Genomic DNA, 72,089 nt, shown 5'->3' on the forward strand with positions numbered 1-72,089 from the left:
TGAGTTTTATTATTAAAGTCATCACTATTTAGATTTTAGTAAATATTTTCCTCCAACTTCCAATAAACATGCACATTTCCCATTAATCTTTAATTGTCCTCCCATCCCCGAGGATGAACCAGCATTTCTATGCCACGCAGAAGACTCTGCTGACTATCGAAAGGCCATCCTACCTTCTCACACTGCAGAGTAGTCTCCTAAATCCAAACCAGACAGGGTCTTTCCGTGGAGAGGCTCACTGTGGTCTACCATAATTAAGCCCCAATACTAACTGAACCACTAACTGTTGACATGGGGCATAACCAGAGCCCTTCCACTATGCCACCCTCTCTAGGGAATGGTTCATTCAACCTTCTGGAGTAAGGGACATAAAGTGTGGGGCAGAAAGAGAGTGGGGAATCAGTAAAAGGCACTGTTCCACTTTTGATACAAATCCCTGTAATCAAAACCATACTTGGCCAGCTCAGTCTTACCTCCAAACTCCCTCTGAGATGCTATAAACATTGGCAGACAATGCATATAATTAAGGTGGAATATGTACTCATAAAATGTTTGTTTCCATCTGCTAGTTGTTTTAGCGAATGTTAGATTTCTTGCGGTCAGTCGGAGAACAACAGAGGGGATTCTGAAATCCCCACTGAGAAGCAGCTCATGAGCATGGCACAGGGACATGCCAGAACGTGCAGCCCTGGGAAGCAAAGAAAGACGGAGGTGAGAGTCTGTTTTCTAGCCTTAATTGTCCAGAAGCAGCCTGGGTGCCATAGCGACATAATCAAGTTCTCCCCTTTTGACTGTAAAGAAACACGGAGAGACTGTGCGTATTGTTGTCTTTCAATACCAAAGGGAGAAGTGGGTGAAAGAAAGTAAGAGTGTTCTGGCACCAGAATAATTTCTCCATTACCTCAATTAGTTCCAATGATGTGGAAAAGTTCTGTCTGGAGAAATCAAACTGAACATAAAATCACTGAAGCGCCGGTGGTGGCGGCGGTAGGTGTTGATACAGGCATTAGTCAGCAATACTGATTGCAGTGAAGTCACTCAATAGCCCTGTCGCTGGAACCTAGGCAGGGAAATAAACTCATTAGATCACCCCCTTCAGTGAAGCATGTGGTTTTCAATGTGGCACCAACATAATCTGGCACCCACCAAAAGATTCAGCCATCTGCCCCTGGAAGGCACAATTTACTAAGGTGTCTGGTAAAGAAATCTGGATAAGTACCATTTTTTATTTTCTAAAGAAACATAAATATGTCTTCTTGCCTAAGAGCCACTTTTGCCGTTAGTTATGAGATGTTAGATTTTCTTTAAGGAGGTAGGTAGTTCTGTGTGGCTATAGAGTACAGAATTGAGATAACTAAAAAGTATACACTATCAGAGAAACTTGAGTTCAGCATACGGAAATTTTTCTGATACTTCTGGCAGGCCATAAACAGAATGGCACCCACATGAGATAGATGTTTAAACCTCCCATTGGGTGTCAATGGAAAGCTAGGTCCTAACTTGCCATGGATAGTACAGGAAGATTTTTTCATTAGATAGGTCATTGAATAGTTGAGAAATCCCTTTCTCTAGTCAAGATCCAGTTAGCAGAAGGAGTTGAGAGAAGAAAAGAAAACATAGATTTCTTTTCCTCCCATGTTAATATCCACATATCCTGTGCCCATCTTCTTTATGGAGTCATTGAAAAAAACTCTATAGACTCTCAAAATGTTCTCTCATCTCAAGTTATATATTAATATACTATGTAATCCTTTATGCTTGAAGTAATTTGTAAAAATGGAAAAGCTCTGTGATGAGTTGACCAACCTCCTCAGTAGTACATCTATCTCTCCCAGTTTTTCCACAACCTTCTTTAAACACTTATTCTGATAAAAGGCTGCCAAAGACAGCATGTGGATGGATGGATGGATAGATTGATGGATGGATGGATAGATAGATAGATAGATAGATAGATAGATAGATAGATAGCATGTGTTATCCATTCCCTGTGTGGTCAATGACCCATTGCATATTCCCAACAAAACCACTCTATGGTATTATACCCAGGCTACATAACTAAGGAAATCAAGTCTCAGAGAAGTTAAGTCATTTGCCCAAAGTCACACAGCTGGAAAGCTGCAGAGAGAGAAGGAGATTAAGGTCCAGAAGGGAAACACCCCCAGCTCCCTCCACTCTCTCACACCACCTCTATAAGCACAAGTTGGGGCACACCTTATCTTGATTTAGAGGACCTGCTTCAGAGGACTTAAATGTTAAGCCCAACATTAAAGAGAGTTGAGGATTCCTGTTTCTTTATACACCATTGTGTAGAGATGGTAACTGACAAATGACTGATTGATACAAGAATTTAAAATGCTTCTTAAAATGTTTTTCCCTTTTTTTTTTTTTTTTTTTTAGCATGATGGGGTATATGCCAATCTAATGTACTGACAAAGTTGGAGTTTCACACCCCAATAAGAAGACATAGCCATCTGGCTTCAACACAGGCCTTAAAAACTAGAAGAGTAGTTAACAAAGGTATGACCCTCCCAGGGTACACTGTTCAGGGAGCCATGTTCTGAGTATGTCAGAACCTCAATGCCTAGAAGCAAACTCTGATCCCTTCAGGTCTCAAATTTTATAAGATAGATGAGAGTAATGAAAATATGATTCCTCCTCTTGAGGATTTCAAAAACACCAAGATAGTTTTGAAAATGTCGCTTGAATTTTTCAGTTCCTGAAAAGAGACTGACTTTTACACCTTGACATAGATTAGAGTTCCATGTAAAAATTCAAGTTAGAAAGAACCCCTCATCCATGATATTTCCTCTGATTCTGAACTTTATGTTAGTAGATTTTTGTTCAACTAATTTTCATAATGCTGTCTTTCAAATTACAAGTGGCAAGAACAATAATTACATAGTCAATCTATTGTACATCACTGCATAGAAAATTCCATATAGCTCAAGACAGAACTATCTTCAGTTTTAGACTAAAATCCTGATTATCTACCTCAGTGTTAAAACAGGGATTGCAAAAATAAAATAAAATAAACAAAAGCCACAGGTAAGCTGCAATGTCACAGCAGGCATTAATTTCCATATTCTTCCATGCTAGTTATCTCCCTAGAGTTATTTTGAGGATATCACAATGATTTTCATTACATATGCTTAAATGTCTTATGCTTTTTTTATGTTGGCTTCATCATCTTCATAACTTGTAAACAAGGACCATGTCAGTCACTATGAAGTACAGCATAATGATTAAGAGCTTGGGCTTTCTCCAAAAAAGAAGAACCTGAATTAACTTGGGCAAGTCATTTAACCTCTTGGAGCATCAAGAATGGTAATACTAACAATGCATTAGTTCGTGAGAGAACTAAATGAGATAGTTATTTAAAAGCACCAGCATAGTACTTGGCACAGAGCAAGGACTTATAAATGTGAGTTATTAGTATAAATATGTCCTCTTCCACAAATAGTTGTATGCTAAGCACTCAATAGAAACTCGATATAATAGTGATAATTTGTAACATGAAGGAGAGACAATCACCACAAATTGGACTATATTCCAGGGTAATTCTGGGAGTCTAAAATTATTTATCTTTTTAGTACTTTTTGTAAAAACTGTCTTTATTGTTACCCAATTCTTTCCCTGCCTCTCTTATTCTCCTGTTTTATATTTTGCCCAAGGCATCATTTAGTGTTCCAAAATATTAGACTATTATAGGTACTCAGAAGCCCCAGGAGAAACGGAATACATTTACAGACCCATAAACATCTAAATTAGTGCTATAAATGGGAAATATAGTCTATAGTTGGAGAGTGCCCAATCCATAATATGTTGTGGCATAGAAGAAACTTCCTTTTTGGTGGCTGGAAAATCTATTTGCTCTAAGTATTCAATTTTAAAATGGATAATAAAAATAAATAATAGGCATGCTTCTGCTTAAATTGTAACTTTCATGGGAGATCTCAAAGAGTTTTTCAACTGTTAATTTATGACTCCTGGGGAAAGGTAGGTGGCAAGTAAAATATTTCTTCTTCAAATGGAGAAACAGACATAGAAAGGCCTGGGTGACTTGTCTAAGAATACAAGGCATGCTCCAGCTTTATGCAAACCAGAAAAGAAAATGTGGAGATACGCTCTTTAAATGATGAAATCTGTATTATGTGCTGATAAAACCTAAGATAAATGCTGACATAGGTTGTACAATTATCATATACCTAACATTTGTCTATCAGTTGTCTATTCCTGCAAACTACCACAAAAACCTAATGGCACATAATGGTATTTATTCTTGCTCATGTATCTGCAGATGGGATGGGAGTTAATCATATAGGCCAAGCTCAAGGCCAAGCTCACCTGGGCAGCCCAGGATTCAGATTGAATCCAGATATGCTCCATGTGCCTTTCACTCTACATAGACCAGAGGTCTGGCCAAGGCATGGTCATTTCACAGCAATAGAAGAGCAAGAAAGCAAACTCCAACTATGCAAGTGAGCTGTGTCACTTCTACTGATCCTATTGGCCAAAACAAGTCAATGACTAAGAACACATTGAGAGTCACAAGTATATTTTACCTACTAAGAAGACAAAAAGTCCCATGGTCATACCCAAAATCAACTTCCTTGGAAGTGCACCCTCCCCATGGAGGTAAGAGAAGAGAGTGAATACTTGTAAACAAGAATCTAATTTATTGTAAACAGCACCTTATTATTACTAATATTTCAGACATTTTTTCATGTGCTAATCTTGAAACTGTGGCTGCTTCTCATGCTTCTGTAACTCTGACTCAACCACTGGTTTCATCCTGGCCTAGAAGGTACTCTCTGAATATTAGTGTATTATTCACATGTATTAGTTAACTACAGCATTATTCAAAGCTCTTCTTTTTTCACATAAACCAGTCTTTCAGCTGATCTCCCTTTAGAGAACAAAAACAATAAATGTAGGCATCATTTATTGAATGCTTACTGTACAACAGATATGTGCTAAACTCTTGACAGATATCATCTGCCTTGGCTTCATTTAACCCTCACAACAAGCTAAGGAAGGTATAATCCCTATTTCATAAATTAAGAAACTGAAAATTAGAGAGATGAAGTGATATTACCATGGTTACACAGAAGTTAGTAACATGGCTGTGATTCAAAACTAATATGTCTGGCTCTCAAAGTCCAAATGTGAGACCAAGAAAATGCGGTGAGATGAGGGCTGAGACTGATTCAGTCTACAGTGACAGCACAGACAGCAAAATTATTACACCTAAATGCAGAGGAAAAAGGAGGTGTGCATAACTGGCTCTAACCACCAGGCCTGCCACTGTCTTGCTGTGTGATCTTGGGGAAATTACTTACTCACTTAACTTCTGTTTTCTCATCCGTGAAATGAAGATGATATCATTTTTGTTTGGTTGTTGGGATTTTTTTTTTGGAAGGGTCTTGCTCTGTTGCCCAGACATCAAATACCTCCTTTCACTTATTAGTATCTCCTTGATAATAAAGATACTAATTAAAGTGATTTAAGAGGAAGTCTCCCAACAGGGACATGATGCTAATTAATTTACATTAAATTGCATATGGTACAATCATGTAAACAACTTGCACTTATGAGTCTTTTATTTTTTATTTTTATAGAGATGGGATCACACTATGTTACCCAGGCTATTCTTAAACTCCTGGCCTCAAGCAGTCCCCTCATGTCAGCCTTCCAAAGTGCTGGGATTACAGGCATGAGCTACTGCACTTGGCCCAACACTTAAGGGTCTATTCACAGGCACTCTTTAGTCCCTGAGATTCCTAAGGAACCAGGAAAGCCTAACACCTATGAAAGGCTCAGTGCAATACCTTTAGCACATTGGTGTCATTGCAGATGAGGTCTTGTTACCTAATGGAGCTGAAGCTTTAGTGATATTGTTTGAATTTGTGTCCTCACCCAAATCTCAGGTTGAATTGTAATCCCCGGTGTTGGAAGAGGGGTCTGGTGGGAGGTGATTGAATCACAGGGGTGGTTCCCCCTTTCTGTTCTTGTAATAGTAAGTTCTCACAAGATCTGATTATTTAAAATGTGTAGCATCTGCCCCTTTTCTTTCTTCCTCCTGCTTCAGCCATGTAAGACGTGCCTGCTTCCCTTTCACCTTTTGCCTTGATTGTAAGTTTCCTGAGGCCTCCCCAGCCATGCCTCCTGTACAGCCTGTAGAACCATTGGCCAACTGAACCTCTTTTCTTTATAAATTACCCAGTCTTAGGTATTTCTTTATAGCAGTGTGAGAACAAACTAATACACTTAGAAAACTCAAAAATTCCAAGATGTCACCTGAGGATTCTTTCTGGTTTCTAGCATGCCAGTATCTTGGTATAAATCCACACTTCTCTTCAAGTTGTTTTGTGCCACATCTACACCTTTCGCCCAATACTCGATTTGTTTCTCATGTTAGAACAGTTTGAACACCCATTGAGGATGTGACATTCATTCTCTCTCTCCTCCTTTTCTCTCTCTTTCTCTCTCCTCATATTATACAGGGCCAAAGGGAAGTCAAGGATTAGGGCTTCAGCCTCATCTAAATTTTCTACACAGCAATGCAATTTAAGATACTTCATTAAATGCAGTGCCAGTTGTTTTCATCTTAGGCAGCAAATGATATGAGAACAGCCCTCTACACATCAAGGCCCCATGGGGTAGGCTATAGACAGCCAGAAAGAAGATCAGCTGTCCCTTTGACACTTTACTTTGAAGTCCAGCTTTCTCTCCAAGGTAGCTGAGTCCTCTCCACATCACTGCCAACCCCTGCCTCCAGGCTTTATCTAAATCACCCTCCTCTCCAGTTAAATCTGTAGGTTCCTGTGGGGACGAGTGGCTCCCACTGGCTAAGGCCTATTTCTCCAGGTTATATATGTCAGAGTTTTCCATGCCTTTAACAAGACTCAATTAAAAATTAATCAGCCCAGCATGGCAATTTGGAGAGGTAATTGTTTCTTTTCCTGACTCCATGGCCATAGGCTAAAAGCATACCCAGTACCTAAATTAATCATCTAATTGGGATTTTTCCATACTCCAATGACTCAACCTTCCAGCGATCCCAGCAAAGTGCTGTCCGACCTCAATAATTAATTTGCCTTAGTGTCCACTCTGTGGGTTTCTCCCCTGCTTTCCCTTCCAATCCCCTTTAGTAAAATAGAAAATAGCCATATAGGCCGTTTACCTGGGCCCTCTCCAATAACCAGGAGGCTTTATCTTCAGAAGATAAAATAGCACTTGTGAGGAAATATTGGAAATAGTGGGGCAGGTTCATATATTCAACATAGTTTGTAATAGAAAAAAATGGTTACTAACTAATGGTAGTACTTGATTGGCTAAATAAAGCATAGTATATCCATGCAACACACAGCAATATGGCTTTAAAAAGAAATGAGGAAATGTCATGTATGCAGCTATGGAATGTTCTCCAGGATATTAAAGGGAAAAAAAAGCAAATCACATAACAATACATGAAATGTTATATTTGCAAAAAAAGGGAAGAAAATATATGTAATGAAACGTATGTGTGTACAGACATATATAATACACACATATACACATGTATGCATATGCATATATTGATAGAGAAATATAAATATATATAAGTTTGTAATGCACTTAAATCACCTCTGGGAGGAGTCACAAGAAGCTATAAAATCATTTGCCTGTGGAAAGATAAACTGGGTGTCAGGAGGGGAATAGAAGAGAAAATTTCATTGTATGTCATTCACGTGCCTTTTGAATTGTGAATGTTCTTCCTGTCCAAAACATAAATACATTTATATCTTTGATATCATTTAATAATACTTGGTTTATGGTTGAAAATTCTTACAAACTTATATACATAACATGAATAGATAGACAAATAGCACATTTAAATAATTTTTAAAAAGAGAAGAGCAGGGAGAAGGAAAATTAGTACTTATTGAGCTGTGTGTCAGACCATGTGTACCCGTTTTTTTGTTTTTGTTTTAGTTTTTGTTTTTGTGACGGAGTCTCACGCAGTCACCCAGGCTGGAGTGCAGTGGCACGATCTTGGCTCACTGCAAGCTCCGCCTACCGGGTTCACGCCATTCTCCTGCCTCAGCATCCCCAGTAGGTGGGACTACAGGCACTCACCACCACACCCGGCTAATTTTTTGTATTTTTAGTAGAGACAGGGTTTCACCGTGTTAGCCAGAATGGTCTCAATCTCCTGACCTCGTGATCTGCCCGCCTCAGCCTCCCAAAGTGCTGGGATTACATATGCGAGTCACTGCGCCAGGCCGTGTATCCGTATTTAACACTCAAAGCAACCCTGCAAGGTGTCTTCATCTCTCCCTTTTTTTTTTTTTAACAAATGAATATAGTGAACATCCAAAGAAGAAATTAGGCGAATACCAGAAGTGCTTGTGTTGATTCATAGTAGCTAACACACACACATACACCCCTTTATATTTCATTTTGATATAATAAATACATTGTTTACTCTTCCCAAATATAAGATAAATGGCAATCTTTTTATAAGGAACCCACTCTCTCAATAACTGCATTAATCCATATATGAGGGCGGAGTATTCATAGCCTAATCACCTTGTAAATGTCCCGCCTCTCAATACTGTTAAAATGGCAATGAAATTTCCAGCACTTAGTTTTTGGGGGACACATTCAAGCCACAGCAAAGGTAATCTCGCTTTTGCTAGTCTCAGTTCAACCTTTAACAAGACAAGCATGTATACCTATGCTGACAAGCAGCAGGAATGTTGCACTTAGTCTTATCGTGATAACAGAACAATCCTTATAAGTTTCAACAACATCTGCTTACAAACATGTAGGAGGTGAGAACAAGTCCAATTTTTATTTTATCTCATTACTTAATGAGTACAATGGACATTATTCAGGTGATGGACACACTTAAAGCCCAGACTTCACCACTATGAAATATGTCTCTGTGAGGAAATTGCACTTGTACTCCTTAAATTTATACAAATAAAAAAACAGCAATAAATACATAAAGTGTCCTGTAAAATTCAGTGTTCTTGCAGTTGGTTCACAGGTCCTATCCGAGCATAACAAAATTATTTACACAGCTTGTAACGACCTATTATAGATGGTATTAGAAGAATTCTTCTAATTCTCTGTTAATCACACTCCCTGCTCTTTATTAGCTCTATCTAGGCAAAGCATCTCCCTGGAGAGAAGAATTTGCAGCAAGCAGGAAGCTCTGGCCTCTTCATGTTCATATCATGAAAACTCAAGAGGACTCCCTGCGACCTCTGACCTTTTCTCCATGGTTGGGGTTGCCTTAGGGGTCTCTCTCCCATGGAGAAAGAACCACCAGCCTGCTTGCCCCTCTCTCCTTCCTCCCTCTCTGGTCAGCCTCACCTGTGATCACCCAGGGTAGGAAGAGAGGAAAGCCCTCCCCAGGCTCTGATAACAGGGTTGCATGACTGTAATTACAGGCTTTCGCTTCCCAGCTACCCAAATGACAGTCACAGTGGAGGCTGAAACGCCTCAGTCAGATGGAATCAATTACTGGGCAAAATTGGGAGGTTAATTTTCCCCAGAATGAGATATGCCTTTTAGCTTTGCCATCTCTTTTACTCCAGCTGGTAGCTTATTTGGTCGCATTGTTCTCTGGCCATATGAACAAAGTTCCATTAGGAAGGATTTCCAAAAGAGTTGATTTGAAAAGGAAACTCCATCAGCCCCCAAACTCAATACGAGCTGAATAGGACTGTTATTAACAAAGCAGCATGGATGGCTAATCACTAGAATTTACATTTGACGGGCATGGGGTTAATCCAATAAGAAGAAATGAGATCTCTCAGTCCAGTACCAGTCCCTTCTTTAAGGTCCCCTGGCTGAACTTTACCATGGCCCAGCACTGAAAGAGCTTTACCTTCTGGAAACTTCCATGAAAATAAGCCACTTCCCTCATTAGCATAATTTTCTAAATATGACAAAGCATCTCATTGAAAACAAAATAAAACAAAAGACAAAGAGTATTCATCTTTTTCAAGTACAATTGCCGCTTCTGAGTGGCTTAGTAGAAGTGTTAAAATAGCTTCCATTTAATAGTTTATAATAACAATAGAGACTAAAATTTATTCACGTCCCATGTTTAAGGAAATGGTAAATATTATTTATTCATTAACTCAATCACCTCAAAAACCACCCTAAACTGAGGCCATGAGAAGTTGGCTAACTTGTTCATGTTTACCCCACTGTTAAGAGTCAGAATGTGGGCCGGGCGCGGTGGCTCACGCCTGTAATCCCAGCACTTTGGGAGGCCGAGGCGGGTGGATCATGAGGTCAGGAGATCGAGACCATCCTGGCTAACAAGGTGAAACCCCGTCTCTACTAAAAATACAAAAAATTAGCCAGGCGCGGTGGCGGGCGCCTGTAGTCCCAGCTACTCGGGAGGCTGAGGCAGGAGAATGGCGTGAACCCGGGAAGCGGAGCTTGCAGTGAGCCGAGATTGCGCCACTGCAGTCCGCAGTCCGACCTGGGCGACAGAGCGAGACTCCGTCTCAAAAAAAAAAAAAAAAAAAAAAAAAAGAGTCAGAATGTGAACCCAGATAACCTGAATCCACTACCTACAATTTAAAATCACTCTGCTATATGAACATTGTCACTCCATATGTGCAAACATTTCAAAAGGGAAATATTCTTATCACTTGTAGGTGGGGAATTTGGAGCATGAAGATATTAACTAACTCATGCAAGTTCAGAGAGCTCTTAAATTAGTGAAGCTGCAAGTCCATGCCAGATCTGTCAGACTCAATAGCCTGAATACAGCTACTAAAACCCTACAGAGGCTTTGCAAGAGCCACTACTGCAAGGCCTTGGGTGATGGTTAGCTAAAAATAAGTGGTAGTGGTTATCAATTCTAGTATCATTTATGTTCTTCTCTTAGTCCTCTTTAGGAGAATTTATGAGTCCTATAATAACATTGTATAGCTATATTGTATTCTGAATCCTACATAGCTGTTTTCTTTATATCATCTCTTTAGGGGGTCACTCCATGAAGTAAGTACACATTTCCTTAGGAAACAGACTTTAAGAGTTTGAATAACTTGCAAGAAAATCACTGGAATTAAAGTTCAGTGCCATTTCTCACATGTTTATTGCGGCACTATTCACAATAGCAAAGACTTGGAACCAACCCAAATGTCCAACAATGATAGACTGGATTAAGAAAATATGGCACATATACACCATGGAATACTATGCAGCCATAAAACAGGATGAGTTCATGTCCTTTGTAGGGACATGGATGAAGCTGGAAACCATCATTCTCAGCAAACTATCGCAAGGACAGAAAACAAAACGCCGCATGTTCCCACTTGTAGGTGGGAATTGAACAACGAGAACACTTGGACACAGGGTGGGGAACACCACCCAACAGGGCCTGTTGTGGGGCGGGGGGAGGGGGGAGGGATAGCATTAGAAGATATACCTAATGTAAATGATGAGTTAATGGGTGCAGCACACCAACATGGCACATGTATACATATGTAAGAAACCTGCACGTTGTGCACATGTACCTTAGAACTTAAAGTATAATAATAAAAATAAATAAAATAAAATAAAATAAAGTTCAGTGCCATTTCTACTACTGAAACCTAACAACCCCATGATACCTGAAAGATTTAAAGGTAGGTACTTTATTATTTTCTGTCAATCTCTAATTCAGGAAAAATAAGCCATTATTTGCTAATGTTATGCCATTTATTAGAAGTGAAGCGGCCGGGCACGGTGGCTCACGCCTGTAATCCCAGCACTTTGGGAGGCCGAGGCGGGTGGATCACGAGGTCAGGAGATCGAGACCATCCCGGCTAAAACGGTGAAACCCCGTCTCTACTAAAAATACAAAAAATTAGCCGGGCGTAGTGGCGGGCGCCTGTAGTCCCAGCTACTTGGGAGGCTGAGGCAGGAGAATGGCGTGAACCCGGGAGGCGGAGCTTGCAGTGAGCCGAGATCCCCCCACTGCACTCCAGCCTGGGTGACAGAGCGAGACTCCGTCTCAAAAAAAAAAAAAAAAAAGAAGTGAAGCTTGTGTTGGTTTAATCATTCAGCAGACATTTATTAAATTTCCACTGCATACCAGACTAGTAGCATGGTAGTAGACCACTATCGAAGTCTCAGAACAGGATAGAAAATGCCCCTGCTCTCACAGACCTTATATTCCACTGATAAACATGGCAGGAACATTCGTAAATGCCTTTTACACTTCTCACGTATCAGATACATTACGTAATGTGGTTGGAAATTGGATTGAATGGCAAACAAGTTAGCGTTTTCTGGGTAGAAGTAAAACATGCTAGATTGTTTTTCTTTGCCAAAGGAGTATACCATGATAATTAAGACATTTATGAAAATCTAAAAGTGACCAAGCGAAAAATAATCCAAACTGAAATTGAAAAAAAAACATAATTTTTCCATATTATTGAAAAAAAACCATAATTTTTCCATATTTCTTTCAGTTGTAATAATGTGAGGTGTGGGTGGTAGTTTTTACATTACAGCAGGACTCCCTACTTTATAGTTCATATACCTGTTGATGTACGTGGATCTTTAACCTCATAAAGAAGTGTTAGGGCAAAGCAACATGAAAAAACATAGATTGAAAACTACTTCTAATTTAAAATTTTAAATGGAGGTTAATTTCTGAAGTTAAAAAAGTAGAGTGATTAAATTCATAATTATACATAATAAGCAATATATATAGAAATTGTATGTAATATTTTATATAACTGATAGGTTATATTTATATCATTCATTATAAGAATTTGACTTACTGGTATTACGTTCTGGATCTGGATTCCAGATTTCATGAATTGAGGCTTACCTGTATTTAAGAGATGTCAGGGCTGATACCATATTGGATGTGAGGGGACATTCTGTTCTCAGTAGTCACTGAAAAATGATATTTATGTAAGCCAAAAGAAACACACACGCACACATGTGCACACCAACACATACACTTTTTTACCCTCTAATATTTTTAGATCAAAATAATGTGATTCTTGTTTTTTATTCAGAAGGGGTAAGAGACCCTGTTGTTACAAATCTCTACTAAGTGGTTTCCATTACATTTTTTTCCTTCTTTTTTTTTTTTTTTTTTTTTTTTGAGAGACTCTCTCACTCTGTCACTCAAGCTGGAGTGAAGTGGTGTGATCTCGACTCACTGCAACCTTTGCCTCCTGGGTTCAAGCGATTCTCCTGCCTCAGCCTCCTGCGTAGCTGGGACTACAGGTGCGTACCACCATGCCTGGCTAATTTTTTTTGTATTTTCAGTAGAATACAAAAAAATTCTACCAAAAAATAGAATTTGTAGTAGAATTTAGTAGTATGGGGATGTCTTTTGCACTTCAACACCACGGTGTGTCCTCTTGCATGTATTTTCTAAGTTACGACCATGTGAGCAAATGGTGATTATTGAATAGATCCTGCTTAATGATTTTGGTGGAGAAGTGAAACTCTTCCTTATAGATAAAGGCCTTATTTGCCTTGCCACTTAGACAGTTTTACACCTTGTGGCATCCTCTGTCAGCATGCAATTTCTTCCATTATTCAACGATTGCAAATGTGTATTGGAATCTCCACACCATGGAGTTTCGCCATGTTGGCCAGGCTGGTCTCGAACTCCTGGTCTCAAGCGATCCACCTGCCTTGGCCTCCCAAAGTGCTGGGATTACAGGCGTGAGCCACCATGCCCCAGATATCCACTCTATTCTTTTTTTTTCAAGACAGAGTCTCACTCTGTCACCCAGGCTGGAGTGCAATGGCAGCGATTCTGGCTCACCACAGCCTCTGCCTCCCGGATTCAAGCAATTCGCCTGCCTCAGCCTCCCGAGTGGCTGGGACTACAGGCGTGCACCGCCATGACCAGCTAATTTTTTGTATTTTTAGTAGACAGGGTTTCACCATGTTGGCCAGGATGGTCTTGATCTCCTCACCTTGTGATCTGTCCACCTCAGCCTCCCAAAGTGCTGGGATTACAGGCGTGAGCCACGGCACCTGGCCTATCCCTTCTATTCTTAGCCCTGGCTTTTCTTCTCATAGATTGTTTCCTTCCTTGCAAAGGTAGTCCCTGATAAGAGCTGGGGCACAGGCCCAGGCCCAGGCCCATTGAGCACTGACCTTCCCCCAATTACAGTATCTATAGTGTAGGTGTAAAAGGGGCTTTCTCATTATTATTATTTTGTGGTCAAAAGGTTGCACACACTCCTTTTTTTTTCTGCTGCTGAAGCTTAGAAAGGGTGGAAAGCAAAATATTTTGATAATTATTCAGGCCATCAGGTTACATAAGAGGTTCCACAGCCTTCTGCATCAAACTTGAACAGTTGAAACCACAAATTCTGTTTTTGCAGCCATAAAACATTCATAGCAAAAAAAAAAGAGAGAGAGAGAAACAGAAAATAATAAAATCCATTTTCCATTTGCTTGAAACTTATAAAATTTAATGTGGTGAAAAATGACAGTTTACTCCCTGTAGGAAACTGCTCAGAGCCATGTTTCATAGGCATGGTGTGGAGTTTCTAATGCACACTTGCAGTCATTGAATAATGCAAGAAACTGCATGCTGACAGAGGATGTCACAAGGTGTAAAATATCTAAGTGGCAAGGCAAATAAGTCCTTGATCTATAAGGAAGAGTTTCACTTCTCCACCAAAATCATTAAGCAGCGTCTATTCAATAACCACCATTTGCTCACAGTCGTAACTTAGAAAATACATGCAAGCAGACGTACCGTGGTGTTGAAGTGCAGTAGACATCTCCACATGAAGACTGAAGACATTTTGCTATTAGCAGTAGCTAAATGTGGTTACTAGCATGGAAAACATTTAATTTTTTTTTTTCAGATGGAGTCTCGCTCTGTCACCCACGTTGGAGTGCAGTGGCACAATCTTGGCTCGCTGCAAGCTCCACCTCCTGGGTTCACGCCATTCTCCTTCCTCAGCCTCCCGAGTAGCTGGGACTACAGGTGCCTGCCACCACACCTGGTTAATTTTTTTTTTTTTTTTTTTTTAGTAGAGATGGGGTTTCACCATATTAGCCAGGATGGTCTCGATCTCCTGACCTTGTGATCCACCTGTCTCGGCCTCCCAAAGTGCTGGGATTACAGGCGTGAGCCACCACGCCCAGCCATTTTTTTTTTTTTTTTTTTTTTTTTGAGACAGAGTTTCACTCTGTTGCCCAGGCTGGAGTACAGTGGTGCGATCTGGGCTCACTGCAACCTCTGCCTCCCAGGTTCAAGCAACACTCTTGCCTCAGCCTCCAGAGTAGCTGGGATTACAGGCATGCACCATCATGCGCAGCTAATTTTTGTATTTTTAGTAGATACTTGGTTTCACCACGTTGGCCAGGCTGATCTCAAACTCCTGACCTCAAGTGATCCACCCACCTCAGCCTCCCAAAGCACTGGGATTACAGGCGTGAGCCATCGCGCCTGGCGAATTATTTTTTTTAAAGATATGGTGGCACTAGTTATAACCTCTACATAATATAGTATTTGTATATTTTTTCTTTTTCTAATATATCATTAAGAGTAAGATCAAAACATTCAATGCACAGTGGCAAAACTGTAGAGCTCCAGCTCTGTAAGTAACTGGCAGAGTGGCTATAAACATGCCTTTAAACTCAACTGACCTTGATTTCTTTCCTATAACGTTAATGGGTTGGACTAAGTGATTTCCAAGTCCAACTTCAACTAATATTCTGTAGGAATTTTTAGAAAAGGATAATCGCCTGGATATTCAAATCAGTAGAACGTTGAACCAATGAACAACTGAAAACAAGAACTGTTTTGACTATATCCGAGTAAAGTTGAATATTATAGGTGGTTTACGAAATGTCTGTGTCCTACAATAGCTTTAATCATATCTTTAGTGTTTGACTATATTAAATGCCTATTACCATAATTATGCTGCCTAATAATCCATCTCAAAACTTAGTGGCTTAAAATAGCATAAGTATTTACTATTGCTCAAGGATCTACAGGTCAGCTGGACAGTTCTGCTGCTCTGGGTCAAGCCTGGCTGTTCTGACTGGGTTTGCTCAAGCATCTGCAATCAGCTGGTGAACCATGTGAGAGGTAGTTGCTCCTACGGACTGGATGTTTATGCCCCCCCCAACCCCAAAAATTCAAAAATTGAAGTCTAAAACCTCAATATAATGGTATTTGATAATAGGGCCTTTGGGAAGAAATTAAGTAATGAGGCTGGATTCCTTATGAATGAGATTAATGCCCCTATAAAAAGAGAAAGAGACAGGAGTCTCTCTCTGTCTGCTGTCCAACTTGTTGTGAGGACACAAGAAGACAGCCGTCTGCAAACCAGAGAGAGCACCCTCTTCCACCAGATACCAGATCTTCCTGTCCCCTGACCTTGGACTTCCCAGCATCCAAAACTGTGAAAAAGAAACTACTCAGTCTATAATACTTTGTTATAGAAACCCAAATGGACTAAGACAACTTATTTAAAGTATTTTTTTTTTGAGACGGAGTCTTACCCTGTCACCCAGGTGGGAGTGCAGTGATGCCATCTCGGCTCACTGCAACCTCTGCCTCCCAGGTTCAAGGGATTCTCCTGCCTCAGCCTCCTGAGTAGCCGGGATTACAGGCGTGCACTACCACGTCTGGCTAATTTTTTTGTATTTTTAGTAGAGATGGGGTTTTACCATGTTGGACAGGCTGGTCTCAAACTCCTGACTTTGTGATCTGCCCACCTCGGCCTCCCAAAGTGCTGAGATTATAGGCATGAGCCACCACACCTGGTCTATTTAAAGTATCTTCTAATATAAAGTTCTATTCACCTGTCATTTTAAATGGACTTAATATACTGCAATATTCTAGTGTAATGTTGGGCTCCTGTAACTCACAGAAGTCTAGATATAGATATAGATATATAGATATATAGATACATACAGATACGGATATAGGTAGATATAGGTATAGATAGATATAGATATATATAGAGAGAGATATAGATATGTTTGTAAATATTTTGAGTATTTTAAATACCTAAGTAAAAATGCCCAAGTTATAGATTAACATCACCAAGTGGTTTTGAAAAAATTTAGCTAGGGACAAGCCTTTAGCTACATCAGATAAGGATTCTACAAAATTTTGTAGACTCATTCTATAAAATCATCAGTGCTTTTCTTCCAATAAGCTTATAAAAGTACCGAGAATGCTTTTCCAAGCAAATGTTTTCTAACAATTCTGAAACTGCTCTTTACCAGGCATGTTCAAGTCCTGCCTTTTTATTAATAGTCTCTCTAAATCCAAGTTGATTAAATATAGTTAAAAGGAGAGAACTATTTGAGACCAAACATGGTAGTGCAACTTGGTAACTCTTGTTTCATTTGCTGTGCCATCCAGACCAAAAAAAAAAAAAAAGTCAGTAAATAATCAATAAGAGGCCAGGTGCAGTGGCTCATGCCTCTAATTCCAGCACTTTGGGAGGCCAAGGCGGGTGGATCATGAGGTCAGGAGTTCGAGACCAGCCTGGTGAAACCCTAGCTCTACTAAAAATACAAAAGTTAGCCAGGCATGGTGGCATGCACCTGTAATCCCAGCTGCTTGGGAGGCTGAGGCAGGAGAACTGCTTGAACCCAGGAGACAGAGGTTGTAGTGAGCCAAGATCATGCCACCGCACTCCAGCCTGGGTGACAAAGCAAGACTCCATCTTGAAAATAATAATAAGAAGAAGAAATAAGAAAAAATGTTTATCATAGTTTATATACATTGTGCCACAGAAAAATATAACTGACATACAGATGTAGACCATTGCTTTGTATTTTAGAATGAGTTCTGGTAATGTTTAGAGGAAAGAGATTTACCTTTATTTTCAGCATTTCCATAAACCTTTCAAAAACCTCTAATCTCTTAAAAGTACAAGATGAAGAACTACATTAGAAATTTCCCAATAGGCAACCACAAAAATATAATATTACCACTTAAAACCAACATTATTCCTCCTCCTTGTTAGAATGTGGCACATTTGAGCATCAGATACAATTAAATATATTTGAAGACTATAACTGAATACTTTCTATGTGAGAAGTAGAAAAATGTCATGCTTGAAATAGGCAAATAAAAAAACTGAAAAGTAACCAAATATAAGACAGAGATTCTGCAATAAGCCATGTCTTCAGCATTTTAAAAGCTGAAGCCACAGCTTTTTATTGTTGTTCATATGTCTTAAGAGTATTTCCAATTGGCAAAGCAATGACAAGGTGCATATACTTTTTCATACTTTTTGTTATTTGTACAAAGCTATTTTGGTTAACTCCATAAAAACACAGGGAAATAGAAGCTTGAGGCCACCACTGGAATTATTTAAAACACAAAGAAAACCCATGTGTTTCATTCACACAGCAATTTGGGGTGAATGTGGTTTTCAGCCAATATTTTCCAGAAAAACCACTTAATCCCACAAGTTTCTTCTGAGTCTGAGACTCAACCAGAATCCCAGCTGACTGGCTTCATTCAGTCTGGAGACCCAAACTGGTCCGGGATATGCACTTAACATTTTTCTGAACTCTGGAAGATCAGAGAAAAATTACAGGTAATATGAAAATAGGAAATACTTGATGCCTTAGGAATTCTAGTAGGGCAGGAAAACACAGACTGAAACCCTACAACTGCTCAGTACAGTCGGAGCATCCTTGACTGTTTCCCATAGCCCTCATTTGATACTAACATAATCAGTATCAACACTCTGCAACCAGGCTTCCTGAGTTCATACCCAGATTTTACTGCTTACTAATAGTGAGGACCTAAGTCCCTCTACCTTGGGTTCCTCACACATAACGTGAGGATAATAGTATAAACCACATAGCATTCTTGTAGGCAGAGAATGATATTGTAAGCATAAAGCTGCTCACCAGAGTGCCTGGCATATGTCAAACACCCACAAATATCAGCAATTATTATCATCATTAGTTATATACAAGCAAATGCATATAAAGAAGTCTGACCATAAATTCAATATCACACTTACTGATGACCTAAAATCCTTATTACTAAGAAAGGAAGATCTGAGAACTGCCTTCCTAATTCTGGGCTCTAGTGCTCATCCATGGCAAATCATTAAAGAGGATTGAGAATCCCATCTTTCAGTCAAGCTCACTCTAACCTCTGAAAGCCCCATTCATTTCTAGAATCATCAATCAGTATTTATGGAGCACCACATCAGACAGTGAGAAAATTAAAGAAGGAGGAAAGTCCCCAGCTCCAGACAGACTCATCACCCAGGGAAGAGACAGCCATATTAACAAATAATTGCCATGCCTTAATGCACACAGAAAGCTCAGGGCAACAAAGAGGAAGGGGGCTTATATTATGCCTGAGGGGGTTGGAGAACGTTTGACCGAGAAGGGACATTAGGTCCCAGTCTTGGAGGATGAGAAAGAGGTCATCAAATAGAGGAAAAGGAAAAAAAAAAAAAAAAAAAGGACCCCACATAAAGAGTAGCAGATGCCAAAGCTTTGTGAAAGCTCTTACATGTAATGAATATATCAAGTTAGAAGTGGCTGAAGCAAGAGGTATAATGCAGGGATCAAACGAGCAAGTTTGGAGAGGGAATCACTGGAATATATTCCTTCTCCCCATTATGCAGAAAATTGAAATGAAAATTAACTAAAACATAAATTACTTAGCGATCTCCACACAAACCTCAAGTCTGAAAAATAGGACCCCCAAAATTATCCCTTCCACCCCCCAAAAAAATCACTTTCTTAGTTAACAGTGCATTTTACTTGCTCTTGCAAAAATCTCCCTGCCAATGCTTTCTTTCCACAATCAGAATCTTTTACTTTTAATGTACCAAAGGAAACGAAATAATATTTATTGTGTCTCTTGCATGTGCTTCTTAGAAAAATGGCATTAGCCTCATATGGAAATACTTTGACAGACCCCTGAAAATAATTCCTTAACCACAAACATGTCCTCTACTTGTCTGATCTCAAATTGCCTCAAATATCACAATTTCAGGTCAGATTTAAGGATATGACAGGCACTATCAGTCCATTACATATGAATGATATATGAGGTAGAGGGCAGAGGTGCTGGCACAGAAGACGGCCAGTTGTGGGGAAGCCCCATGCCTGGTTCCCTACAGTATCTGCCTCCCTGGGAACTTTCCAGGCCCACCTGAAGACACTTACCAGCCAACGGCTTCCTCTGCACAAAGGAGAAGAGGAACAATGGAAGCTCTCTCTGTGTTCATCATCCAGATACCATCTCGGAACCTCACTGGAGCACGATTATTGGAGGCAAAATAACACAGATAGGATTTCACATGCGAGCTTTGGATATGGGGCTAACAAAGATAGAGGGACACAAACAACCCCTCTCCCTGAGCCCCTGCCTTCCTCACAACCCCTTGTTGCTCTTTCGCTTCCAACTTCTAATTGGCAGACACCTGATCTGCATTTCGATTTCATTTTCTGAGCACACATGGCCACTTGAGACTCCCTGATACGTGTGGGAAAGGGGTGGCCATGTTGCCTGCACCTGTTGCGGAGACCTGCCCGCCGCCCCTCCCTTCCTGCCACCCCCATTGTGTGCCACCTTATTCTGTTTCAGTAGCAACAGAAAAGAAGTCAAAGTCACCGGCATTCAACAGGAACACATACAAAAAGGAAGCCAGAAAGCTTCCTTGTACCTCTTCTCCCACCACCCTGAAAAGCCTGCCCATTGGCCTACTTCAATAGTAAGTGTAGCAATCCTATCTCATTTCAGAGTTATGCCAGGTGAGAGTCGTAAAAGGTAACAACATAATCATTTCTCTGGATGGCCCATTGAGCATTATTGATATGAATTGGTTACACAAACACACACGCACACGCACACACAACCTAATAAGAAACTACTCATATTTGATATCCCCATGTAGACCATATCTATTACTTTTGTGAAAATAAAAAGATCAAAGATCAAGGGCACTGGGGACTTTTAACTTCCAAGAGAATACGTTGCAATACCAATAAACTTTCACAGCAACCACCTTGGAATGTAGACTGAAACTGAATAACTCTACATACAGATCTTAACGATGATGATAAGAACACACTCAAATTCAAAGGAGAGAAAGAAAGAAGTACAGCAGCTACCGTCCTGAGCAAACGTGCAGCAATGAAACAAGACCACATTTTGAAGTTTGATGGCCAAATGCCTTGGTTGGTGTCTGTCACCATGTGGATACTAAAATGTTAGACTATAATGATGCAGTGGGAGTAATAATACATCATAAGACCTGGAAATGGAAAGAATCCATGAAATCATCAAATAATGTTTTGGCCAGCAGAGGATGCAGTTCCCAGAGAATATTCCTTAAAGTCCCCCTTGGGTTGAGCTCTAAAGACCAAGTCACTTTATCCATCTCAGAAGAGAGTGATCTGTCCATCTGTAGTATCTGGTTTCTGCTATGAAATTAAACTTTGGCCTTAAAAGCATTGTTCCACACCAAACTAGTCCTTGGTACCAGGTTTTCATTAAGGACCAGCTATAGCCTATGGAGGAGGCAGGAAAGGTCATTTTATCCATTCCCCTACCTCCGGGCAGGTCTTGTGTGAAATGACACCAGCCTGGCTCTTATTATAAAATCCCCATAGCAGGAAGTTCTATAGCCCCTGCTGTAATACTGTTTTCCCATGACATATAACCCTCATGGTTAGAAAGTGTTTTCTGCAGTCTAGACACACTCCCTCCCACCGCAATTTTAAAACATGTTCCCACAGTAGCAGAGAACTATTTACCACATTCAAGGTCCCTGAAGAAAGAAAGCAACTTAATATTGCTCCCTCTATATTGCTTCTTGTAGCATGGTCTTAATTTCAGCTGAGCTTTTTATATCACAGTTTATCAAAAAAAAAGGTGATGTGGGCTTTTGGAAGGCAAGAGTTGTTCCTTTTTGCCATTTGTGGGTACTGCTGGGGATTTTAATTAGTTGTAAAGACAATGTGGAAAGTAGAGCAACATTCTTCCAATACCGTTAGTTCAGATTTTGATATGGTATGATGCAAACTGGCCTGAAGATCTGTTCAACTATTCATTGCATTATTTCATTTTCTTTTCTTTTTTTTTTTTTTTTTTTGAGACGGAGTCTTGCTCCGTCGCTCAGGCTGGAGCGCATTGGCGCAATCTCAGCTCACTGCAACCTCCGTCTCCTGGGTTGAAGCAATTCTCCTGTCGCAGCCTCCCGAGCAGCTGGGACTATAAGTGCCTGCCAAAGCGCCCGGCTAATTTTTGTATTTTTAGTGGAAATGGGGTTTCACCTTGTTGGTCAGGCTAGTCTCAAACTCCTGACCTCAGGTGATCCACCCGCCTTGGCCTCCCAAAGTGCTGGGATTACAGGCGTGAGGTACAGCACCCGGCCCATTATTTCATTTTCATTATATTGAAAAAATCATTTAAACATTTACTAAACTTGGCTGGGTGCAGTGGTTCATGCCTGTAATCACAGCACTTTGGGAGGCCAAGGTAGAAGGACCCCTTAAACCCAGGAGCTAGAGATCAGCATGGGCAACATAGGAGACTCCTGTAAAAAAAAAAAAAAAAAACTAAACTAAATTAAATATGTAAAAATGAATCCAAATCTTTAAAATATCATAAACACGCTAATTATAAATCTTTATTATCTACTCTTTTATTACTTAAAATAGGTAAAAGGGCAGATCCTCTTATTGGCAATCCCCTATCATCTTACTTTAAATTGTTATACATAATTGAAAGTAATGAAATAGCATGTCTCTGCAAAATAAAACTTGTTTTTATTGCCTTTAACTGCTCTTTTCAAAATTCATTCAGAGTAATAAAACTTAACAGTCTTTCAGTAAGGAATCTGAAAATACATAATGCAAGTTTCTGCTTCTGACAACTTCCTTACTGAATTTTTTTAATCAACTGGTGAGTAGACACCTACCAAAAAGGTGCTGCGAGGAAAGAAATCAGAATTAATCACTTTCGTGATAGTCTCGTTCTCTCAAATTTAAAAAACTTAAGTTTACAATAATAATTCATATTAAAATGCATGTTTTCATGTCAACATTTATGAAAACTTCTAAAATGTATCACATGAGTAAAAATGAAAGGATATTTTCAAGTTAAGTCACTTATATTTCATATATATTTCAAATTTCGAGAAAAACTTGAAGGCATTAAATTTTAGAGGTAAAAGTATGAGCTAGTGCCTTTGATAATATATACACCATTGTTTCCCTATTTTGTCCTGCATTAAAGAAGAAGAGAGGGGCAAGGGGAGAGGAGACATTTTCTTGAAGTTATCATTGAGGACATGGGAACTTCAGTGAATATTCCAATGTGAATTCCCTTGTAAAGTTGTCAAACTAGAATTTCTTCACATAGAATAAGAAAATTTAGTCTTATGAAATGTGTTTAAAAAAGAAATACCTTAACTCAAAGTGGGTCAATAATCTTAAGTATTTTCTTTCATATCCAATAATGCAATGTGTCCGTGAGCCCACAATACGTCTATTTGAGAGAATGATAGAAGTATCAACGTTTGGTACTCACATAAAATATGATAAAGGACCTTCCTGTTCCAGTCTCTGCCTCCAAAGAGAAACACACCTTTTATGGATTTCTAAACTCAGCCAGGGCTGTTGGGAAAACACTCACTTATCTATACCAACAATAACACTGAGCACTTTATTGAGTGCTTACCATGTGTTAAACACTTCACGTGCATCATATTATCTAATTTTCATAATCACCCTATGAAAGAGGCACTATCATGCTTTCCATTTTACAGGTGAGGCTCGTTGAGGTTAAGTACCTTGCCCAAGGTCACACAGCTGGTAAGTAGCAGGGCCAGGATTTAAGCCTAATAGTCTGCAGAGCCTCCTATGGTATTTTATACAAGGCTTTGCACGCAAATCTCTTTAAGTAGCACCTTTTACTATCATTCCACTTCCCTGGATCCAACAGATTCGACAGCTTGGAATCATTAGAAAAATAAAAGCACACAGAAAAGCAAATCAAATAGATCTGAAATAAAAACATTGCTTTAAAATACCTGTTTTCAATCTCATAACGAATAAGCACGAGAGGGAAATCAACCCTTCGGTTAAATTTTTTGTTTGTCTTAAAAACTACTGGACATCAAACTGCCTTACTAATTCTGATCTAATCATCGTTCTGTAACTTTGAGTCACAGTTAGAGCAGAGCAGCTCTTAGAAAAAGAGCAAGTGAGAATGAGACTAGCCTCCTACCTTTCTACTAGAAATAGTAACAGTAGCAGCAAGCACTTAAATCTGCCAAGGGCACTTCTAGGAAAATTTCTAAACCATCTGTCCCCTGAAAAGAACAGAATTTAACTACAGACAAAAAAGAAAAAAAAATTAGAAAATAATTGCACACATGCCATTTTCAATAAAAAGCAATTTCTTATTTTAATTAAAGATTTTGTCTATTTTATTCCATCATCTCTCATTTAACATAAAATATAAATAGGAACAATTCCATAATAATGAATTACTCCTTTTTAGGGTTCAGCTGAATACTCACAAGTAGAGCTTCTGCATTTATTTTAGATTTAAAAAACAATGAAATGCATTACTGTTATTAAATATGATTAGGTATTTTGCGACACAGGAAGTAATTATTTGACACAACTGGCAGTTTCAGTTGACCTTAGAAAGTTTGTCTCTCTCTCTGGTCAAGCACTCATTGCTAAGAGCAAACGGATGAGTTTCAAAGCACTGGTTTGGACCGCTGGAAACAGATAATCAACAGATGATAGAAACATACCCTTTTTGGGGGGTGGTTTTTGTTGTTTTTTTTTTTCTTCCAGATCTTGTCAAAGGATGATTGATATGTGTGGAGCAGCCCTTCAAACACCAGCCACAGCCTGAGGCACTTCCTATAATCAAAGCACACGCCCACCCAGAACTAATTAGACATTAGATTAGTGTCAACTGATTGATTTAAAGCAGCTCTCTCTCCTTTCCCTCTCCTCCACCCCCCAGCAATGCAAGGATAGGGTTGGTCTACAAAATGACTCTCTCTCAACAGACAGACAAATTATTCATGGAAGCTTCAGGAAGGAAACCTAGAGACAATGCAGTGTGGCTAAAAAGCAACCAGAAGAAAATTTCTGGAAGGAAAGGGTGGGGGGTGGGGGTAGAACAGAACAGAGAGAGAGAGGGAAAAAAAAAGAGAGAATGAATCATGTTTCTGAAAGCAATGAAACCCCTCGGTCCAATTTGTTGAATTAAGTTAGAGAGAGTGTTTGTGATGTTTGAAAGAAAATTATTTGCAATTTAACCTAGGAGAGTTCTGAGTACATTTGGCTACAATTTAGATACCATTTTTCAAAGTCTTTTTCCTTCTTCTTTTTTTTCCTTTATAAATATATGAGCCGGGAACATTCAACGTTGTCTTAATGGATTAAGCAGAGACAAGGCTGCAAGGAGCAAATTAAAAATGAAATAGTTACAGCTGTTGGAACTGGCATTGGGCAGAGAGAGGTAAAAAGGATTTCTCTTCTTACAGGATAAGGGAGATTTCACCAAGCCTTTGCAGAGTTCAGACATGCGTGCCTACAAAACGGTAAGAGTGAGCCCTCGCCTCCTTAGCCACTGCACACTTCAGTTGCTGCTTAAGCCTGTAGAGGGGCCCAAATAGTTGTATTTCAACTAAAAAGTGAACATATTCCCAGAAGAGACCACTGGAGTAGGAGGGCAGCCAGGGGCCAGTTTTAGACTTTTCATTTGCAGATTAAAAGCCTTTTCCATTTGTCAGGGTCTGCTGCTACTGCACTCTGGAGTCAGGGCTGATCCAACAAAAACACACCTCTGGAATTATTTCTGTAAATATGCCCCCCAACAGTCCCGCCCCAAGAAGTGCTATAAGAGCAGCAGAAATGTATAAGAAAGATACTACCAGCCAATGGAACTCCAGCAGTCTTCATATAAGGACACTCTTCCATCTCATGGCTTGGAGAGGGCTAGAGAAAAGGAAGAGGTGTTAGTGAATGATTTGGGAAGAAGGAGCAGAGGGTGAGAAGAGCAGCAACGGCCAAACAGTAGAATTGGCATTCCTGTGAGTCATTGTGCATATTTTTAGAGCTCTTTACAGCTTTCAAGGCTATATGTATTATCTCTTTGATTTCCCACAACATCCCTAGAAGACAAAGTATATGCCATTATTAACTTACAGATTTGATATTTCATGCATTACAAATAAAATGATGGAGGCCAATATTTCTCCTTCTCCCTACCTAGGTCATGGAACAAGTCAATGATATGAAGACTCAGTCTCAGATATAAAGACTTCCAGTTTCTACTTACTGGTCTTCCAAAATGTTGCATTGTCTCCCAACCCTCTGCCACAGTAGTATGTTTTAAGACAGAGTTTCACTCTTATTGCCCAGGCTGGGGTGCAATGGTGCGATCTCTGCTCACTGCAACCTCCACCTCCTGAGTTCAAGTGATTCTCCTGCCTCAGCCTCCTGAGTAGCTGGGATTACAAGTGCGCACCACCATGCCTGGCTAATTTTTGGGTATTTTTCATAGAGATGTGGTTTCACCATGTTGGCCAGGCTGGTCTTGAACCCCTGACCTCAGGTGATCCACCTGCCTCGGCCTCCCAAAATGCCGGGATTACAGGTGTGAGCCACCATACCCGGCTCTCAATGGTATTTCATATGTATATTTACTTTCTGAGTTTTAAACTTTGATACCCCATCCATATGAAAGCATTCTATTATCTGAAGAGCTATCCCTCTTAGCTCAATAAATGAGCCAGACCTCAAGCTGGAAATGTAGGTTACTAGAGACGATCTGCAGGTTCCAGAGGAGGAATTAATAAACTCTGCATTCAATACAGGAGAGATAACTCAGTTTTTATTTTATGCAGGAAGTAAAGACTTAAGCTGATTCCCACGAAAGCAGTCAAGATGCAGGGAAGAAGGTATTGAGAACTTACGACTGCCCTGCAAAATATGTCCTGAAAAAGGACTGATGTTCCTGGAGTCCAGAATGCAACTGGCACCAGAGCAGAGTTGAATGATTGTTATAGTTTTCTTGTATCGGGATCTTAGCTCCTAATGACAGCTTCTGAGAACTACTCTGGTTGAAATATGAAGCCACAAAAGGGCATTAGTAGGTGAAGTCTGGACAATTCCTTCCATGTCACTGTTTCTCCCTGGCTACCTGGTCTCCCTGTGGAGACAGAAATTTAGAGAACAGAATTAGAAAGCCAAGAGGGGTGAGGCATAAGGGAGAGTCCTCCAAATGCCGATTCGGCAAATTTTAACTTTTTCAGCTATAAACCTTTCAATACCTCAAAATAAATCCTTCAATTTTATATGAGAGTTTGGTTTCTGCAGCTGTAGATTTATGCAGTGTGCTGAGGCCAGGCCAAAAGAAGTGAACATAAACGATGTGACAGATAGCGTAAGGATGTTATTCAGCTTCTCACTCCGGCATGGCTCACTTAAGAACTTTCCAAATGTCAAGCATAACCCCTCTCACTAATTAGCTGCTAAAGCAGCTGATCTTCTGCCATGGACATGTGTTCCAACTGCACAACTGCAGGCCCTCAGCTTGAGAGGTGCTGCAGAAAGCAGTACACTTCCTCAACCCTGGCCTGGGTCTGAGACACATAGCCCAACACATCACCCCAAGCATCACTGGTGCAGACGCATCTGTTGACCACAGGCCTGCCCTCTCTGTGTGCCAAGTCCTGCTTCTTGGTTGCTCATGGGAAATGGAGTACTGAAATATAATGTGCTTCAGGAGCCAGCTATATTTACTAGGAAATTATTTAAGACAACAAGACAGTGTAGAACAAAATAAACCTATCACCATATTGCCTTGATTGAATTGCTTAAGAATAAATTAACTAATAGTTTTTGGAAATTATTATGAATCAGGCTCTGTGCTAGTTTTCTCCTAAGTATCTTAGTTAAACTTTTTAATAACAGAGCAAAGTAGACAGTGTCAACTTCATTCTGCAGAGGAAGAAACTAAAGATCAAAGAGGTTGAATGCTGTCTTAGTCCATCGTATGCTGCCGTAACAGAATGCTTGAGACAGAGTGATTTATTAGGAACAGAAATTTATTTTCTTGAGGTTCTGGAGGCTGGCAAGTCCTAGATCACGGCAAGATTTACCTGGTGGGAGCTACATCCTCACATTGTGGAAGGAAGGGCAGGAGGCCCAAATGCTTTGTGAAGCCTCTTTTGTAAGGGCGTTAATCCCATTCGCAAAGGAGAAGCCCTCACGGCCTGATCACCTCTTAAATGCCTACCACTTAATACTATCACATTGACAACAACTGAATTTTAGAGGGTGCACATTCAAACAATAGTAAATGCCTCACCTGAAAAGCATCCAGGTAGACATTTGACAAATGACCCTGTCTCCTTTATCTTCAACATCATGTGATTAACTTGATAATTATTTCAAAAATAGCAACCTATAAATAGGAAACTGAAAATTTTTATCTAGGTAAAATTTTTAGAAGAGACCTAAGTTGTTTCTCATCCATGAAAACCATGAAGGCTTTATCATCAGAGCTTCAACAAGAGAGTGGAATTTATTAACAATGACTTGGACCACTTTTTATGCAATTTTAATTTTTTCATAGTTTCATGTGTGTGAGTTCCACTTCTAGCCAAAATGAAATAAAAAGAACCATATTTTTTTCAAACTACCCATCTGACAAGGGGTTAATAACTGGAATATATAAGGAGCTCAAACAACTCTATAGAAAAAAAAATCTAATAATCCAATCAAACAATGGGCAAAAGATTTGAATAGACATTCCATGAAAGAAGAAATATAAATGGCAAACAGACATATGAAAAGGTGCTCAAAAATCATTGATCATCAGAGAAATGCAAATCAAAACTACAATAGGATATCATCTTACCCCAGTTAAAATGGCTTTTATCCAAAAGACAGGCAATAACAAATCCTGGTGAGGATGTGGAGAAAAGGGAACCTTTGTACACTGTTGGTAAGAATGTAAATTAGTAAAACCACTATGGAGAACAGTTTGGAGGTTCCTCAGAAAACTAAAAATAGAGCTACCATATGATACAGCAATCCCACTGCTGGGTGTATACTCAAAAGAAAGAAAATCAGTGCATTAAAGAGATATCTGCATTCCCACGTTTTTTATAACTCTGTTCACAATAGCCAAGATTTGGGAGCAACCTAAGTGCCTGTGAATAGATGAGTGGATAAAGAAAATGTGGTACTTCTACACAATGGAGTACTATTCAGCCATAAAAAAAAGAAAATGAGATTTAGTCATTTGAGAAAACATGGATGGAACTGGAAGTCATTATGTTAAGTGAAATAAGCCAGGCACAGAAAGACAAACATCACATGTTCTCACATATTTGCGGGATCTGAAAATCAAAACCATTGAACTCATGGAGATAGAGGGTAGAAGGACAGTTACCAGAGGCTGGGAAGGGTAGTGGGGGTGTGATGGGAAGGTGGGGATTGTTAATGGGTACAAAAAAATAGAATGAATGAATAAGGCCTAGAGTTTGATAGCACAATAGGGTGACTATAGTCAATAATTTAATTGTACATTTTAAAATAACTAAAAGAGTGGAATTGGATTGTTTGTAACACAAAGGATAAATGCTTGAGGGAATGGATACCCCTTAATGGGATTATTATGCATTTCATGCTTGTATCAAAACATCTCATGTAACATATAAATATATACACCTACTATGTGCTTACAGAAATTTAAAATAAACAATTTTTGGCTGGGCGCCATGGCTCAGGCCTGTAATTCCAGCACTTTGGGAGGCCAAGGCAGGTAGACTATCCGAGATTAGGAGTTTGAGACCAGCCTGGCCAACATGACAAAACCCCATCTCTATTAAAAATACAAAAATTAGCTAGGCATGGTGGATCGCGCCTGTAATCCCAGCTACTTGGGAGGCTGAGACAGGGGGATTGCTTGAACCCAGGAGGCAGAGGTTGCAGTGAGCCGAGATCGTGCCACTGCACTCCAGCCTGGGTAACAGAGCAGGACTCCATCTCAAAAAAATCAATAAATAAAATAAAGTAAAATAAAATAAAATAAACCTTTTTTAAAGAACCATATTTGCCTTCTTGTCTGAAACAAATTTTAAAATGTGGGACAAAAATACATGAAGCAATGGTTTTAAAGACAGTGGACATTAGTCAATGAAGGACAGTGAGCCCCAAAAGAAGGAAAACAACAGAATAAACCTCTATAATTGACCCAGCCTACTGCCTGTAGAGAATCTCAAAAGTGCAGTACAAGGAAGGGGGAACCCAGGGAGCTTAGCATTTCCTGGGAGTTGAACAGACAGATATGATTGTCTGGGGAGGATGGTCAGCTAGAGTTTGCAGGACAGACTCACGTATACAAAATATCACATATATGTATATATAATCATGTAGGGTGTGTGTGTATCCAAGAGCCCCTTATGACTCTCTATTATTTATGTAGTCCTTTTGTGCATATAAATTTTTTCCTATTTTCTTAGGGATATTATTTATATTTTTGAAATTTTCTTCTGCTCTTTGCATTGTTTCTATGCCTCTACTTTACTTTCTCTCTCTCTCACTCTCTCCCTTTCTCCATTCCGCACCCTCTTCCCCGTCTTTCATGTCCAAGTGGAGGCTTCTGTCCATGCCTGGAGATCCTTGCCTATCAATTCCTGTATCTGCAAGAAAGGCTTTTGAGATGATGGGCTTCATTGTAGAATCAATGGGAAGGAACCTAACCATTTTGTTTAGGGAAACCCCCAAATATCACCATATCCAGCTTTCTCAGGGGCTTTTTATTTTTCCAGGGAATCATTGACTGTCTCTCCTGAGGGTACTAGAGGAACTTGGCGTGTGGATAATGTACTTAGCATCCAGTATTCTATTGACATGTCAATATGTAAGCCTTGCCCTAGTCCTGTGTTTTCCACATAGGGCAATACCATCACTCCTGGCTTTCAGTTTTGTTTGGTGTTCTCCAGAAAGTAAATCCTGCCTCCTGTTAGGGTAAGGCTTGGGATGTGATGAAAAATGTTGAATGCTATCTTTTAGTATTTTCATGTCCTTTACTCTTGCCTTCCTTCATTCTGTCCTTCGAAACAACTGCTTGAAATTCACTGTTTCATTAACATAAACAAGCTTATTTTTAATTCACATATTTATCTGCAGGTGCATGGGTTTCAGCTCCCTCCAGTCTGTTGAGTCATTTAGCAAACTAGTTGCCCTGTTCCCATTAGCTACCTGTTGAAGAAATTTCTTGTTCATTGTTTTCACCCTTCCTGATTTTTTTTTTTTTTTTTTTTTTTTTTTTTGAGACAGAGTCTCGCTCTGTCGCCCAGGTTGGAGTGCAGTGGCGTGATCTCAGCTCACTGCAAGCTCAGCCTCCTGGGTTCACGCCATTCTCCTGCCTCAGCCTCCCGAGTAGCTGGGACCACAGGCGCCTGCCACCACGCCCGGCTAATTTTTTGCATTTTTAGTAGAGATGAGGTTTCACCGTGTTAGCCAGATGGTCTCGATCTCCTGACCTCGTGATCCTCCCGCCTCAGCCTCCCAAAGTGCTGGGATTACAGGCGTGAGCCACCGTGCCCGGCCTCACCCTTCCTGATCTTTTAACCTCATGGATTTAAACTTTCTTTGAAATTGTTTTATGCTATGTTAGTACAGTTTTGATGGAAAAAAGAAATGTACATACTATATGTTGTATTATATGTATTCAAACGTGTGCTCAAACAAGGAGGAGTCAGGGTGCAGAGGAATTGTTTCCTAAATTATTATTAGCAAGCAATCCACCTTCTGAAGTGTGATGGCCTGGACTCACACCCTTGCTTATCTGTTTATTTTCCCATTGTGCAGATGAGCAGGCTGAGACTTACAATTATTAAATCAGTTGTTCAAGGTCACAAAGTTATACTTCTATCTCAGGGTTGTTATGAGTATCAAATAAGATAGATCACTTAGCATAGTTACTATCTCCTCATAACAGTTTAAAAATGTTATCTTTCACGATTAAACACCTGGTCCTTATTGATTCTCCAACTTCTGAATATGGTGCAGGTAGGCCTGCAGAAAAGTGGAAAGTAAAAAATTGGAAAGATACATGAAGGAATAGGACACATTATGCTCAGCTGGGGAATAATGGCATTTCAGTGAAAGTAATAGTAGGTATGTCAACTCAATTGTAGTACTTAAATTTAGTTTTTTGGGTTTTTTTGTTTGTTGGTTTTTATATAATCAGCTTTGGAAACAAAATGTGTTGGGAAAATAATAGAAAACTAATAATTCTTTCAATAGCATAGGCTGAATATTTCCTTAAATTGTAAGAAAAATAAAGCATAAACCTTTAAGTCGTTCCTTGAGCAGATATCTTTAGAGTGTACTAATGCTGCATTTAATTATATTTTCTAAAATCTCTTAATCTGCTACTTTTCTATTTGATTTTATTTTGTTTCCAAGTAATATCTGAAAGTTTTAGCCTCCAGCCTAAAAGGCAGGAATAACTGGTATCAGACTAGCTCTCCTACAATAAACAACTAGCAAACTGGAGAAAATATATGAAACAGTTTTTGGACACTGAACAAAGAGATGATACATGGCTGTGATCCCTGAGAAAAGAGTAAAAATAAAACGAGACTTGTGATCACAGTGGCCTTCTGCCTGGAAGCAGTTTCTGAATCAGGTGCTGAAAACAAGCAAAATACAATGGTTTCCTTGAGCTTAAAAGACAAAAATCAGAGTTTAGAGGTGGCTGGAATTTGTGTGGCTGAGTATCAGAAAGGATGGAATCTATACAGCAGAGACCCAGAATCTGCATAGAGGTTTGTTTGAGTCTCTGGTCATATGCTTAGAGTAAAATTCCACAAATCTGAAAAAGGAACAAAGAACAGAGATAGAACAACTTATTGACAAGCTATCTGGAAGAAAATATTTGCATTTCATATATCTGAAAGAAGACTTCAATCCAAAATATGTAAAGAATACTTACAACTCAATAATAAGGAGCTAAACACACCAATTGAAAATGGAAAATTTGGCCAGGCATGGTGGCTAATGCCTGTAATCCCAGCACTTTGGCAGGCTGAGGCAGGGATCACCTGAGGTCAGGAGATCGAAACTAGCCTGGCCAACATGGTGAAACCCTGTCTCTACTAAAAAAAAAAAAAAAAAAAAAAAAATTAGCCAGGAGTGGTGGTGCATACCTGTAAGCCCAGCTACTCGGGAGGCTGAGGCAAGAGAATCACTTGAACCCGGGAAATGGAGGTTGCAGTGAGCTGAGATGTCACTGCACTCCAGCCTGGGGGACAGAGCAAGACTTCATCTCAAAAAAAAAAAAAAAGGAGAATTTATTTGATCAGCCACTTCACAAAAAATGTATAAATGACCAGTGAGCACATACAAAAGTGCTTATTAGACAAAATGGAAATGCAAATGAAAACAAAGAAGGAGTACTTTACAGTTACTACCACATACTAGAATGGCTAAAATGTAAAAGACTGACAATACCAAATGTTGTAAATGTTGCAAAGATTTGGAGCAACTAGAACTCTCCTACATTGCTGGTGGCAACGTACAACAATGTAGGAGAGGCCCGGGAATGACTCTTGCTGTCCCAATCCAGCCAGAGGATTCTATGAAGCCTCTCCCTCAATCATTCTAGGGAAGGGAGACAGTAACAATAGGATGTAATTGAACCTTCAGGGTCTTGGCAACTGGGAGGAGAAAAAAAAATTACAAGAAACTGTCAGTCTCTTTGCAAAATAGACTGGCAGTTTCTTACAAAATTTAAAAATGTACCCACTCTGTGATCTAAGAATTCTACTCCTGGCTGTGTATCCAAGAGAACTGGAAACATAAATCTCCAAAAAGATTCCTACATAAATGAATGTTCATAGCAGCTTTCTTTATAATAACCCTAACTTGGAAACAACAGAAATGTTCCTCAGTGGGTAAATGGGTAAACAAATTGTTTATATTCATACAATGAAATATACTTAGCAATTTAAATAAGCTGCTTTCAAATACAGTGACAAAAAGGGATCTCAAAATCTTCATGCTAAAATAAGATGTAAAGAATTCATGGTATGAAATTTTAGAACAAGCAAAACTAATCCATTATATAGAAATCAGATCAATAATTGCTTGGAGCAGGATTGGCTGGTAAGGGACATAGACATTTTCTTAGATGAAAATGCTCTGTATATTGACTTGCGTAATGTTTACATGAATATATAAATTTGTTAAAAATCCCCAAACTGTATATCAAATATCAGTGCTGTCTTAAGGTAACAGTAGGCTGCTCTGCTGAGCTCAAATTATTATTAAATGTTTCACCACAACACATTTCCATCTACTGAACCATTTAGAAGATTTTTTTAAAAAGTGGAAAAATAAGTGTGATTTATTGTAATTAAATATAATTCAACAATGTTTATTTTTAAATGTTTATGCTAATACTCTTCTCCAACCAAGAGTGATCTGAATTCTAAGGGAGGACCGAAGAGCTTTGGTGCACAATTAAAGAACACTTAGCTGCCAGAAGAAGATGAGGGGTCTCTGCCGTGCTACTATGGTGGGAATCTGCAAAGTCAGGTAGGGTGCATTCCCAAGTTAACTTCTAAATCTAAGGGACTGTATTAGTCTGTTCTCACACTGCTAATAAAGACATACCCAAGACTAGGTAATTTATAAAGGAAAGAGGTTTAATGGACTCACAGTTCCACATGGCTGGGGAAGCCTCACAATCATGGCAGAAGGCAAAGGAGAAGCAAAGTCACATCTTACATGGCAGCAGGTAAGAGAGCTTGTGCAGGGGAACTCCCATTTATAAAACCATCAAATCTCATGAGACTTATTCACTACCATGAAAACAGTATGATGGAAACTGCCCCATGATTCAATTATCTCCACCTGGTTCCGCCCTTGACACATGGGGATTATTACAATTCAAGGTGAGATCTGGGTGGGGACACAGCCAAACCATATCAGGGACCTATGAGGAGTAAGGATCAGGCAACTAGCTCATGATCAGAAGCATCAAAATTAGAATGAGATATGAAGCATTCATATCAAAAAGGAGTTAAAATGAAAAACACAGAAGATCTGTGACCAATGAAGACCAGAAATACCATTTGTCCTTCCTAGTAGAAGAAGGGACAATATCATAAGTTATTAGACCTATAAGCACAAACATGGTCAGGCTAAAGAATGTTAACTGCCAGCAGAGAATGCTAAAGGACTTGGATTATCCTGCCCTCTTTACTGGTGACTCCTTTTCCAACTGACTGACTGTTAGTTGCCCGTGTTTACTCAAACTATGTTGGTATTCAAAGTTGAGTCTTCTCTGACTGCAGATCGAGAACATATCCCAGAATATTTCTCTCTCTGCTACAAAACCATTTGAGAATAGAGACCAGAAATCTTGTCATTATAACAGCAGGAATCTACAGAAAGTTTGGCATTGAATTCCTTCAGACATATGTTATGGCAAATGACGTACAATTATAGGGAGAAGTATGTAAGTCTACAGCATAGGTGCTAATCAGTCTGAACATTTTCTTAGCCCTGAATCCCATTCAAAGGAAAAATTTTTCTTTTAAAAGCCATGAATCATTAACATTTCAATACACTAAGCTTAGATCTGGCAACTTAAGGAAATTTTTCAGAGGAAAGGCACACAATCTAAGTGACTGTCTTAATTACCTGCATCAACCCAATTAATTTGTGGTGTATTTCAAGCTGAAACAAAGGCCCAGGAATGAGTCTTGCTGTCCCAACCCAGCCAGAGGATTCTATGAAGCCTCTCCCTCAACCATTCTAAGGAAGAGAGACAATAGGATGTAGTTGAGCCTTCAGGGTCTTGGCAACCAGAAAGGGAAGCTCTGCCTGAGCTCCTATCAGTGTGGAAAATCACTTCATAAGTAGCTACAGTGAAGACACTGTACAGAGAATCCAAGGGGCAGACTGTAAAACATCTATAAAGGGAAAATGTTTAAATTCTTCTTAAAGATGAGTCTTGCCATCTGAATCAACAGACGGCTAAAATGCAAAACCTCCTCTGAGATCTTTAACAGCCTCTTGGTTGTATATGGCTCCTTTTCCCACTATAAGTCATTATCACTGATGGATCCCAAACTGGATCCTGGGGGGATCCCGACAGCCAGGAGGTATCTACCTACTACCTGAGTGTCCCTACTCCTCAAATAGTTCTTTGCCATGCTTATTCCACCAGATTAGACCCTGGCATGTAGCCACCAGCTTACAGTAGGCTTGAACTTGCTCTATGAGATGCCCTACTTTGAACTGTTCTGTGTAACAAATCGATACTTACACAAAATAGATGAAAACCTAGGTGACGTGTTTAATAGGGAAGCTGAGAAGTATAACCTTTCTTGGTCTTATCACCTGTAAAATCCCCCTTAGTCCATTTTTGCTGTCTGAAAATCCATCATTGCAAGGTTTTCTTTTGGGGGGGGGGGGGGCTACGGTTGAAAAAAATCGACTAACATGCAAAAAGCACACAGACAAATCATTAAATCCTTATTAATCATCAACTACTTGCTATGAATTATCCTGTTCTAAATGTTTCCAAGGAAATAAAGGACAATTTTTACAGGAAGTGAAAATATAAACCCCATGCAGTGACCAAGTGGTAAGAAGTTAAGTGAGAGTAAAGAAATTGGGGCAGCTCAGGGCACCGGAGATCTAGGGAGGAGAAAAAAAACACATCAAGAAAACTAAAAGAAGAACTAAACAATTGTCCAAGACCTATTTTAACCATTTCACAAGTTTGCAGACTACTCTGCCATAGGGAAAAGTCCATGGTCAACACTTCTGGAAGAGCAAAAGCCCTAGATTACCCACATCCCAAGCTACTTTCAGCAAACAACTGAGTAGAGTCAATGAAAAGTCACCACAGTCCCTCTAGGAATGGTAACATGTAGTAGCTTCAGGCCATGGCATCATCAAATGTGGGATGGCCACCAGCCCACAGATTAGAGGAAGTGTTCCTGGACTGGAAGGCTGGGCTGGGCTAGATGGGTCTACATGGTTTTATTCGGGAGTCTCTGAGAAGCAACGTCTGATTTATTGTAGATGAGCCACAGCCTGGAATAAATGATATGGCATTTTATTTTTTTCATGATCTGAAACATTTGATACGGTATTTTAAAATAAATAAGACAATTGTCTATGTGATTGGGGTGCCTAACAAACACCAAATGCTCTGCTAGTTCTCATTTTCAATAAATGCACAATCTGGTAACTGACAAGCAAACGAACAAGAATAGGGTTAGTGCTTAATAGAGAAATGTGCAGAATGCTAGGTGAGTCTAGAAGAGGGTTTCAAACACACTCTCAGGGACGGCTCCGCAGTGCAGGCTATATCCTGCTAAGGATAAGCTAAGGCTTGAAAGATGGAGGAGGGTGAATTCCACACAGAGGGAGCAGCAGCGTAATCTATCCACAGGAAGGCAGGCAGACCAGGGTGCCTGGAGTGTGTGAGGGTGAGAGGTGAAACGGCAAAGGATAAAGCCAAAGAGGAAGAGGCCAGCATCCAAAGGGTCTTCCTTATATGTCCCGCTAAGCAGCTCAGGGAAGCATGTGTCCATGTTTGTATATACATCCCACCTTATTCCAGAAAGGATTGAAAGTGGCTGTTGCTAAAGAACTTGGATTGCATTATGAAGGCAATTGAGAGTAATTGAAGGATTTCAAGCAGGGAATGACATGCTCAGGCATGCATTTAAGAAAGATTATTCAAGCAATGTAGAAAATAAATTGAAAGGGGTTCAGGGAAAGGAATGAGACTTTAGGCAGTTAAGGCAGAATAGAGGCAATTACAATAATCCAAGGGAAAAATGATGCTGGCCTGGACTAATGCAGTGGCACTGGGAAGGGAGAGGACTGGAGAGATTTAGGCATATTTAAGATTGAGCAGAATAACTTATAAGCTAGTGGACCTAACGATACTTAATACTACGGGGGTAAACTGAGTAGAAAGCAATTACTCAGGAAATGTGTCTTGATCGGGAATCTGAATGAGGGAGACAAATGATCTAGATGATTTGTGTGATATTAGACAGCATGTATAGCATGAAACTAATACAGTTTCAGGTATCATGAGTTTACTTTGAATTTCGATTCAAATCAGCAGCCTCGTTTCTTTTAAGCAAAGCCTTATTTCTCTCAAGGTACAAACTTCTGAGATTGTCCACTTGTCATAGGTACTCTAGAAACTACTTAGCTCATTCTTCAAAAGAGTATCGTTGGTAGCAACACCACAGAACAGAAAAACACATCATACCATCAGGTAGAGTTCCCAGCATGCAGAAACTAGGGGAGGTGATTTTCTATGCAAAGGGAAACCTCTTCCCAGATGAAGTGAACAACTCACACAGACCTCAAATCAGGTATTATGAGTCTCACCTGAAACCTAGAAGGTAATTAGTTCTCAATGAGTTAGACCTGAAACCACTTTTTAAAAACAGTTTTTAAAAAACATTTTCATTGAAATAATTCATTTTAATATGAATACAAAATTTGAGAAATCTCTTCAAGCCTATATGTAAATAAATTAGAGTGAAGGAAGAAGGGTTGAGAATGTGCTTTTGCCAACAGGGAGTTATTATAAAAGTCAATAGTAAAGATTTCCCTTTATGGAAAGTCAATACTTTTCTTCCAATATTTTCAATCAAGACATCGAATCAGTCCCTGAAAGGAAATTTAAGCTACAGTCAAACGTGACTCTGTTTTAAAATATTTATGTAGCAGTAAGGGGTTATTCAAAAAACAGAAAGATGATTTAAGGTTAGGTTGTTTGTTATAGTGTTCATCAAGTCCATAAATTTAAAAAACAAGCTAAAAAAGTAATCTTCAAATATTTCTTAAAGATATTTGATAAATGTCAGTATTACATGGTATAGTTTGGCTGTGTCCCCACCCAGAACTCACCTTGAATTGTAATAATCCCCGATGGGGCCAGGTGGAGATAACTGAATCATGGGGGCAGTTTCCCCCATACTGTTCTCATGGAGGTGAACAAGTCTCAGGAGATCTGATGGTTTTATAAATGGGTGTTCCCTTGCACAAGTTCTCTTCCCTGCCACCATGTAAGAAGTCCCTTTGCTCTTTCTTCGTCTTCTGCCATGATTGTGAGGCTTCCCCAGCCATGTGAAACTGTGAGTCCATTGAACCTCTTTCCTTTATAAATTACCCAGTCTCGGGTATGTCTTTATTAGCAGCATGAGAATGAACTAATACATTACATCTTGATTTTTTTAAAGTAATTTAGAAATAGGTGGACATTTACTCAGCTTGAAGAATGATGTCCCCAAATCAATACCTAACATCATCCAGATTGGCTAGAAAAACATTCATGAACGCTGGAAATAAGAAAAGGGTGTCACTATTATTTAATATCATACTGGAAGTTCTAGGTAAATAAAGTAAAAGGTACAAATGTGTAAAAGGAGAAAACAAAGGTATGATTATTTGTGGATGATGTGATTATTTATGTAAACATGATTCAATTAAAAATTGAAACAAAAATGTGGGGAGAATTCATTTTAAATAGACAGAATTAATCAACCTTCTGTCTGTAGTGCAATAATGTTTTTAGAAAACAATAATAATTGAGGGAAAAAAGTGATCTCATTGGAAATCTGTATTCACCTAGTTTTTTTCTCTTCAGAATCAATATACCTATACACCAAAGACACATCCTGTTGATTTTACAAGGCACTCATTAACTTATTTCATATATTCTTTAATTTGTTCAAGAAACATTGCTGAGTGTGACTATTGTTCAGCTATTATCGTTCAGCACTAGGGAAACCATGGCAAATTCCTGTCATTTTGATGCAAGTATTAAATACAATGTGCTATCAGAGCATAAGAGAGGACATAAACTAGTCTTGTAGGTTAGGGTCACTTGATCCAAATGAAGTGTAGGGGTTATTTAAATCCATAGAGGTAAGAATAAAGGAAAAGGTATGTGTAAAGTCTTTGAGGCACAGAAGAGCCTGATACTCTGGAAGAAATGAAGGCAGGTGGAGCTAGAGTTTAGAAAGTGAAAAGGAAAGTAGCCTCAGAATCTCATTAGAGAGAGAGGAAGAGGCCAGGTCAACAGGGTAGAGTAGACTCCTGTAGCAATTAGGGGTTGCATCTTGACAACATTGAGAAGCAACCCAAGGTTTTAAGTAGAAACAAGAGAGAGCAAGGAAGTGATTTAGAGACATTTGGGAGGGAGAATCTTTGATGCTTGGCCATTGTTTGAGGTGGCTGAATGGTGGTGCCATTTTCTGAGATAATGAACCCTGGGTTGGGGGTAGAGTGGGAGGGTGGCCTGAAGCAGGAACAGGTCCCCAGGTAAATGTCAGTACCACTGTGGTTGAGAGAGAACATTCCCTTGGCTCTGACCACCCAGGTTCAAACCCATCTCAACCCCTTTGCATCAATATATTCAACATTCAAATGGTTTGGGGGTTCCTCATTTGTACAATGGAAATGATAATAACAGGACCTGCCTTGTGATGATTCTCTGAAATTACACCTCTAATGTTGGACAGAATGTCTACTAATGTGACTGTCATCTTGTAGGTGTTCCTTGGGAGTATGGTCCATTGTGTTTAGACATATTTATTCCAAAATGTCTGCAAACTTCCTGGAGGGGACAATTAAAAGGCATTTGGTGGCCAGGCATGGTGGCTCACACCTGTAATCCCAGCACTTTGGGAGGCCAAGGCGGGCAGATCATCTGAGGTCAAGAGTTCAAGACCAGCCTGGCCAACATGCAGAAACCCCGTCTCTACTAAAAATACAAAATTAGTCAGGTGTAGTGGTGCATGCCTGTAATCCCAGCTACTCGGGAGGCTGAGGTAGGAGAATTGCTTGAACCTGGGAGGCCGAAGGTTGCAGTGAGCAGAGATCGTGCCACAGCACTCCAGCCTGGGCAACAAGAGCAAAATTCCATCTCAAAAAAAAAAGAAAAAAAGAAAGAAAGAAAGAAAGAAAGAAGGAAGGAAGGAAGGAAGGAAGGAAGGAAGGAAGGAAGGAAGGAAGGAAGGAAGGAAAGAAAGAAAGAAAGAAAGAAAGAAAGAAAGAAAGAAAGAAAGAAAGAAAGAGAAAAAGGCATTTGGCTATTAAGGCCTGGATCTCTGGAAAGAGACTTGGGCTCGAAGTATGCATCTGGAAATCAGAATATACATGGTATTCAAAGTATTTTAAACAATGAGAAAGGGTAGATTACTAAATAAATGGTTTGTGGTATAACTGACTAGTCATTAGGGATAGAAAACAAAGTAAGATTCTTCCCATAACCTGAACATGTAAATTTAAAAGGATTGAATGTTTTAACATTAAAACAAATGGAAGTGTGACCAGCCTGGCCAAGGTGGTGAAACCCCGTCTCTACTAAAAATACAAAAATTAGCTGGGCGTGGTGGCAGGTGCCTGTAATCTCGGCTAGAGAAGCTGAGGCAGGAGAATTGCTTGAACCCGGAGGTGGAGGTTGCAGTGAGCAGAGATTGCACCACTGCACTCCAGCCTGAGTGACAGAGTGAGACCCCGTCCCAAAAAAGAAAACAAAAACAAATGGAAGTGTTAAAATATTACTTTAGGATAAGAAAATTATTTGTAAAACAGAAACAAAAAGCAAAAGCCATGAAATAAAGTACAGATATATTTGAATGCATTGAAATTTTAAACATTTACATCAAAAATATGTACATTTTAAAGGGACAACATAAAAAGTAAGAAATAATCTCATTGAAAAGTAGATAAAGCTTATGATCAGGTAAATAACAAAAGAAAAACTAGAAACTATGTCAGCATCACATAATAGTTGCCTGTCAAACTGGCAAAAAAATTTTTTAATTAAAATCTATTAAGTGTTAGTAAAGATGGAAGAAAATATGTGCTCTAAAGCAATAATTTTATAATTCTTTGCTCATTTACCAATAAAACAACTTTCTGAAATTATAAATGCTTTCAAATTGTAAATGCTTTCATATTTCAATTTTTTTTTGTAACTTTAAAGTGCTGCAATATTTTAAGTATTGGCATTTAAAAATACAAATATTTCTCTTTCACTTTTTTAGTGTTATGTAAATCTAATTATTATTTGATATCCATCCTCATGCATGAAAGCCTCTTCTTTAGGATATGGAAAGTTAGTTTTGTTTTCTCTTTCAGTCTATATTTTATCCCTCTTTCTATATTTTTATCCTAATATATTTTATGCTTCTACCATTGTATTGGTTGTCTTTGGAAGCTTGTCTACAACAACCAAAAAAAATGTATCTAATTTGAAATTTTAAATAGAAATTTGAACGTTTTATTTCCTGTGACCATAAATCTTTTTTGGACTAAGTTATGTTTACAGTTATTAGTAGTCTGTAATTGAGCAGAACTACATGCAAGATTAACTATTTTATAGATAATTACTAAACATAAGAAGTAAAATTGTAATGGATATTTATCTCTGTGGTGGGCAGGGTAATAACCTCCCAGAAATATCCTCACCCAAATATCTGAAGCTGGTGAATGTGTTTCATTACATGGAAAAAGAAACACAGCAAATAGAATTAATCTTATGGACCTTAAAATAGAAAGAATATCCTGCATTATTTAGGTAGGCCCAAACTAATCATATAAATCCTTACAAGTAGAAAGGGAAGGCAGAAGAATTGGTCAAACAACAGAAATTTGTTTTCTCACAGTTCTGGAGGTTAGAAGTCCAAGATCAAGGTTCTGGTTAATTTGGTTTCTGGTGAGGGCTCTCTTCCCAGTTTGCAGATGGCCTCCTTCTTGCTATCTTCACAATAACCTTTCTCATTTCTCTTTCAGAGACAGAGAGAGAGAGAGAGAGAGAGAGATCTGCTGTCTCTTCTCATAAGAACACCAAAGGGCTCACCACTGTGACCTCATTTAACCTTAATTACTTCCTTGGCGGCCCTATCTCCAAATATCGCCACACTGGGACTTAGGGTTTCAACATGTGAATTTAGCGGGGAACAGAAATGTTCAGTGTATAATATTCTGCCCCGGGCCCTCAAAATCCATGACTTTCTCACATACAAAATATGTTTATTCTATCCCAACAGCCCGCAAAGTTTTAACTCATTCCTGCATTAAGTCTAAAGTGTAAAGACCAAAGTCTCATCTAAATATCTGGCCAGGCACGGTGGCTCATGCCTGTAATCCCAGGACTTTGGAAGCCCAAGGTGGATCACTTGAGGGCAGCAGTTCAAGATCAGCCTGGCCAACATGGTGAAACCTCATCTCTACTAAAAATACAAAAATTACTCGGGCGTGGTGGTGGGTGCCCGTAATCCCAGCTACTCAGGAGGCTGAGGCAGGAGAATCGCTTGAACCTAGGAGTCGGAGGTTGCAATGAGATGAGATTGTGCCATTGCACTCCAGCCTGGGTGACAGAGCGAAACACCATCTCAAAAAATAAATAAATAAAAATAAATATCATCTGAAGCAAATATGCAAGGTACGATTCATCCTGAGGCAAACAAAATTCCTCTCCAGCTGTGAACTTGTGAAACCAACAAGTTATGTGCTTCCAAAATCTAGTAGTGGACAGGAATAGAATGTACATTTCCATTCCAAAAGGGAGAAATTAGAAGAAAGAAAGGGGTGATGGGACTCAAGAAAGTTCAAAACCTGACAAGGCAAATTCCATTAGATCTTGAGGCTTGAGAATAATCCTCTTTGGTTCTATGCTCTGCCCTCCGGTACCACTGGAGTGGCAGTGTCACCCCACTGGCTCCATAGAACAGCCACCCCCTTTGGCTCTGCAAGGAGGCCTCAACCCCACACCTGGCCCACTGAAGCCAAGGAGGAATCAGACTTACCCCTAGGCCTGTAGGAGCAGTGGAAGTCCTATGGTCTCTGAATTGCCTTAAAGGTCATTCTTCCCTTTTTTTGAAGGACAATGCATGTTTAAAGCCAGATAGCTCTACGGACTTGTCCTGTAGCATCCCAGAAGTCCAACTGCCTCCCTTTGTTCTGTTTCACTTTCTCTGTCCTTTTTAGTTCCAACTGGAGTTTCTCTGCTGTTATGATTGCATCTCTTTCTGGCTTCGGCTGCAATGGCTGCTTAGACCTGTGGGTCACAGCCATGCTAATATCCTTATCAAATGGTTGTTTAGCCACACCCTTAGTGTTTTCTTCAGAACATGCTCCGTCATTTTCTGCAACATAGGCTGAAAGTCTTCCAAAATTTCAAGTACTGGCTCCTTTTTGCCTAACAGTCCTTTCAATATATCTCCCCCCTCTCACATTTTCCTCTAAGCAGTAAGGAGAAACAAAGCCAATCCAATACTTTGCTTAGGAATCTCCTCAGCTCAATACCCAATTCTATCACTTGCAAGTTTTACCTTCCGCAAAACATGACAATACGATTCAGCCAAGTCTGTTGACATCTATAACCACTTTATGGTACAGGTGGAATAGCTGGCTGCTCTCTTTACTAATTTTATCCAATTCACACAGGAGTCCCCTAATTCTCCCACTGAATTCTGAATTCAATTTTAGAATGTCTGATGTAAAGGGAACACAGTTGTGTGGGTTGTTAATATTTCTCTACCTGTGGGAGAAACTTATCACAAGGAAAACTGCCTTTCCTCCAGCTTCCAAAAATGCATTCTTCATTTCCATCTGAGATCTCCCCAGAATGGCCTTTACCATCCATGTTTCTACCAGCATCCCATGCATGGTGAGAGATGTATTGTCTAAGATGACAGAGCCTTCCTCCATATCTCCTTTTTTCTTCCTGAATGTTCACCAGAATCACCTTAAATGGTTTTAGTCAAGCTATGTTGCCACCCAATGAAATGCTACATAGAAGGCATTATCTCAAGATCAAGAGCAGCTTAAATTGTAAACAGATAAATAAAGTGACCAAGGACTTCTTCATGGCTGACTTTTTCACTGGCCTGGACAAAAGTCCTTACAGAGTATTGGTTCAGGTGGAATAGCCGTCTGCTCTCTTGCTTCTCTAATTTTATTAAATTCATGCAGGAGCCTCCTAATTCTCCCTCTGAGTTCTGAATTCAATTTTAGCATGTCTGATATAAAAGGTAACACATCTGTGTGTGTTGCTAATGTATTTCTACCTGTGAGAGCAGAGATGACAACTCTGATGGAAGCATCTTCATTTTTTTAAAAAAGGTGCAAAGAAGTAAGTTTTTCTTTTCTTTTCTTTTTTTTTTTTTGATAATGAGAAGACAGAACCTTCTGAGGCACAGAACACACTGGAGAAAAGGCCATGTGGATGAGCCATGCAGAGAGGCTAAGCTCCCAGGGCAGGGAAGGGAGGATGATGTTCAGAGTCCGTAAGACTAATTCAGGGGGAACACAGGGTTGCCAGGACACCTGGAGTCCAGCCCTGCTTCCCCGCTAGTTAACTGTGTGACTTAAGCAAGTCACTTAACCTCCCGTTTTTATTCCTTCTTCTATTAAAGAAAACCAAGGATTAGATTAGATGGCTTTTAAAGATTTTGTTTCTAGTTCTAAAATTCTACAGTTCTTACTATGTTCAGACATTCTTTCGCAGCTCTACTAGAAGCTCCACCTTCTTTTAATAAATTCTATTTACTTGCAGGTGGTTGGACTATTAAGAAAAGCAAATTGTTTAAATAATGTCTGACTTTTTGACTGACTTGACTCTCTTAACAGGCCAGATATATATGTGTATATATATATAATTTTTTTCTGGGTAGTGAATTTTTAGGTACATCAATCAAGCAGCCAGTATTTATTGCATGGAGCTAATTAACTTTCAAAATGACATTTTCATTTGTAACATTGGTTGAGATTTGAACTCAGATCTCATCAATGAAAAGCAGCTGCGCTAATAACCCAAGTCCCACCGAGCCCCCTAATTCTCCCAGCTTACCCTCACCATAAATGTGTGATTAATCGCAGGTTTATGGGCGTTCTCAGTTACTGTGAAAACAAATCATTACCAGAAACTGGCATTCCCAATTTATTTTATTTATTTTATTTTTATTTTTATTACTTATACCCTATTCTCCATATTTTCCATATGTTTTGGGTCCTTCTCATCCATTCAGGACCTTGTGGAAAGCTCAGCTCACCCCCATCTCCTGATAAACAAGAACATTTTGTCGTTTTCTCTTCACTCTTTAATTCTTAAGGTGTGGAAATAATGGTACTTTGCAGGAAGACGTGAGGGAACAATGCAGTTGACAGCTGGACAGAGTGAAGACAAAGATGTATGTGGTTGTTCCTCACTTCAGGTCAGTAGAGCAAACACAAAACTTCATCCACCTACAAGATTCAGGCATGCAAGAGGTTAGGAACTTGGAAGTGGGCAGAGGGATCTGATAGTGGCTTCTCTTTACTAAATTCTCATTCACTTTCTTACTATTATGGTAAAAAAAATTATATAAGGAAATCTAGAAAAACAATCTAACCTCTTTCCTCTTGTTTTCAAGCCCCCCAAATAGTTAGATTTAATCAAGTTTGCTTTGAGGGATCTGTAACATACACTAAGACATGTAGCGGGAAGTGCTCTGAAAATCTGATGGAAAGAGACACACCTTACTAAGATGCCAGGAACAGACAACACAACCAACGCAGTCAAATATAACCCTAAATATGAAGTCCTGGGGGGCAGCCTCTACTCCCAGTCCTTAGTATCCAGTGGCGTCGTCTCTTAACTCTGCAACTCTGTACACATCAGCATTTCTGGTTGAGTAGCAGCAGGAATCAACTTATTTGGCAACAGTGACTAAGACTCCTCATTAATATCAGGTCAGTTGTTTAGTAAGAATGTGTGAGTGTGTGTGTGTGTGTGAGAGAGAGAGAGAGAGAGAGAGAGAGAGAGAGGCAGGCTTATGCCTTAGACTCCCAGATCTCCCAAGTCCTTCAGCTTTGTCAACTGTGACAAAGGTATAAGGCCAACTTTTCCATGATTATCTACATACATTGCCTTGATCCCCTATCTTCAGAAACAGGCAAGGGACATCGCTCTTAAAATATGTGCTTCCTAAAGGAATGTAAGCTTCTTATAGTCACTTCTTTCTCCAAGCTCCTGAACTTGCAGAACGTTCCCTCTCATTTACGTCTCATATGGGTGTTCTCTTGTCCCCGTCCAATATAAACCTAGAACCAATACCCCTTGACTTGACTTTCTCCAAATACCACTATCCGGAGCCAGCTCTGTATGATCAGTGCATAAAGAAGTTTGAAGTTAAACAAGTTTGCAAATAAACAGTGAAACAAAGTGGTTTCATCACAGGGTATCAGAGTAACCCACGGAGCACATCACTGTATTAAAATTCCATTGGCTGGTGGGGGGTGGGGGGTGGGGGGTGGGGTGCAGTGGCTCACGCCTGCAATCCTAGCACTTTGGGAGGCCGAGATGGGTGGGTCACTTGAGGCCAGGAGTTCAAGGCCAGCCTGGACAACATGGTGAAACCCCATCTCTACTAAAAGTACAAAAATTAGCTGGGCATGGTGGCACACTCCTGTAGTTCCAGCTACTCGGGAGGCTGAGGCAGGAGAATCACTTGAACCTGGGAAGCAGAGGTTGCAGTGAGTCGGGATCACGCCACTGCATTCCAGCCTGAACAACAGAGCAAGACTCCATCTCAAAAACAAAACCAAAAAAATTCCATTGGCCAATCCACATTAGGAAGTTTCTCACTGGCTGTCTCTTTGCCTTGTGCCTCTGATTTTGACTTCCTTCTTTCTCTCATGGCCAGCCTCCAGCTTCCTCCTCTTCATGGCTGGCCATTCACTCCTTCTGCAAAACACTACAGCCCTCCATTCCCTACCTCAAAGGCACCTGGCCCACTTTAGCTGCCCCAACACTCATTCAGGAGGCTCTAGAAAACAAAGGTGGTGTTACTTTCTACCATGGTCAAATTCTTAGGCTGGCCCAACTTCCCCAGCAGTCTTTGTAAGCAAAGAGGAATGATATGGAATGTTATCTCCCCAACGTGAATAATATGAGCACCCTTGGAAGGTGGAACTGCCAGTAGGACCATTTGCCTTTTGTTTTGTTTCCTTTTCTTTGAGATGGAGTCTCGCTCTGTCGCCCAGGCTGGAGTGCAGTGGCGCGACCTGGGCTCACTGCAACCTCCGCCTCCCAGGTTCAAACGATTCTCCTGCCTCAGCCTCCCAAGCAGCTGGGACGCCAGGTGCCCACCACCACGCCCGGCTAATTTTTTGCATTTTTAGTAGAGACGGGGTTTCACCGTGTTAGCAAGGATGGTCTCGATCTCCTGACCTCGTGATCTGCCTGCCTTGGCCTCCCAAAGTGCTAGGATTATAGGCGTGAGCCACCATGCCCAGGTTGTTTCTAACAGTATATTTTGTTTTCTACTTAACATCTCTCAGAAGCACTCACACTCTTGTGATCTCTTTCTTGTACACATGCATGCACACACACACACGCTTTAACTCACATATTCTTTTTAAAACCCACACACCGGTAAGCAACAGAAATCGACGCACTACTCAGGTCATCCATACTCTTCCAGTGTCTACACCAAGGGGACGGGGAAGGCAGGAAAGAGGAAAGTCAAAAAAAAAAGCAAGCAACAGGAAATGCAAAAAAATGGAAGTAGGAGGAGAAAGGAAGGAAGAAATGAAGTAAGTAGTGTGTTAGTGTATTTGACAGCAAAGGATCAAGGAGCCATGGGAAAGTGAGTTTTTTGTTTGTTTGAGATGGAGTCTTGCTCTGTCGCCAGGCTGGAGTGCAGTGGCGCAATCTCAGCTCACTGCAACCTCCGCCTCCTGGGTTCAAGCAATTCCTCTGCCTCGGCATCCCGAGTAGCTGGGACTACAGGCATGAGCCACCATGCCCGGCTAATTTTTTGTATTTGAGTAGAGACGGGGTTTCACCATGTTGGCCAGGATGGTCTTGATCTCCTGACCTCGTGATCTGCCCACCTCGGCCTCCCAAAGTGCTGGGATTACAGGCGTGAGCCACTGCGCCCGGCTGAGAAAGTGAGTTCTAAGTCGGTGGGATGACTGCCCTGTTAGCTGTTTCTCCCTGTTACCCATCTGGACCCTAGCATCATCCCTAGTATGGGGCCAATGTGTTGACATAAAGCCACATGCACAGGGAACATATGCTTGCAGAGACATCACATGGACACACATATGGGGCTCCCCCTCTTCCCCTGCAAAGGAAGACAGCCAGAGGGGAGCAAGATTCCTGGGATGCAGAAACAAAATACACGCAGCACCAATAACTGACCTCTTTTTTCTTTTTTTATAAATTGTTTGGCCTATGTTAAAAGGTTATAAGGCATTCAGCTGATTCTCTGTGTGTTAATAAAGAATAGCTTTATTTTTATGTTTTCCATGTTGTTCAGGCACAACATAGGCCAGAAGTTGGGACTGCACAAAAGAAATTCAAAACATCCAGATCAGGGTCTGTGCGTACAGGCGAGGAATGGGAAGCTACATCTACAGGAGGTCTCTTCTTGTACTATTTCCAGCGTTCTAATTCACCCTTTTGAGGTTTAGTAAAGTAACCACAGTAGCCAAAACTGAGGGTGTTAACACAAACTAAACCTCAGATCCCTTAAAAGCTTCCTCCTGGTGACTCCAGAGCTCCCGCATAAGCCCTCCACCCTGAGCCACCACCACCCGCATTGAGATGAGGGCTTTGGAGAGGATCATGCCACAGACACATCTTTCTATGTGTGTGACACAGCCTCTGCCAACTTGCAGTGAGACCTTGGAGGCCAAATATAACCAGTTACAGGAGTCCCCATCCTGTGTCTACGGCATCTGTGTGTGGAGGAGGGGAGGTTTTTCCCTGGATGCTGTTACAGCTGGGGTTAGAGATCACTGGGCTCCCCAGGAAACCTGGAAAGCATCTTACTCAAGCTGGCATTTGCTCCTGGTGATCCTTCCCTCCCACCAAAATCTACAACTGTATCTCTCAGGCTTTTGGGCCACTCATTATTCTCACAGTAAAATTTCTTTAATCTACTGGATACCACAGCCTCCAAAAAAACTCGGACAATAGGGAAAATGAGAGAGTAGACACAAAAAACAAAATTGATAAATCACTTGAAAACTGTCCCCAAATTACCGGGGAACATTTTTTCTTTCAAGTTCATCCTTCTGAAGTATGAATTGCATCAATTTCTTCTCCAATTTCATGACACTTTCACCTGGATTCTTAAGAAATCTTTGCCATGTTCTAGTTTCCTCTAATATCCCTGTCTTCCATATTATCAAGTTATCATTCTGCAAACAAACATCTAATTATATTCATATCTTTTGTCTTTAGTGGTTCCCTATTCTCTATACCAGGGGTCCCCAATCCCCCGGGGCCGCACAGCAGGAGGTGACGGCAGGCAAGTGAGCATTACTGCCTAAGCTCCTCCTCCTCCTGTTAGATCAGTGGCCATCGGCATTAGATTCTCATAGGAGCACGAACCCTATTGTGAACCATGCATGGGAAGGATCTAAGTTGTGCGCTCCTTATGAGATCTAATGCCTAGTGGTGGAAAAATTATCATCCACGAAACCAGTTCTTGGTGCCAAAAAGGTCGGGGAGCCCTGCTCTGTAGTATGAAAGATGAAATTTTAAACACACGCTTTTCACAGACATTAGAATATTCACATGTTCCCACCGAGGCTATGGACATCCATGTCACTATTCCATTACACGGTCTATATGACTCTCCTTCCGGACGTTCTTCCATTTCTGGTATTGACAAAGTGTTACTTCTTCAAAGGCCAACCTGTTTGACCATTTGCTCTGTAAAGTCTTCCGTAAGCCTTCAAATAGAGATACTTCTTCCTCTCCTCTTTTCCTTGATGTTTGCCTATATGTATCCTATTGTAAACTCTTGTTATCTTAGCTATTAGTTTGGCTCCTGTAATATAAAGTAAGCTCAAGGTGAGCATAAACCGCATTTTTAGGTCCCAGTGTAAGACAAGGCATATAAAAGATATTCAATAAATATGATACATATCAGAGGAAAATGAACGAATTCATAAACAAATGCCTCATTCAGTGGCCCTAAAGAAAAACACACTTGGTTTGGAAAGTGTTAAAGAGTGGTTAATCCATATGTAATTCTGTGCATTTACATACATATGTAAAATAGTACAGTTCATGTAAAAACAAATGTACAGATACACATCAAATTCATTACTTTATATATTCTGTGGGCACATGCATGCAACTTGAATGTTTCAGTTTAAAAAAAAAAAAAGTGCCCCAAAGGTCTTTCAGAGTCAGGTCTTTCTGTGTTGTTTTGGTTTTCCTTTTTGATTTTCTAATCACTACTAGGGATTCAATGATAAGATATACCCCATTTTTTAGCTATCCTCCTTGGCTGAAAGACAGCTTAAAAAAATTTTTTTTTTTCCTATTAGGAGCAATTGCTGCTATGAAATCCTTGGGCTTTCTACATCCTTGTGCACATATGCATGTTTTTCTTTTCTTTTCCTTTTTCTTTTTTTTTTTTTCCTAGACAGAGTCTCGCTCTGTCACCAGACTGGAGTGCAGTGGTGCGACCTTGGCTCACTGCAACCTCCACCTCCTGTGTTCAAACGATTCTTCTGCCTCAGCCTCTTGAGTAGCTGGGACTACAGGCGTGTGCCACCACGCCCAGCTAATTTTTGTATTTTTTTAGTAGACACGGGGTTTCACCATGTTGGCCAGTCCGGTCTCGATCTCTTCACCTCGTGATGCGCCCGCCTCGGCCTCCCAAAGTGCTGGGATTACAGGTGTGAGCCAATGCGCCTGGCCATATGCATGTTTTTCTTAATGGCAACACCTGAGAAAAAGAGCTGCTAGTTCATAGGAAATGTCCATTTTAAATGTTAATAACTTCTACAAATTTACCCTACAAATTGGTTTACAAATGTAGCTACTTCAATCTTTCTACTCTTTCATACTCCCATTTTATGCTTCAATAAATTCTAATAGATAGCTTCTAAAAGTGTAGTTCCAGATTTTTTTCAATGAATGCTTATTAAACTTAACATCAAATTTTCCTAGTTTCATTGCTAACCTTTAGTTCTTCTATCTCATTAGTTTCTCTTGGATTCATCTTTCTTGTTGTTATATAACTTCTTATAATACCTTCAGAGTGTTTGCAGGAGTTTGTCTTATTACTCATATGTAGAAAGCTATCTTCCTTTCAAGCTCATGCTCGAATAATATCACTAGGTAGAGAATTATGGGCTAAAATAAATTTTCCTGTAGCATTTTAAAATTTAAATTTCTTCCAGCATTTAAAGTGCTTACTGTATTCTTCTGTCTAACATTGATGAGAACTCATATGTCAATATGATTTCTCTTCTATTATAGGTAATCTTTATTTTTTTCTTATCTGATAGCTTTTGGGATTTTTCTCTTGATTCTTTCTGTTCTAAAATTTTACTGCAATATGTCTAGATGAAATAGTAAAGATTGGTAAATAATTAAGAAACTTTCAAATATTTGGATGTTTTATATTAGATGAGTGTATGAATAACTAAATACATACTTACTAGCTATTATTTACTAATAGGTACAATATAAAAGGGCATAGAATAACAGCAGAATGGAGCTCTGATTTTAGCTTGGCACTAATAGGCTGTGACAACTATCTGGATTTGTAACCGCTCTAGGTATCACTGTCTTTGTGGGTGAAATGAGAGGGTTATAGGAAGTACCTCCAAGATGATTTTCAGTCATAAAATGTTGTGCTAGGGACTCTGAGTTTTTAGAAACTCTAAAGGTTTTTATGTGGTCATTTCTTTTTTCTCAAGACAATATGGAACCTAAACAATATCAGTGATGTTGCTGTTTGTTAGAGCTATTTCTTTGAAATGATTTCTAGAAATCAAACATCTCTTAACTCTCTTCTCTTGTGTCTCTTTCGCCAGCAGCTAAATGTATGATTTTTCTTAAGTACAATAGATAAAATCAGGAGAATACAGGAGTATAAAAATGTCGTTAAATGTTTCTTTTAATCTTAGAGCTGAAGTAAAAGGGAGTGTGTATAGGTGAGTGAATTAAAGGATTCCATATGAGATACTTTATATATTCAAACTTTTGCCAAAAGGATACTTAAAACATTCACAAAGGGAATTCTAAGAAGCCAAAAGATTTCTCCCTCCAAAAAGACACAGGACCCCATTGAATTAAAGCTTCCGACCTCTGAGTACCAGGCTGCCCCTGATTAAAAACAAATGGAACACGTGCTATGCAGCATAAGTTTACCTGATTTATGACTTGGAAAATTAAGTTACTATTACTTATGGGGCTTGGAAGCAAAGGCCCAATGCAATAGCTAATTGAGAGTAGAGAAGGGGTATATGCTGAAATTGGGAAAATATATTTTAGGGAATGGCTGAGTGAAGACATCAGGGTATGTAATTAAATGGCTTTTTAAAAAAAAGTCACACTCCCAACAACCTCTTATATCAAACAATTGGAATGTGTTAGTTTTATTAACTGGTCTTCTGCCATTAGCTCCATCAAGCTGGGTATTATAGAGTTCACTTTCTTCATTGCCTATAGTAAACATATTAAAACTTGCATTACCAGGTGTCTCGTAATAATGGAGTATTCGTTTAGGAGAAAAATTTGCGGTAGTTCTCCAATAATTAAAGGCAATTTGAAATGCAAGCAATTTCTGAGTCTTGGTAAACTACCCAAATGACTAGGTAGTTCCTAGGTTCTTCATAGTCATAACAGTATGTTTTGATGAGTTTTCTGATTCATCAAATGAATCACCATTTAATCTTAAGAAGAAATGTTATTTTCTTAGGAGTTAGGGATCAGGAAGTTCTGGTTATGAAAGGTCAAATGCGGGAAGACAGGAGAAGGAATAAGACTATGCACAGGGCCCTTGCTACCAACTCTCATTCCAGTGTAAGTCTACTTTCCAAGCCACTCAGAAAGTTGCATGGTAGGGAACTAAAAATCTCATTATTTCTTACAGTTGGGCTGTGACTATTTGAGTGATAAAATTGATGACATATGGAGGGAGTTTTTGTTTTTATTAGACGATCAATTATTCTAGACACATGGCTGTAATTTGTTCTAATAACTACTGAATGTTTTTGAAATTGAAGGGTGATGCTGTCTAATCATAATAAAAACTGATTTTGCTATCATTGAACTTAGTTACTGAGGAAATATGAATATATACTTATTTAATTACAGTGAAAGAAAATTTTGGCAATTGAGAGTTATTTTACTAATTAAGACACTAAAAGAATATTTCTCTAACCTAAATCTCTCTTTTAAAATTCATACACTTTATTCTATAGTCATGATTCTTGTCTAGGGATGATTTTGCCCTCCAGGAGACATTCAACAATGTCGGGAGACATTTTTGGTAGAGGCCAGGAACGCTGCTAGCGATCTTACAGTACACAAGACAGCCCCTAAGATAAAAACATTTGTCAACCCAAAATATTGGCAGTACCAAAGCTGAGAAACTCCAAAGGAACTTTTAACCATTCAGTATATAGTTCATTAACTCAATAACTGAAAAGTCACATAAATGCAAACTGATTACTATTACTCTAAATGGACTCCATTTTTAAAAATGCGATTTACATACAATTTTTCAGGAGCACATTATCGTTGAACATGAGATAGAGCTGTACAGATTTAAACCCAACAAACAACGCCAAAAGAAAACCCACTCACCATACCATCTGCTGCAGGGAGGAACTTGACCAAGGCCTGACCTGGCACTTTGCCCCCAGTAAGAACTCAATAAATGCTCGCTGAAAGAGTTTTTAAATAATCAATTATTTGTTCAAAATATAAGGATAGGCTTTCTTGAGAATGTCTATGCTTTCTTTTTAATAAAGATCTAAAATGCCCAACGGGAGAAAAATTCATTCCTAAAGAAACTAGATTTGTATCTTATTCAAATTTAAAATAAAATTATTTTTTAAAAATTGTTTGGTTTTAAGATTGTTGAGTTGGTTGAAACAGAAAGTAGCTCCATGGCTATTTTAATCACAGCTCTGGCTCTGTTTCCATAAAAAACACTGACTGTTTCCAGATATAAAAACATTTGCACGACCTCCAGAGGGACGTTCCAAAGTAGCTTTCTGCTGTCTGCAAGACAGGCTGTGCCCAGGGACCCACTTTTCTCTATCAATCTCTAGCAAGAATGAAGTCTTCACTTTAGCTCAGTAGCCTGGGGGAGAAAAGATGTTTCACACCCACTAATTAGGGGCTGTCAGGTAACCCAGGTGACCCCTGAGATGCCAAGGTAATGAATTGTTTGGTCACGCTTCCTGCCACTCTGACTCAGAGATGCTCACACACCAACCGCCCATCTATGAGTCTCTAACCTTTTGGAGGTTTTCCGATCATGAATTTTGAGGAGTAGGAGAAGCCAGAGAAACAGTGGCAAAGACAAAGAGATCCTGAAAGGCCTGGAACCAGAGAAATCAAGAGCCAGAGACAGCTGATTTGGGATGGAAGTTTCCAGCCTTTCACTGAAGTATCTCTCACACATGTATAAACACAAAAAGTGAAATGTCCTTAAGCAACAATCTATTAGTTTAGTGTATCTAGCTGTGTGTAAACATCTAGAAACCATGCATCCCATTTTCTTGCTCACCTGACTTAAAAAATTGGCTCCAGACTAGTATAAGCAATTTTTCTTTATGACAAAGGATTTAAAAAGATTATAAGAAATAAAGGTAGAATTAAATATTAGGATAACAAGGTTTGGAGTGGAAGTTAAAGATGTAACAACCCCTACATCCCTCCCTATCTATCTATCTATCTATCTATCTATCTATCTATCTATCATCTACCTACCTACCTACCTACATATCTACCTCCCTCCCTCCCTATTCCTAGTCTATAATGTAGAAAAAAAGTACACTAACATTTCTTCCCATGGGCAATGATACTAATATTGTATTTTTGGCAGTTTTATCTGTACTTGAAAATAAATTAATGGCTCCCCAATGAAAGTCAAGTGCAAGTTAAAGATGGAAAATAATTGTATTAAGAAAAATGCATCATGCGGACTTAGCGAATTTTTAAAAGATATTTTCACAAAAAACTACTGAACCTAACTTCACTTGTGAGTCACGGCATAGAGCACGGGGAAAGGTCAGTCAGTACTTATTTATCAAAAGTGAGTAAATAAGGTTGATGCCATGAGATGTTCAGTTGTTTGAAAAGTAAGAAATCCAGCCTAATGTCTGCTTGTGTAATGAGTTTAGCCATGTGAAATTGCTGAGTTTTTAGGCCAACAGTAAATATCAACAATTTTACAAAGTTTAGCTTTGTAGCATCGTTTTTTTAAAAAAAATTGTTAGACAACATTTTAAATCTCCCTTCTTACTTTCCAAATCATCTGTGAAAAGGAATCTTCAAAGCTAAATCCTATCTTCCCCTACTGTTGGCATGGAAGGAAATCTTAGAAATAATTTTCTCCTCCGTAGGCATCTAAAATGAATTTTATTTCAAGAAAGAACCAATTATTTCTAGATAAATTGGGATTATGTAGGAAATGGGCCTGTGGGTCCACAGCCATGTTGAGCAGAGTAGGCAGAGGGCAAGGAGAACAAGGAACGGCTAACACTCACAGAGCCAGACCTGATTCTCACTTTTTGACGCATATTTACTCATCTAAATCTCACAAGAAACCAAAAAAATGGTATCATTACTGGCCCCATTTTATGGATGTTGTAACAGAGGCACAAGCAAGTTAATTCTTCTAAGGTCACACATTAGTGGATATTGAGACAAGATTCAAACCTAGGCAGTCTAGTTTCAGAACATACGTACTTAACCCCGGCACTGTACTTTTCCCCAAACAATACCCTGTCCTCCTTCTATATCCCCTTCCTCTGAATTGCCTTTCTTTTTTTCACCTAACTCCATCTGGTGAATACATTTGCATGGGCTCGTACAATTATTCTTTGTCTCTTGCTGCTGCAATGACAGGTTGCTGACAATATGAACTGTGTCTGTCTCATTTGTTAAGGCGTCTTCTTCTGGGTCTAAATGTGGGAGATGCTAAATCATTAGTTGGTGGAGTAAATTATTGTGTGAATGAATGAATGGTGTATTCCACCCTAGGCTAAGGAACAAGGGAAGATTTAAAGCATCAAGTCATTAAATTGAAGCATAAGGTGCCAATCACAGGCAAGACACAACAAAAGGGATTGGGGGCCCTTTTGGGTCAGTCTCTGGGGTGAGTCTGCGGAGGGCACATTTTATACTCTGCCTTGGAATGAGCACATGACATCAAGCCAGTTGGGTCAAAAACGTGTTCCATTCTTGCCTGTGTGCCTGATCCTCACCACCAATACCAAGAGAGCAGCTTTACTTTTCAGCTGCTTCCCAGCAGAGCCAAAGCACTGAGTCATGCACACTCTCCTTCTGATGCATTTCCAAGAAGATTGTCCAATATTCAGATTTTGCCCTGTGGCCCCCAACCCAGAAAATTTCCCCATGCAATCCAAATGGCAAAAACAAGAATTGAACCTGTGCCTTGGTCCTGATTAGCACCAAAAGGTGGCCAAAGTTCTCACTGTGGAGAGTGGAAATACAAACAAGCAAGGTATTGCATAATTGAATGTGAAATGTTTTCATGAATTTAAATGAGAAGTATTTAAACAAATTTACACTTTTCTGGATTATGATTCTGACTGCTTACTGAAGTTGCAGAAAAAGGCCAGGAGCAGTGGCTTATTCCGGTAATCCCAGCCCTTTGGGAGGCTGAGGCAGAAGGACTGCCTAAGACCAGGAGTTCAAGACCAGCCTGGGCAACACAGCGAGATCCTAGCTGTACAGGAAATTTAAAAATTAGCTGGGTGTGGTGGTGTGCACCTGTTGGAGCCTGGGAGTTCAAGGTTGCAGTGAGCTGTGATCACACCACTGAATTTCAGCTTGGGTGACAGAGTTAAACCTTGTCTGTTAAAGAAAGAAAGGTGCAAAAAAGACAACAAGATAAATGTTAAACAAAATAGGACGATGGACAGCCAGGGCCCATGCAGACTCAGATGAACACATTCCTACAGATGTTTCTGTGGGAAGAGAGGAGAAGAACGTGGGTGTTTGTGCTCATTTTCACACAGCCCTTTCTTTATCCCCAAGAAAAAGAAATATTACATCTGGAGCATTTCTTATTCTTCTCTTGGTTCAGAGTAAGGATGCTTTCATGTGTACATGCACACACAAGCATATGAGGAAGTCGGGGCCTATTAAGTACGGAGACCCCATATGGTTCCTTCATACCTCCCCCTATTCCAGAGTTGAAGCAATCATGGAAATGGACGGAGTCCAGAGTTTATTCCTCAAACTACATGTTCAGTCTTGAGCTTTATTTCTTTTAACCAAAGAGTCGTTATAAGCAATAATTATGATAAAAGGGTAATTAGATACAGATTTAAGGATAAATCAGAAGAAAACACAGTGAATCCTCTGCAATTGAAGTCCACATGCACTAATTCAAATTTTACATATTTCAATTAAAAAATAATTCGTGCTGCTCTATCTCCAAAGCCCATTTCGGATGGCATACTGCCTGCCAGTGTTTGGAGAACTCTGCTACTGAGGGTGGTTAGGTGGGTGTATTAGTCAGTTCTCATGCTGCTAATGAAGACATACCCAAGACTGGGTAATTTATAAAGAAAAGAGGTTTAATGGACTCACAGTTCCACATGGTTAGAGAGGCCTCACAACCATGGCAGAAGGCAAAGGAGGAGCAAAGTCACATCTTGCATTGTGGCAAGCAAGAGAGAGCATGTGCAGGGGAACTCCCCTTAATAAAACCGTCAGATCTCGTGAGACTTACTATCCTGAGAACAGCAAGGGAAAGACCCACCCCCATGATTCAATTACCTCCCATCAGGCCCCTCCCATGACACATGGGAATTATGGGAGCTACAATTCAAGATGAGATTTGGGTGGGGACACAGCCAAACCCTATCAGTGGGTGTGGACCTTCTGCAGCTGTCACAGCATTTACCCCAGGAAAACGTGTGCCTGTGCATCGCTCTGTGTGTTCAGGTGGTTTTCATTTGTCAGTACACATTCTCATAGATTGCCTCTTTTCTCCTTAGGTACTGCTGGAGGATTGTTAGATATAAGCTAATTCCTTACTCAACCATCCATTGAGCCCGTTAGATCCCAAGCAAGCATGTCCTACTCTTAGGATACAAAGATGATTCAGGCAGGGTCCCTGTCCTCAATACTTCACAGTAAAATGGAGGAAACTAGGCCGGGTGCGGTGGCTCATGCCCATAATCCCAGCACTTTGGGAGGCCAAGGTGGGCGGATCATGAGGTCAGGAGATCAAGACCATCCTGGCCAACATAGTGAAACCCCGTCTCTATCAAAAATACAAAAATTAGCTGGGCATGGTGGCACGTATCTGTAATCCCAGCTACTCAGGAGGCTGAGGCAGGAGAATCACTTGAACCCAGGAGGCAGAGGTTGCAGTGAGCTGAGATCCCACCACTGCACTCCAGCCTGGTGACAGAGGGAGACTCCATCTCAAAAAAAAAAAAAAAAAAGGAGGAAACTAACCAGTTACAAAATATGATCAAGTCTGGCAAGTACTGCAATACAAATAAACATGGGATTGCATGGGAACACAAAGGGATGGGGACTGCAGAAGCTGGGTGGAGATTGACAGCCTTAGAGCCACAGGGGGTCTGAAACTTGTTTGGCCTGGATGCTGCATATCATATATATATACCTGAATTTGAAGACACTTAGGGCTTTGAACTCAACAATTTGCTGCAGTCCCCACCCTGCCTAATTGCCTTCATTTACTTGGGTGGCCATTGCTGGTGACAGAATGAGAAAACTTGTTGAGTTCACAAGGGAACGAAGAAGCAATGTCCAACTGGCTAACCCTAGGCTCTACGTTAGCCACAAGGAGGAAGGGACGGGACTTCAGAAGAGCAAACCTTCTGTGAAATGGAGTGTGAGTGTGAATGGGACCCACTGCTGGAAAAGTCACATGGAGTTCCATATTTCTGAGGAGGGACAGTGGAGAACACTTTAAAGAACCACTAAAAATTCACAGTAACTTTGGAAATTAATTATATATATAAATATAATTAACATATATATTTCTATTTATATATTATATAATTTAATATATTAATTACATATTTCTATTTAATATATTATATAATTTAATATATATTAAATAGAAATATGTAATTAATATATAATTAATATATTATGCATTAATTATCTATTAAATATTAACTTTATATCATATATTAAACAAAATAAATTAATCTAATTAATATATAAATAAAATAAATTAATCTAATTAATATATAAATAATATAAATTAATCTAATTAATATATAAATAATATAAATTAATCTAATATATAAATAATATAAATTAATCTAATATATAAATAATATAAATTAATCTAATTAATATATAAATAATATAAATTAATATAATTATAAGATAGATAATTATATATAATTATAAGATAGATAATTATATATAATTATAAGATAGATAATTATATATAATTATAAGATAGATAATTATATATAATTATAAGATAGATAATTATATATATAATTATAAGATAGATAATTATATATATAATTATAAGATAGATAATTATATATATAATTATAAGATATATAATTATATATATAATTATAAGATATATAATTATATATATAATTATAAGATATATAATTATATATATAATTATAAGATATATAATTATATATATAATTATAAGATATATAATTATATATATAATTATAAGATGTATATTATATGTATTTCCTGTAAATATTATTTACAAATATATATTTACTTCTTCACAGCCATTTGCTATAGATTTCAAACAAGGCTTTTGTTTAATTTTGTTGTGTTTTCCCTTTTGAATACAGGGTCTGGATTGGGGTCACCAAATCAAACACAGGATGCCCAAATTTGAATTCCAAATCAACAATGAATTTTTAAAATCAAAGTATGTCCCAAATATTTACATAGGAACATACACTAGGAAAAAAATAGGCCCTAAATATTACACGGGACTTACTTTTAATGAAAAAAATGCTGCTTCTCTGAAATTCAGAATTCACTGGATGCCCTTTATTCTTGTCTGTGGAATCTGGCAGCCCTGGCATTCATATTGGAGAGCCCCTCAGGGCGGTCCTGTTTCCATGACGTAGCTTGCAGTTGGACAGACATTCAGATGCTTTCAGAAAGCCTAGGGAGTCTGGTGAGCACACATTAACATCTTTTAGCCCACAAACAGCTCCCTGTTCAGTCTGCAACCTCTTCCCACCCTCTGATATCACTCCCTATCCTTGGGCCACACTCCCAGACATCCAGAGAGCAGATTAGAAGGAAAGTGGGTGTGAACAGGTAACGCTGAGAATTTGGAGGCTGAGTGGGAGAGAGTAGGTGAGGAAGAGGGTAAATTGTCAACAAAACGTCAGCAGCTTGCTGGTGGAAGTTCAACAATGACCATGTTGCTTTAATACAAAGTGTGGGCCGGGCGCGGTGGCTCACACTTATAATCCCAGCACTTTAAGAGGCTGAGGTGGGCAGATCACCTGAGGTCAAGAGCTCAAGACGAGCCTGGCCAACATGGTGAAACCCCATCTCTACTAAAAATACAAAAATTAGCCAGGCATGGTGGCTGCATGCCTGAAATTCCAGCTACTCGGGAGGCTGAGGCAGGAGAATTGCTTGAACTTGGGAGACAGAGGTTGCAGTGAGCAGAGATTGCGCCACTGCACTCACTCCAGCCTGGGCAACAGAGTAAGACGCGAGACTCTGTCTCAAAACAAACAAACAAACAACAACAACAACAACAACAAAGTGTGGCCCAGATCCTGCAAAGCCATCCACGTTTTGGCCTATCATGGTTCCATACAGAAGAAAGTGGCCAAGGAGTCTGTTCTAGATGCAACTCAATCCCAACACAGATGAGGTGGCTCCTTTGGAGATATTTCCCCGAAGTGCAAGCACATCACTGCTCACAAGCACTGGTTACCAACCTCAGAACCCGGTTGCCGGCAGCATTCCAAGCAGTTGACACCCTTGCAACAACCGTTTTCCATTTTTTCTCGAATCCAGCCACTGATCCTTGAATTAGTGTCGTAGGAGCTGTCTTCAGAATAGAGCAAGAAGGGACCCTGAAATCGCCAGAGGCATTTTGACTCAATCTTCCAACGTGGAATTAAAATCTTAATCTAATTTGAGACAGTTATTTGGGGAATCTGTGGACTTGTCATAAGGCAGATAATTAAAGCAGAACTAAGAGATTTGAGCCTTTCTTTGTGAGGAAAATGTAAAAATGTTGGAGTAATTTCTTTTTTTATACATCCCATACAAGAAAATTACATGATAGACACCAGGCAATGTACTTGGTCTCAGTAACCAGGCTGGGCATGGGGGAAAAGGGAAGAAAATAAAAGATCCTTTTCCATCAAGTTGTTAGTAGTAATGCTTTTTAATTATTTATTTTGCCCTTGTCACTAGCCAACTTGACAAAACACACTACAGAATACAGTTAAATGTATTTACTTTATTTCTTTTAACCAAAGAGTTCTTATAGCTTATAAACAATAATTATGATTGATAAAAGGTCAATAGATACAGCTTTAAGGATAAATTACAAGGAAATACATTCATTCTTTCATTCATTTTGAGACAGGGTTTCACTCTGTCACCCAGGCTGGATGCAGTAGCACAATCAGAGCTCACTGCAGCCTTAACCTCCTGGGCTCAAGTCATCCTTCCGCCTCAGCCTTCCGAGTAGCTAGGACCACAGGCACATGCCACCACATCTGGCTAATTCATTATTACTATTTTTTTGAAGAGATGAGGTCTCACTATGTTGCCCATGCTGGTCATGAACTCCTGGGCTCAAGTGATCCTCCCACCTCAGCTTCCCAAAGTGTTGGGATTACAGACATGAACCACCTTCCCTAGCCAATGATTTCTTTTTAAACCCATATTCACTAATTCAACTTTTACATATTTCAGTTAAAAAAAAAACAAAAACTCATGCTGCTCTATCTCCAAAAGGCCAATTCCAGATGGCATACTGCCTGACAGTTTTAGGAGAACTCTGCTACTCAGGGTGGTTAGAAGGGTGTGGACCTTCCCCCAGTGTGAGGCCTAGAGCAGCTTACCTGTCATAGCATTTACCCCAGGGGAATGTGTGTCTGTGCATTGCTCTGTGTATTCAGATGGTTTTCATTTGTCATTACACATTCCCATAGATTCCTTATCTTCTCTTCAGGTACTGCAGGAGGATCATTAAATAAAAGCAAATTCCTTACTCAGATAAGCACAGGATTCACCATTTTGGGCATCTAAATAATTTTTTGGCCCTAAGGCCAGGCAAACACCAACGTTCAAGGATCAGAGAATCATATTCTTTCCTTCCACCATTCATCAACATTAAGAAAAAAGAACGTTATGTGTGAGGAACAACTGTTCTCATTTGGGATGCCAGTAGAGGACTTGAGGTTCCTAAGGAGAGAGTCAGTAGTTTCATGTAACTCACGCAGGGAACATGGGATGGGGTGGAGGTGGCATTTCCTGAGGTCCTGACGTCATGTCACTATTTTTTATAGGAATCCTCCCACTCTTTGTCTGAGAACTTCATTATGTCCCCTTCTGGAGAGGCCCTAAGGACCAACAGAGAGGCGTTGTTCTACCCTGGGTACGGAGACTCCAAGATCTTGTTTTGACCTTGAGCAAATCCCATAAAGTCTTGGGACTCCATTTTACCATCTACAAAATAGAAATAATTCTACCTGCTCCTCCCAACCTCACAGGGTTGTTTTAAGGGCAAAAAGTTAAGAGCATCAATTTTAAAGCATTCAGAAGTCACAATTAATGCAGCTTAGCATTCATGTAAAAATGACTTATTATTCTGACAAAAGTATCAGCATTCATCGATTTTTGTCAATGGACAGCTATTGTATAATCCCCTGCAGGCATGCCTAGTCCCATTATACAACAGATTGCTTTTATCTTCTCACTGACTGCCTGGAATATTCTTCTGTCATGTAGCATCATGGTAAGTTTCCTCACCTTCTTCAAGATTTGCTCAAATACCATCTTCTCAATCTCAACCTTATCTTCTGCTCTATTTTACTCAAATTACAACACATCCCTCCACTCCTGGCATCCCTGATACTCCATGCACTGCTACATATTTATCCATAGAACTGATTTCTTCCAACATACTATAAAATATATTGTGCTTAATATAATTATGATTGAAATAATACGTTAATTTGTATCATAAACACGTCACTTATTATGTAGATGATCTATTGCCTGTCTCTGTTTCACAAGAGCAGAGATGTCTGACTTCTTTATTAAAGTACTCCAAGCTTACTAAGGCCAGGGCCTGGCACAAAGCAGACACTTAACAAATATTTGTTAACTAGTAAATTAAAAATAAACCTGAGGACATTCAGTGCACACTAACTATATGAACTCCGTGTTCCTTGGCTTAGAATCCAAGGCCATCTGCAATGTAGTCTAAATTACCTTTTCAGTACCATCTTCCTCTTCCCACTCTTTGGTTTCCTTCTTTCATAAGCACACATCCCAGCTAATCTGGATTGTTCCAAATATCCTGCAGAATTGTGTAAACGTTTAAAACCTTGTCTCTTTTGCTTAGAATGCCTACTCCCCACATGTTCTCATTTCAAATGCTATTTATCTTTCAAGTTCAAATGCCTTTTCTTCTATGCAGCCCTTCCGGATTTTCAAACAAGGACATCATCTTCCCCTCTTCTTAACTCAGTGCCTCTAGTATGGCCCTTATGTTTACATTGCACTGTAGTTATTTGGAGGCATATTAGTCTGCTGAGGCTGCCATAACAAATGCCACTGGGCTTAAACAACATAAATATATTTCCTCACAATTATGAAGGCTAGAATTCTGAGAGCGAGCTGCTAGTAGGGCTGGTTTCCTCTGAAGACTGTCTTTTTTGCTTGCAGATGGCCGTCTTCTCCCTCTGTCTTCACATCGCCTTCCCTCTGCATGCGCCTGGGTTCAAATTTCTACTTCTTATAAGAACACCAGTCATATTGGAGTAGAGCCCCTCTAAGGACCTCATTTTAACTTAATTACCTCTTTAAGGTCCTATCTCCAAATACAGTCACATTCTGAGGTACTGGAGGTTAGGACTTCAACATATGAATTTGTGGGGAACATCATTCAGCTCCTGATGGGCTCCTATCCCTTGCTCAAGGAGCTGCAAGTTCCTTTAGGATAGGCCCTTGGTCTCATCTATTTTTGTAACTTGCAAGCAATCTAGCACAGTTTCAGACCTAATTATTTCACAAAAACTGTTGAGTGAGCCATGTTTCCCAGCACAGTCTTACAGAAACCAGAGTATATGATGAAGATTCTCTTGACTCCTTCATTTCTTGCTCTTGGCAACACCTGCCGGATCAACAGGATCTTCTTGAGTTCCTCTTGACTTAGTTCTTTATCAATTTTCCTTTCCTCCAAGTTTGCTCCCCTAAAGATCCATTCCCAGTTGAAGAACTATTTGCTTCTTCAATTGCTTTTTTTGCAAATGAGAATAAATTAAGCATTTATTGTAACTAAGCACTCTTGCAGCTTTCAATGAGGGCAAATCTTATGTGAATGGGCTCACGTCATAGGAGATAGAATATGGTTAAAATTTAGTCAAAACTTCTACCTGAACAATGTTATAACTAATCATTCTAAGAAAAGTTAGAACCTGTCTATTTTGTATTTAGTACTTGTTGACTTTGAAGCACATGGTGTCCTTGACAACCTGTACTTTAACTGTAGGATTTCTAAAGTTCTAATTAGAACTTTAGAATTGTGTACTAGAATTGTGCATTTCTGTCAAAACATGAAATGCCATTAGCTAATACAGGATTACATCTTGAGAAGGCATTCATTGAAAGAACTCTAAAAACCTGTGTTTGGTGATTTACAATATGACTACTGTGAGCCTGGAAACACAGAGAATACTTAATTTTCTGGAAAATGGTTGACTTTTTATAGTACAAGTGAAAGATCTCACGTAGAAGTTCAGTTATATATTAAACATTACAGTTAGCATTTACGAACAGAACTGTGACTCCCAATTTTCTGTTACTGAAACAAACATACAGCCCCTCAGTAGTACCGAGGCCACGGAAGTAATTTCTTGTGTTTTTTAAAAAAGCATACCATTTGGAAGTTTATGCTGAAGAACAAGAGTACCCAAAGCTCTGAAATTAAACAAAATAATCCCTGCAGTAACCTTGAAGACTAGGAAGTAGTGTTTACAGGAAACAGAAGACTGGGTTAGGCTAGAAAATTTTAATTATAGATCTGTTTCTACCAGACATTTCTATTGTTTTGGTGAATTGGGTAACTGATAATTGGTAACTGATAATTGGGTAATCTTTGGGCTTCAATATCTTCCTCTGTAAGAAGAAAGGGCAGATGAAATAACTGTGATCCTTAAGGCAAGGCTGAATTGTGACCTTTGGGAACTTCTCCATGAATTTGGATCATATTGCAAAACCGTTCTCCACTTGATGGAAACCCCATTGATTATCTCAAGGAGTACTTAGATCGGGTAGAGAACAAAAGGCAGAGTTCATAGTACGATGGCAAGGAAAAAGGTCCCAGGACACGCCCTTTCTACAAGGAACCATGACCGTGAACAGGGTTTTCTAATCCTGTTAGTGCCTCCCACCTGCTGAAGTGAAGACACTTAGACTGTTCATCCAGAGGTCCCATGGTGAAGACAGTAAACACCCACAAGACATTGTGATGATGAAGGCATATTAGTAAAACAAACTTAACCCCTTAGGTCACACTATGTCACCTCCCAGCTATTTTATAAGGTGTGACATGTAAAATACAATAACCATGAAGATGCTGTTGAAACCATAGGTCAAGTTCACATGGAAATAATGAAGTCAAGAGGAAAATTGACTACTTTTCCCCAAATTCCTAGATAAATGGTATATTGGTCCTGCATTGTTTAAGCATGCTTGTCCTAATTAGCCTAATTTTTTGTGAATTTATTCTAAAGGAAAAAATCTGAGTACCTCTATAGCAAATGCTGGGAGCTGCTGACATAGGCATTGCCTAACAGCTCCTAGAAAAACCTGCCTGTTACCATTCCTGATAGGTTGAACATCCATCCACCAGCTGTGAATAAAAGACCACACAGCCTTCAAGCAATCTGTCCATCAGGGAAAGCCCCATATCTGGTCAGATCGCAATGAAATTTATTTGGGTTATTTTATATTAGCAAGGTGTTTTCTTCTTCTTTTACTTGGCAAATCTCATCAAGCCCTAGGTGTGCAAAGTAAATTGATTATTAAGAGTTGACCCACTAAGCTTTCAGAAACATGGAACATCCAAAAAGCTCATTAAGTTAGACATCTATTAATTGAATCCTGTTGGCTCATAAACTCCAACAGAGGAGTATCTCAAAGTTTATAGAGAAAGTAATAATAATTATGCATGGCATCAGGCAACAAATAATCTACTTTCCATTATTATACATTGACCTTTTCTTGACATTTCATATGAATAGAATGATACAATATTTATAATTCTTAACATGTCTTTTGCATATGACTTCTTTCATTTAATAAAATATTTTTAAGGTTCATCCATGTTGCAGCATATATCAGTACTTTGTTCCTTTTTATTGCCAAATAATTTTCCATTGTGTGGGATACTCTACATTTTGTTTATCCATTCACCGATTGATAGACATTTGGATTGTTTACATTTTGAGGCCATTTTGAATAATGCTCTTATGAACATTTACATGTAAGCCTATGTGGATATATGTTTTTATTTATTTTTTGGTAAATACCCAGAAGTAAAATTATTGAGTCATGGTAAACTTACATTTACATTTAAGAAACTGCTGAATTATTTTCCAATATGGCTACAATATTTTGCATTCCCAACAGCCATGTAGGAGGCTTTAGGTATCTTCACATTCTTGCCAACATTTGTTATTATCTGTCTTTATCATACTGTCAAGAGTTTTGGCACTCAGCTTATATTTTGGTCCATGCGAATCTGGATATTCTCTACGTAAATAAGTATGCACAGCAAGAAAAAAAATTTTTAAGCTATTGATAAATTGCCATAAGTGTATGCACACTTAAAGACTTCCTGATAGTCCATAATCATTTCCTCTATTACATCAAAAGTTCCCAAATTACAACCTGTCACTCGCTTTACCATGTGAAAATAAGCTATTGTTCTTCTCTCTGCATCTTAACTATTTGATTACCTCCAATGTTGCCTAGTATGAAAAAGTTTCAATTGCAGCCAAGAAAAAATAACCCAGAAGTGGTGAAAGAAGAAATGACAAACTGGAGTTTTTCAATAGACACAGAAAAGTATGGAGCCTGATGTTTCTAAAAAGGAAATGGAAGCAGCTCAAGATCATAGCTGCAAAATCTAGGCTGCGAGCCTTGGCTGCTTCGCATTTCATCAGTTACCAGTGGCTCCACTGAAATAGAAAGGTTAGTCATTACTCAGTGGAAAGTTTCGTTGAAGAAAAAAACATATATACTTATGGAATATCTTGTCCAGACCACAAATCACTTTACAAGTGACAATCAATTAGGACCCATAACACATGCACAAGGCAGTTCTACCCCATGTTGCAGCAAAACCTTGCTGAACCTAATTATTTCTTTGGACAGATATTTGGAGGAGAGTACTGGGACACTGAAATTTCATGAAAACTTTTTTAGAACAGATAAAAGCCACTTATGCATGTTGAGGGGAAAGACATCCCTTTGTTTAAGCCACCTAGAAAAGTAGCAGAATACATCTAATAGATTTGTCATACATTATAAGTTCCTCCTCTTTGGGGAATATGGGTTAAGTGAGACTCTTCCCACTTGGTTTTAAGACATTTAATGGTATTTTTCTCATTTTTATAATATCTAACTTTGACCAACACAGACTAGTAATAGTGGTAGACTCTTTAGTTTGCAGCTTATTCAACAAACAGTTATTGAACACTAACTGTATGCAGGCATTGAACTTCCTAGAATTGTCAAATCAAGTATTTTTTTTCTAGCAGTAGTGTCACAGCACTAAGGTTGCTGGCAGTCGGTGCTGACAAGGTTGGGCATGGGAGGTGGAAGAACCACAAGACAGGTTAAATCATGAAACCTTTGTGGTATAAGAGAAGGAGCTAAACAGAGAAATTCCAACTCTTATTCTCTAGGTTTATGACATCATTAGTGAGTCCATTAAGTACTTTGTTGATGTTGGGGTGTTCTATTCCCCCTGAAATCCAGAACTTTTCCAGTTTTGGTCAATGCTTGAGCCATCAGGCCAAGTGCTATTTTCAGCTCCGGCAGCTCCCTTGTTTTGTGAGTTCAGCCCAGACAGGAAACCACCCAGTCTGGGAAGGTTCAGTTAGATCCCAAAAGAGCACACACACTCAGGTGCAAGATCTTCAAGGCAGCAAAGGATGTTACAGTTAATCACACCCTGCCTAAGAAGTGAACATGCAGTCATTGTTTTTCCAAGAGATGAATGCTACTTAGTGTGTGTGTGTGTGTATGCATGCAAATATTCCGGGTAGATCTAAAAGGTGTTTTATAAATCCTGCTGCTCTGCTCCATGTAGACCATGTAGATTTCCCATGGATTTCCATAGAGAATCGGTGAAAAGCTTAGAAATAGTTTTACTCTAGAAAGCCTTTTTCCCCCCCCCACTGGAAGTGGCTCTGATTAAAATTTTTATGTGTAGGGGAAGAATGTCCAGCAGATTTTGTAAATGGACAAACTCTCTGCCACATACAGAACTGTGGTCTAGGATTTGGAAAACTTTTTTAAGGTGTTCTTGACTTACAAGGAAGGAAGCTTATCTGAGGCTCCAATTAAATTAGTCCATCTGGCATTGCTGGTCCTACCAATGCCAACAGTGGCGTCAGAGATTAAGGAAGAGAGGAAGAGGGTACTAGGAGACATCAGATCATCCAAAAGTACATGTGATATTTGGGACATAATTATACTAAAAAATTACTCATTGTTTATCTGAAACTCAAATTTAACAGAGTTTCCTGTATTTTCTCTGGCAACTCCATCATTGATACTCATCACTCACCTTTGTGACTGAGGACTAAGCTCTGTTTTTGTTTTGTTGTTTTGTTTTGTTTTGTTTTGTTTTGCTTTGCTTTGTTTTTGATCTTGCCCAAATTCCTATCTAAGGGGTCCAGGGAGTCAGGCCCTATAAACCATAAATTCTCACTAGATGGGTTTTACTAAACCCTATATATTGTGTCCTACTTTCCAATCTGACTCTGGCATAACATTATGAGACAAGGAAGAAAATCAAAATATTTTCCCCCCAAACATGTTTCTTTGCCATATCCTGAAATGGCCCTGAAAAGCTGTCCTTGGTAGGGGAAAATGTGTATCCATAAATAATCTGTGTTAACTTAGTTAGATCTTTTTCTTCCGGGCCTTCCCAATCCTGAAGAGATTAAGTAAGAGCCTAGCAACTTTTTGAAGGTCTGAATAGGAAACATTTGTCATCTATTGTCTCCAAGGGCTGCCACTATAAGACTTCAAAAGGACCTTGGTCTCCACAGTCTTTTATTTTAACCTGAACATTTCCTTTCTATTGATCCCAGGTCTTTAGACAAACTCAACCAATTGTCAATCAGAAAATGTTTGAATTTACCTATAGCCTGGAAGCTCCCTGCCCCCAACCTTTGAATTGTTCCATCTTTCTGAACCAAATCAATGTGTTTCTTAAGTGTATTTGACTGATGTTCATGCCTCCCTACAATGTATAAAACCAAGCTGTACTCCAACCATCTTAGGCACATGTTCTCAGGACCTCCTGAGGGCTGTGTTATGGGCCATGGTCACTCATATTTGGCTCAGAATAAATCTCTTCAGATATTTTACAGAGTTTGACTCTTTTCATTGACAGGACAATCCTCCTGCCTCAGCTTCCTGAGGAGCTGGGACTTCAGGCATGCACCCCATGTCCAGCTATTTTTTGTATTTTTTGTAGAGATGGGATTCTTGTCGTGTTGCCCAGGCTGGTCTCGAACTCCTGGGCTCAAGCAACCCTCCCACCTCAGCCTCCCAAAGTGTTGGGATTAAAGGTGCCTGGCCTGTTTGATCTTTATTTGCCCCAAGGGCCTAGAGTTCAAAACAAAATAGATCATCTACTAATGCTCATTGGATGAGTAGATGGATGGATTATTAATATAACTCAAATCTTTAATTCTTCTAAGTTCCATATTTCACATTAAGTGTCCAATTTTAAGTTCATTGGGGAAATAAAATCAATGAGACCATTCAGTTACATGAATTAAGATCAGACTATTTGATATGGGAGTTAGTTTCTGCATTTGGCAGGTTGATACCAAATTGGGGTGAAGTGCTCTCTTGGAAGGTGAAACGAAGAAGTTCTATTCAATCCTGAGTAGCTAACACCTATTGACGCCTCATTATAGGCTACTATATCTTTGTATTAACATTTAATTCTCACAAAACCCTAAAAGGTAGGAGACTAACTCTCTTTCACAGATGAGAAAAGTAAGACACAGAGAAGTTAAGTAATTTACTCAACATTACACAGCTGTTAAGTAGTATTGGAATTTGAAGCCAGGCAGTCTGGCTTCAAAGCTAGTATCATAGTATCATAACTATACAGCTACGCAGCATCTCAAATAGAAAGATACTAGGTATTTAACTATGCTGGCTCCATAGCTTTAGCTTCAGGAAGTAAGTGAATTTTTCTGGAATATCTATGTCTGGCCTTCTTTCTCTACTAGCCAATACTATTCATGAATAGAGCTGTCAGAGTCATCTCCTTCTGCAACCCTCTCTCTCCCTCTCCCCCATATAACCCTCAGCCAACATTGCAAATGGCTTTCCGAAATAGTGACAACATACAAGAGAAACTCCCAATGGAACTTATGCCCCAATTTCAAGAGTTGAAGTAAATCCTCCTTCCCTCCAACCTCTGCCCCAGAAAAGAGAACAGGGTAGAAAAGTAGAAACAATTCATGCAGTCTAAGAAGACATATTTTGTGAAACTTGGTGCTTGTTGAGTGGAGAGGATGGGACTGAAGATATC

General features: G+C 39.4%; 1 long non-coding RNA gene across 1 annotated transcript, besides 7 other annotated features; it reads right to left on the minus strand.

The window, feature by feature from the left end:
* Positions 1-935: part of an enhancer, noted in NCBI's record as "BRD4-independent group 4 enhancer chr17:69841665-69842864 (GRCh37/hg19 assembly coordinates)", that runs on past the window's edge. NCBI's record gives its function as "activates an origin of replication core promoter dependent on BRD2, P300/CBP, MED14 and CDK7 cofactors, and independent of BRD4, by STARR-seq in HCT116 cells {active_cell/tissue: HCT116}" and the evidence as "EXISTENCE:reporter gene assay evidence [ECO:0000049][PMID:35650434]".
* Positions 8,890-10,036: an enhancer, noted in NCBI's record as "enh6". NCBI's record gives the evidence for it as "EXISTENCE:reporter gene assay evidence [ECO:0000049][PMID:21408189]".
* Positions 19,739-20,762: an enhancer, noted in NCBI's record as "enh7". NCBI's record gives the evidence for it as "EXISTENCE:reporter gene assay evidence [ECO:0000049][PMID:21408189]".
* Positions 24,669-25,201: an enhancer, noted in NCBI's record as "E3". NCBI's record gives its function as "enhancer in cranial neural crest and inner ear" and the evidence as "EXISTENCE:transgenic organism evidence [ECO:0001131][PMID:16458883]".
* LOC107985015 (uncharacterized) lies at positions 24,779-25,962 on the minus strand. Its single transcript, XR_001753061.2, has 3 exons — positions 25,899-25,962; positions 25,322-25,419; positions 24,779-24,876 (listed from the first exon to the last, which is right to left on the minus strand). It is a non-coding gene; the product is annotated as an uncharacterized LOC107985015 (long non-coding RNA).
* Positions 24,855-24,950: a conserved region, noted in NCBI's record as "conserved region; E3". NCBI's record gives the evidence for it as "COORDINATES:sequence similarity evidence [ECO:0000044][PMID:11707075]".
* Positions 25,393-26,592: an enhancer, noted in NCBI's record as "BRD4-independent group 4 enhancer chr17:69867322-69868521 (GRCh37/hg19 assembly coordinates)". NCBI's record gives its function as "activates an origin of replication core promoter dependent on BRD2, P300/CBP, MED14 and CDK7 cofactors, and independent of BRD4, by STARR-seq in HCT116 cells {active_cell/tissue: HCT116}" and the evidence as "EXISTENCE:reporter gene assay evidence [ECO:0000049][PMID:35650434]".
* Positions 54,544-55,743: an enhancer, noted in NCBI's record as "P300/CBP strongly-dependent group 1 enhancer chr17:69896473-69897672 (GRCh37/hg19 assembly coordinates)". NCBI's record gives its function as "activates an origin of replication core promoter dependent on BRD2, BRD4, P300/CBP, MED14 and CDK7 cofactors, with strong dependence on P300/CBP, by STARR-seq in HCT116 cells {active_cell/tissue: HCT116}" and the evidence as "EXISTENCE:reporter gene assay evidence [ECO:0000049][PMID:35650434]".

Source organism: Homo sapiens, chromosome 17 (assembly GCF_000001405.40).
Source record: "Homo sapiens chromosome 17, GRCh38.p14 Primary Assembly".
Lineage (NCBI taxonomy): Eukaryota > Metazoa > Chordata > Mammalia > Primates > Hominidae > Homo > Homo sapiens.